This window comes from Colias eurytheme, chromosome 19 (genome assembly GCF_061535395.1).
Source record: "Colias eurytheme isolate Ceu_HAF_F1 chromosome 19, ilColEury1 Martin Lab GWU primary, whole genome shotgun sequence".
Classification (NCBI taxonomy): domain Eukaryota; kingdom Metazoa; phylum Arthropoda; class Insecta; order Lepidoptera; family Pieridae; genus Colias; species Colias eurytheme.
This window is the reverse complement of record NC_142998.1, coordinates 2,424,641-2,475,774: the sequence shown is the minus strand read 5'-3', so window position 1 is coordinate 2,475,774 and position 51,134 is coordinate 2,424,641. Positions and strand designations below refer to the sequence as shown.

The 51,134-nt window shown below is 31.9% G+C and overlaps 3 protein-coding genes and 1 long non-coding RNA gene across 4 annotated transcripts; 3 read left to right on the top strand and 1 right to left on the bottom strand.

The window, feature by feature from the left end:
* The first annotated feature begins 11,774 nt into the window (after positions 1 to 11,774).
* LOC149900026 (organic cation transporter protein-like) lies at positions 11,775 to 36,632 on the top strand. The gene is made up of 6 exons (XM_090113022.1): positions 11,775 to 12,119; positions 19,128 to 19,338; positions 25,923 to 26,178; positions 34,667 to 35,299; positions 35,442 to 35,620; positions 35,787 to 36,632. The coding sequence occupies exons 1-6, from the start codon at positions 11,941 to 11,943 to the stop codon at positions 35,964 to 35,966; spliced, it is 1,638 nt and encodes a 545-aa protein (XP_089969148.1). The 5' UTR covers positions 11,775 to 11,940; the 3' UTR covers positions 35,967 to 36,632.
* Positions 36,633 to 36,903: 271 nt separating this feature from the next.
* LOC149900025 (uncharacterized) lies at positions 36,904 to 38,411 on the top strand. The gene is made up of 3 exons (XR_016457839.1): positions 36,904 to 37,471; positions 37,598 to 37,659; positions 37,734 to 38,411. It is a non-coding gene; the product is annotated as an uncharacterized LOC149900025 (long non-coding RNA).
* Positions 38,412 to 44,272: 5,861 nt separating this feature from the next.
* LOC149900024 (uncharacterized) lies at positions 44,273 to 46,507 on the bottom strand. Its single transcript, XM_090113083.1, has 3 exons — positions 46,253 to 46,507; positions 46,000 to 46,161; positions 44,273 to 45,504 (listed from the first exon to the last, which is right to left on the bottom strand). The coding sequence occupies exons 1-3, from the start codon at positions 46,289 to 46,291 to the stop codon at positions 44,296 to 44,298; spliced, it is 1,410 nt and encodes a 469-aa protein (XP_089969209.1). The 5' UTR covers positions 46,292 to 46,507; the 3' UTR covers positions 44,273 to 44,295.
* A 605-nt stretch (positions 46,508 to 47,112) lies between these two features.
* RpL36 (ribosomal protein L36) lies at positions 47,113 to 50,838 on the top strand. The gene is made up of 4 exons (XM_090113001.1): positions 47,113 to 47,178; positions 47,328 to 47,451; positions 47,794 to 47,886; positions 50,679 to 50,838. Exons 2-4 carry the CDS (start codon positions 47,329 to 47,331, stop codon positions 50,817 to 50,819), a joined length of 357 nt encoding a protein of 118 aa, XP_089969127.1. The 5' UTR covers positions 47,113 to 47,178; position 47,328; the 3' UTR covers positions 50,820 to 50,838.
* Positions 50,839 to 51,134: the final 296 nt, after the last annotated feature.

The window sequence follows — 51,134 nt, the reverse complement described above, 5'->3', positions numbered from 1 at the left end:
TCCATTTTTACGGTGTCTTTAAAACACAATGAGGGTATCTTCATCAAATAATTTCATTGTGGCAACACTGTTGTTACAATGACGTATACATTACAAGGTTGCCATGAGAAAATATTATATCTTCCACAGATATTTAACTCTCGTGAAACAAAATCGTACCTTTTTTGCTTCTATTATAGAATAGATTAAAAAAAAATTTTCTTAAAAATTTTAAGTTTCTATAAAAACATTTTTAGTCTGTTCTGGATATAAGTAGGGAATGCTTTGAGCATGTGTGCTTTTCACCAATATTTGCAAAGCCATTTTATATTGTCAATTTATCGCAAAATTGGTTTTTTAATATATTATCATTTCAAATCACCTTGGGCTACTATAGTTTAAAATACAATGAAGAACTTATAACAGAGTCTCATTAAAATTAAACTAGTAAGAACTGATATTTCGAAGGTATTTAATATTTAGATATAATACGTAATACAATGCGATAGTATTTATATAAAAAGAACCTTAATCGAATATTTGTTACTTACTTAATGAAATTCATACTTATTTGTTATTACCACTATTTAGTGTATTTAATTATCGTAATTTGTATAAGATATATTATTTTTTGCACACCACACATTTATCCGTTCCATTTTCCATTTTTTTTTGTCACATTGTAAATTAAATTATAATATCGCAATAAAACAAGCGGATCCACAGACACCTATTATAATAATAAATAATCGCCAATAGAATTCTTAATTACACCGGAAAATGTAATAAACCTACACAATGACCAATCAAAACGTCAATTATCAAATGATTTACAATATATTGACCAATAGGAACGCAGTAATACTACGCGCCAAAACTAACCTTGAGAAAACCTAAATACATATTGTTTAAAAATAGATTATTAAAATGAACTTAATGAACTATTTTCATACTTAATAGGCACTTAAATAAATTAATATAGCTGTAAATTGATTTTTAATTGTTTTCATGAAAAGTAGGTATTCTTTTAGATACTTAAAACAGCATTTATTTTCAGACCTTATGAATACACGTAAAATATGTATGAATTATAGTTAAGGTAATTTAGAATACCTTTACTCGTTCAAATTATAATTCCAATAAAAAATAAGAATTTCCTTTTTAACATTGAGATAATATTAATAGGAGACGACACCGCCTACATCACTTATGTTCCACTCAACATACGTCATGTGACGTATGTTGAGCGGTATTTTTTAATGGTTTTAAAGTGAAACGCATCAAACATGCCTTCGTGTGTGTTACGATATTGCACAAATAATACAAATAATACGGAAAAGTGCAAAGGAATAACTTTCATCGTTAAGTACCTAACTAAATAATAATTTTTAAAACTTAGTTAGAGCAAAAAAATGGCGCACAGATTTTGTTCGTGGTGTCTCCTCCATACGTAGTAATATTATCTCAATGCTTTTTAACCAAAAAGTAATGCCATTGTTTTGTTATTTATTAGAATTTTCAATATACCTACGATATAGGAATTGTTTTACTTTGCTCTTTTATTATGTACACATCATTTCTTGATAATAATTATGTTATAGGTAAATAATAATAATGTTTATTATTAATTTAATTAATTGAAAATGTCCAATTTGCACAGTATTTAAAGCTTTTTACACACACAAACATCATATTAGTTCATAAATATATTTAAATCTTATATAATATAATTATTAAATTATATTATGTAATTTTATTTACATTTTGTACTAGAATTTACTAAATTTCAATATGTTTGATGTACTATTGTAATGATTTGCAACTTATTGTAATTTGAAAATATTATGATCAAATAAAAATCAAATCTACTTGAATCTTAGTGACTAGTGTAGTTAACTATGTTTATAATTCTAACTATCTGATGCTGTATACATATTTATTTATTGAGAATAGACTGAAAAACAATGAAAATTTTGAAATCAGTCAAAATTATATGAAAATTATGTTAAAAATTAAAAAAAATGTATCTGTCTTTAAAAAAAAAGTTTTTTTCATTCGGAATTTTTTATCTAGCAATCCTTAGCAATCAGTCTGTTCTCTATGTCGCTGTAAATACTTAAATTGTGAACACTTTAAATTATTTTGAATCAAAATGTATATGTTATTCACGATTTAATAAATTTTGAATTATATATGTCTTTTTATTTAACCCAGATCTTTCTCTATAAAATAGTCTATAAAATATTTTTATTTAAATAGCGCTTCAAAATACTTAAATTATTATCGATTGAAACTTTGACCAATTTTATTTTTCAATATTGCCCGCTTTTCCCGCGTAGAACATTCGAATACAGAGTATAAAGCTAATAGAGAGTTATAGAATATAATCCTGAATATCATAGACCACAGAGTATTACAAACATTTTGAATGTTTGTCACACAGCTATTAATATTAGAGTGAGCTTAAGTAATTGCTAAGATATTCACAAGAACAGCTTGCGGCCGATGGCACGCATGAATAATTAAAATGTACGACAATTTATTACTACGGAAACGGTGGCAAATAATTCAGGGTGATATAAACTAACTAGTCGAGACTCGCGGATTTGTCTATGGTCGCTTAAAACCGCTGGTATTATTAAAGATTGAAACAACAACTTATTTGAGTTGAGTTGTGTATATCAAATAATTTACAGCATATTAGACGACTAGCTGTGCCGCGCGGTTTCACCCGAATTGCTCCGCTCCTGTTGGTCTTAGGGTGATTATATATATAACCTTCCTCGATAAATGGGCTATCTAACACCAAAAGAATTTTTCAAATCGGACCAGTAGTTCCTGAGATTAGCGCGTCCAAACAAACAAACAAACTATTAGTATAGATGTCACGATATCTAGCCATATAATTTCTAAATTTTTTATAAATAAAGATACCAGGAAAATATATTGTCTATTTAAAGAAACAGTACATCTAATAAAGAGCTATAATTCACCTTAAGGTAATTAAAAATGAATTAAGTACTGAAATAAAAATTGAACGAACGACTTTGAAGTAATTAGGTACCACATAATTACTAATCAACACTCATTTTCAAATTTCACTGGAAATATTCCACTATTTCTTTTCTAATTTTCATTTGACTTTATTTAAAATTTCGTTTTTAAATTGTAAATAATTATCAAAAAACTTAACAGTTGGTTTTCGCTGTTTAATCAGGCAGATATCTATAGGAAAGTATATTTTGTAAAAATTATAAATAAACCTTAATTTCAGTACATAAATAAATATAATATGTTTTTTCTTTATAAGTATTTATTTCGTAAATCGTCGATGTTTAGCTATTCAGTTATTCGGGACGGATAAATTCAATAAATCAAAGTTCTTGAAAAAAGGGTCTAACCACAGGGTCTAACCGTTCTTATGTTATAAATGGCCTAACTATCCAGACAATGCTTTTGACAATAAAGACATGGAATATCCTAGTTTTACATACAGACTTTTATTTAATTTAAAAGCTATTTATATTTGGTACAAATAACCTTTTAATTTCGAAATTGTGTTTTCAATCCATGTCCTGTAGGCTTCAGTGTATGTATGTAATTGTGTCGATTAATTAATGTGATTTTAAAGTGAAACTTTTATTACATCGTCTCAAACTTTTTGGTCTGTGTAGCGCATGTCGCGTGTATCGCGGCTGCCGAGTAGGTATACCTACTCGGCAGCCGACCGTCACGCGAACTGCGCTACACAAAGCAGTGTTAGGAACCGTTCGAACAGTTTCACTTTTACCGTGGTTTCATAAAACCACACAACACTTTTATTTTAAGTATATCTTCGCTTAAGATTTAAATTCAAGCACTTCAATTAAGAAATAAAGTTTTCGAAACTAGATGAACATTCAACTCAACACCACTAAGTACCTACTGCCTCAATTTATCCAATCGGTCAAGAAAAACTTCGCGACTTGTCATAAAACAGAAAAATTATACAATCTTGTTATAAGTAAAGACGCTTTTATAAGAATATCATAACATATTATAATATACTATTTTATTTGTAATTTTGTATGTTCACCATCAACTCAAAAAATACTGGAATCTTTTCCTTCTGTTTTTCTTTTTTTTCTTAATTCATAATTTTTAAGTTTTAGACAATACAGGCGAAGCCGTGGGCAGAATGCTAGTTCCATAAAATAGTAAAATACAGACGTAGGTAAAGGTTACATGTAACACAAATATCTCAAAGTCTTAACCATTCTGCATGCTCCACATTCAGCACACCATCCTATAAGTTACAAAAATATCTCCCGTTTTCAATCTAGACAATGCATATTTTAATATCGCTGGAGGCTTTCAAATAATTTTGTACACCTAGTTCTGAGTGATTGCAAGACGCAAGTATTAATAGTTGCAAGTAACAGCTGTTGCTTCTCTTTTGTGCTTTTACTCGGGTCGCGGACCCCTAATATTGCACTCTTAAACAAGCTCTAGTGATGTTGGCGAGTTATCGATAGTTTCCACTGACCTACTGCAATTTGGAGCAGTCTTATAAAAGAAATATCTATGAAGAAAGTCAATATGATACTTTTTGATTAGATTCTTGAATTGATCAAGCAAGGTTGCTGCAATGTAGTTTTACAATGAAACGTAATAGGTACTCAAGTTTTTCTAAGACTGATTCTACTGAAAGTGCTGGCAAAATACTAAATTGTATGTCTGTATGTAACAAAGATGAAATTATACATTCAGTTGTACTACATTTGTGGTATGTACCTAAATTAAGATATGCACAGGAACTAAACATAACTTCTAAATGCCTAGACCGAATTATATGTTAAACCATTGAAATTTTCTCCATTGTAGAGTTTTGAATACGAAGTTTATAATATATTTTTTTTAACTTTTACACTTACAACAAATACAAACTATCGACACAAAATATCGATACACGCACATACCTAAACATTAATACACACATAAAAGCTCTTTGTGGGATTGAAGAGCGGTTACGAGACGCGGAATTTTTGATTAATGCCGTGTTTCCTATACCTTGAGGCCTCCAACACATACAATGATTAGTGATGTTCTTGCATAATTAATTATGAGCAATATATGTGTCGTACTCGTGTTTTAAATTAGCAATATTGTATTTGGATAGTTGATGAAGAATGGTTTTTATTTTTAGCTAAAGTAGCTGTCGTAGGTTCGTGTTTTTTCTACTAATTTATTATTTTATACACTTACAACATCACTATTCGACTAATATCGTCATTTTATTTATTTATTTATTTATTTAGGTCTACCAACGTTTGTTTACATTACATATTATAACATATCAAAATTCATATACACAATTATAAGGCCAATGTAAAAAAACACTTACAGGTAAACACAACATGCGAAAAATAAGTTTAAAAGTATACAATTAGCGATAAACAGAAAAAAAAACAATGATATATAATGTACTTAATCTATCCTATTCCTTAAAAAGTGAATTAAAAGTTTTGCGGAGCTTGTTGGGGGAATCTACGAATATATCAAAAAACTCACTGTAGGTCGTTTACAGTTTTACAAATTCTCGGAATGGGTGAGTTCCGACCCGATACGGTTCTGCGTTGAGGAGGACACAGCGGCAATAGAATCTTACGAGATATCTGGAAGGGACCTTTAAGTTAAATTTTTGCAGCACATAATTTCGAAAATATATCATTTTTTAGATCTTCCACATCGTAATACAAATTCCAATAATTTTGTTTGTCGTATTAGTTAGTGTAAGTAAGTAGACAGTATTTTATTATCTGTGGTTTGTTTCAACTGAATACTTCACAAGCGGAGCCACTATACTGAACAAAACAATGATTAGACAAGCTCACTACCAAAAGTACCAAAGTGCTGGTTAAACAAAACCTCTCAACAATAAACACAGAATCAAAAGTTAATAATTCGCCACTACAACAAAACCGAAGCGGTATCGTAAAACAGTCCAACAAGGGACCGTATGTGACCCCGAAAAGGTCATTCGGCAATCGCCGGTCTTGTATTTAATTTCTCAGAATGTTTTACCTTTGTAATTAGGATTGTCGTGAATTGTTTAGTTCTCTACGGGGCACATTAAGTTCGTTACGCGTTATGGCCGGCCACATTGCACCATTATCCGCCTAACAAGAAAGGTTAGACTCATTATTAATCCCGGAATTAACCCTGGAATAGTTAGTGGAATAACTTATAGAATTACGCACACTTTGCGCTTGGACTTTTTTATATGTTTGTACTACTGTATTTATGTATTTACTACGTATTTTTTACAGCATTAGTAGGCTTTTTAGAAGGTTATAGTTAGGAATGTAAAAATTAATAACATTTTTTTCAATAATAATATAATTGTCTTCTTTTTAAATCATAATATTTTAGACAATAGACTCTCCCACTCTATCCTTATCCAAAGATCGCATAACAAAGAAATGATACTATCATTCAGAACCCTTCAATTTCAGCACACAATATCCGGTATACCATAACAAAATGATGATTTTATAATGAAACAAGCTAGTTATACGACGTATATTGCATTATACTCTCATATAAGTGCTTTTGAACTCGGGCTAACTCGAGTCTCCGGCTTCAAACGATATTCAATGATATTAGAAAAAGATTTAGCTGATATGAAATTTATAGAGATTGCGGATTGATAAGGTTTCGCAGAAATGCATTTGATTAAAATACATGTATATTTTAATATTTGAATATTAGTAGCGTTTCAATATGTATTAATTTTAGAAGCAAATGGATATAAAAGATTGATAACGTAAAGGAGCTTTTAGGGAAATAAGACGTTTCGGATGCTTTTTAGATATTTCGCGTATATTTTTGTGTTAAAATACACGTTTACACGTGCCTTTTACACGTGCCGTCCGTCAAGAAAAACTGGTTTATTAAGCTAACTTTCAGGTAAAAATACGCTGTAATTATGGGTAATTTTTTTATAGCACTCATCGGAGCACAGAAACATTCAAAAGCTATCTTTGACCAAGATACTTTCAGCCTTTTTGATTAAATTAGTAAATCAAAACCATATGAGAGAGAACAAAAATTAGAACTATATAGATTCATAATTAAAATGTATGTTTTGCAATCAAAGATTTAAAGTGACAGAGTAAAAAAGACATGTCGGAGGAAATTTAAAGCCCTTTGGGGTGCAGGCGACGAGAAATTATTTACGTGTTAACGACTAACACGGGCTTGCACTTACGCGGGGAATATTTAGCAGAGTAGCTGTACGATAGACACTTTTTTTTATTTTATTTATTGGTGTGTGATGAAAGGGTGTATGGGATGTTCGGTATCCATCTATTCTGCAGATCTAAGCTGCAGATCATCTGTGCAGATTTGTGTAGCTGTGTTTCAAGGCGCAAAGTGCAGTGGAAAGTATCCATGGAATGTATTCCATCGATAGAGAAGGATTCGACCATCCAGCATTCGTAATATATAGGATATTACGAATTTCCACGATAGAATTGTGAAAAAATAAATTTTATTAATGTTTATCATTTTACGAAATGAAATGAAATGAAATGAAATGATTTATTTGTATGAATTGTGGTTACAAAGCAAAGTTATAATAAATTTCACGTCCGCACAATTCGCCAACAATTGGCATACAAATATTTAAATTTTATAATTTAAACTAATTCACGTGAGTTATTATTTAAGCAAAAAGTGAAGAAAGCAAAAAGTGCAAAAATGTTCAAAAATACACCGTAACAAAATTAATAGAATCATTTCCAAAACAAGCTCATACATACCCTTTAAACAATATCCAAGAAGAAAACAGAATCTGTTCCCATATTGTCTGTACAAGGCAGATTTATTAACCGCCCCAGGGGTAAAGCATTAAGCGAATTACGCATGATGTCTTAATTAACATTATAATTATTTAATTTACATGGAACAGGATTCATGTTTTTTGCATGACGGTGAACGGGATAAAATACGTCATTTAGGAGTACCTATAAATATTTAGCAGAAAGAGGCTGAAGGAAATGTTAATTAAACAAAAGGTTCGGGTCGAGTATATTGTTTGGAAATTTATGCTTCTAAAGACAATATTTCATTCTAGTTACCAAATTTTTCCGACGTTTTTAATCTATCTATAGGTACTAAGCTACCTACGGAGTACCGTAGATGGGTACGTTATAATTTTTTTAAACAAACAAATTACCACTAACTAATTATAAGATAATCGCTTTTAACACTTTGGTGCTATCTACTAGCGTGGGATAAGGTTGTGAATGTCGAAATCGTTGAATGCCGTGCCAGAATTAACTCATGGTAAACAATTTAATTTTCCTTGATAGGACATTTTAATTTTTAACCCAGCTACTGGACTGCATTACTATATTTTGAACAATCTAAAAATAACCTTTGAACATTTGAAGTTGAAAGTTGAAATAAACATAAATCATACAACTGAAAAACAAACTGTTAAGTCCTTAAAAAAGGATCTATTCTTAGAACCCAGAAAAAACATTAAAACACTATATGATTAGAATGCGCATACAAGTTTGTAGACAACAATCCCGTGAGTCAAAACTTTCAATCCCGCAAAGAGCTTATTTGAGAGTAGGCGGAGTGTAGTGATGTGCTAATTTTATTTTATTTATTTGATTTTATTTGTAAAACAATACGTATCTAACGTTAATACATATTTTACATGTATTTGTTTTTTCTTGCTTTACATAAGTACGATATCTAATTAAAACTTATATTGAAATCCATTTTGGAATATATTTTAGAATCGTGGTCGAAGCGTTTGTGTTTTAATGTATTGCCATATTATATTTTTTTATAGTAACACTACAATACATTGTATGACACTTACTTTATTTTAAGGTTAAACGGTCCTTGTTTTCAATATCCTAGCATTTCATCTTGAAGCAGATTTTGCTAAGAAAAATCGTTAAGGCATTTTCGTGGTATTATTAATTGATTGTCTTATCCGAAATCTAACATTTATTCACAATGTCTTTTGATCGATTCATATATTATCTACTCGTTTAAGTATCTATTCGCCAAAATTAACAAAACTTTTTACGAATTTTACTACCGACTATCGATAAAAACCATCGACTCCACACATCACTAGAACTTACACAGAGTGCAATATCGTATACAGGGTTACGTCAACGGAATAAAACGCGAAAAATCTGCAACACAAGTTGAGTGTCGGCCCGAATGATATTGTACTGTCGTGGTGTAATCTCTAAGTGATTCGGTGTACACTCATACTTGAGAGAGAAATATTGTTAAAAAGATTTAGGAGATTCTTACCTTTCTGCCACGTTATATTGTAAATGCGATAGTGTGTTTGCTCTGTTTTCAACAAGAGATACAATACATTTTATGAATTAAAGCATGGATATAGGTACATAGCTTTCAACTGGGATAGGAATTATTGAAATAGGGACTAGGGTATGGAAGAAGGCTATATTGTTACAATCCATACTAATATTATAAATGCGAAAGTAACTCTGTCTGCCTGTCTGTTACTCAATCACGCCTAAACTACTGAACCAATTTGCATGAAATTTGGTATGGAGATATTTTGATACTCGAGAAAGGGACATAGGCTACCTTTTATTGTGAAATATGTACCACGGGCAAAGCCGGGGCGGACCACTAGTATAATATAATTCAGTTTTAATGTTGTCTATGGTTCGATCTATACATCAAAATTCGTCGAAATCGAAAATCCAACGTATTTTCTATATGCATTTACATACATTTTGGCATTATTATACCTAGATTGCACTTACTTAATTATCTTTGAAATTATATTAGAGCGCTCAATTCATCAGAACTAAAATATATTTGATGGCAACATAAGCTGTGGTCTTCATACATTATTAGCATAGATAATATAACACTTCTCCCATATTCTCCCAGTACGGCCGGTCACCGCGGGAGAGTATGACCAAAACCCCCCAAATAAAAATGAAACTTTTTAAAACTAACTTTTATATTTGCACCCTTAATGTAAGATCATTATCTTCTGATCAAAAAACTAACAGAGCTCTAAGCTTGGGGGAGGCTTTTACCCGTACGGGGTCCATAAAAAAACCTAACGAGTAGGTACTTAACTCTACTAAATTATATAAACTAGATTAGTATCTAAATTGTTGTACAATGTACTCAAACTGAAATTGTAACTAAAATTGTATATTTTTTTTTTATGGAACAAATAAAGCTTTATTTATTTATTTTTATTTAATATAACACTATGATTATATGAGTGTTTGCGGTTAGCTCATGAATTACTGACTTTTCATAATAGATGATGTTGCGGTAAAACTGCAATAAGGCAAATTATTAAAATCCTATAAATTCTATAAGGTTGAATAATAAAACTTATTACTGTCATGAATGATGAGACTGGGTGTTTATTTGAATACATAAAAATAAAAATATGCCATTTATTGTGATCATGACGAACTTATAAGATTTTTTCCGGTCATTTTGTTTTAGATAAATCATTATTTGATATTTTTTATGTAAACCATTAACCACAGACCACTTATCTATATTTTGAAAAATTATACTATAGCTTTTTTTATAAATTTACAAGCTTATTTTTACAGATCGTCAGAAACATTTTAGTAAGTAATTAAAAAAAACGGATCTGAAAGAAATATGCATACTTAAACTCATAAACCTCCTTCATAACGCGCTAATCTCGGAAACTACTGGTCCGATTTGAAAAAAATTCTTTCGGTGTTAGATAGCCCATTTATCGAGGAAGGCTATTGGCTATATATCATCACGCTAAGACCAACAGGAGCAGAGGAATGCGGGTGAAACCGCGGGGAACAGCTAGTATAACATAAACCTAACTAAAGGGGTTCCTTTAAATTTAACAATAATTGTTAATAGTAATTTATACATGCATAAAAGGCTTATTTCATTAAACCATTGTTTTCATAACACTGCATTTTAGTGACGCCCAACATGAATTAACAAGTCACTTTTACAATATTCGGTACGCTTTTCAGTGAAAATATTTACTTGTAAATACGAATTTTATATTTGCATACAAATCATTGTGGTAAATATAGTTTACACATGTGACTCAAAGCAGACAAAATATTTATTTAAATCTCCATTTTAAATTTACTTTTATAATGATCAAACCAACATTCAGAATCTTATTTACTCTTAAGTATCAAAACGATTAGTGTTGCCATAGTTACGGCAGGTGTGTCTGCGTGTTTCCTTGTCTATTGAAATTAATTTTTGAATTGCGCCAATTTTTCTAACTATATTTTTATTTCATGTATAAAAAATACTGATAGATACCATGCATACAAAAAAGTTAAAAGAATGACGTTTCATTGGGAAATTAATACAATGCGTTGAAGTATCTAGTAATTATACTTTTTTGTCTTAATTACTTGCCTTTTTTAAATTTTTATAGTTAACATTTACTTTAGAAATATGATGGAAATAATCGAACCTTGTATTAATTTACAATGTGTATAATGTATATACATATAATAAAATAAAATATGATCAATAAATATAATAAAAACAATGAAAATCATGCCAAAGGCACTGGTAGTAATTACGAATTATGGTCATATAATTGTCATAATAATTCTAAAAAATTATGATTTTAAAGGGTAAGAATAATCTGACGTAACGTGAATAATTGAATAATATAGTTACAGTTCCTTGAAGGTGATAAGCTGCAATTCTTATACTAACAATAAAAAGTCAGTATCAAACGGTTTGACGCGCACTAAAGCCCGGTGACCGACGCGACACCGTCGCGTTCGCCATTTTGTAAATTAAAAAAAAAATAACGTTCCAAATTTGAAGTGCTGTGATAGACGATTAATTTTTTAATCTCGTAGTTTGACATTCCTTCGTTCCCGCCAAATCAGTTTTATTTGAATTTATATTTTTTAAATGGCGAGCAAAATGGATATGGAAAAAAGTAAAGAAGTAACCGTGGACGATATTCTGCATATTCTTGGACCGTTCGGGAAGTTTAATATATTGAATACTGTATTGATTTTATTTCCCGTTTTATTGGCGGGAATGTATTCTTCAGTGTTTAATTTTGAAGCGATGGATCTTAAATACAGGTAAGATATTTTACTTTACCATAATAATATTATGTTCTAAAAAATTATTAATCTGAAACTTAGTGTTCAAGTAAATCTGATGAATGGTTAATATCGAATTTGATAAAGTAAAAGTTATAACTGTTTACAATCTTGAAGCGAACATCTAAAGTAAATAATGAATAGGACATTTTTTATCAGATTTTGTTTACTGTAAAAAGTAATTGTGTAAGTACTATTCTTATTCTATTTTTGTCGTTAGAAAAAAGATTTAAATTAAAGATTGTTCAGTCAAAACGATCAAAATAAGAACTTGTAAAAGTCTGGGTGTATAAAAACCTTTTGTTTATACAAAAACATTTGATTCACAAACTTTTAAAACCATTACTACTTATAGTTTCTAATCACAGCTATTTATACATAAATCATTTTCTGTGTCCCTTTTTTATTTTATTTATATTGATGATTTTATACTGCCTGAAAGATGAATATGCTAGGTATATAATATCGCATATATATGTACATAGCTTTCCTCGATAAATGGGCCATCTTACAAAAGTAAAAAAAATCTAGTAAGTACCTACATATAGATAATATTATGATAACAAACCAAACAAACAAACATTCAAATCCATCCCATAGAATGATCGTATTGATTTAATATTATATCCAAAATTATATCATAATAAAAAAGACGTTATTTTAAACTAGGTTTCCGCCCGCGGCTTCGCTCGCGCAGTCAAAGAAAAACCCGCATAGTTCCCGTTCCCGTGGGATTTCCGGGATTGCGTCATTTTCCCGGGATAAACAGTAGCCTATGTCCTTTCTCGGGTATCAAAATATCTCCATACCAAATTTCATGAAAATTGGTTCAGTAGTTTAGGCGTGATTGAGTAACAGACAGACAGACAGAGTTACTTTCGCATTTATAATATTAGTATGGATGTGTACAACAAGCTTTTCATCGTCATAATATAGGTACCTATCTGTAAAACAGAAAAAAAGCAATTTGTTGAAATAATGCATTTTCTTATATACCTACTTAGTGCTCATGGAAACAGTTTGTTATTATCTTTCGTATTAAACACTTTAATATCAAACACATTTATCATTCGAGGTAATTTAAAAGTGTATCGAATTCGTATATATAATCATCCAATTTCAATGTTCTATATATTCTGATGAAAAGTTTAAAACTGTTAATTTAAATAACGTTTTATCTATTTAATGTTTGTTTTTTAAATCTAAGGGCCAATTTAAGTACCAACATGACTAAAACCGAAAATATGTTATACTAGCTTACCGCCCGCGGCTTTGCCCGCTTTGTCTAAAACCTAATAAATTATATACTAAAACCTTCCTCTTGAATCACTCTATCTATTACAAAAAACCGCATCTAAATCCGTTGCGTAGTTTTAAAGATTTAAGCATACATAGGGACAGAGAAAGCGACTTTGTTTTATACTATGTAGTGATGGTATCTCCATGGTATCTCTGACTTTATCTACAAGTTGTGAATCTATCCCGAAATCATCAACTAAATTAATTGTACAAAAATAATCCTACTAATATTATAAATGCGAAAGTTTGTGAGGATGTGTGTGTGTTTGTTACTCTTTCACGCAAATAGTACTGAACCGATTACAATGAAATTAAGCCCACACATAGAGGGTAACTTGGATTAACACAGAGGATAGGTTTTATCCCGGATCCCACAGTAACGGGTCCCACGAACTATGAGGGTTTTTCTTTGAAAACGCGGGCGGAGCCGCGGGCGGAAAGCTAGTTTATAATATTAAATAAAAACTAATTCTATGAAAAGCAAATAAATATACATAGAGTCAATGCAGGAACTAGCCTCACAATAAAAACTAGGATATTCATTTAATATTTGACAGGTGTATAGTGCATTTAACACAAAATAATAATTAATTAGCTATAAATATAACGAACAATAAACAATTGTTTATATTGTGTAAAGTATTATGATATTTATAGACGTCTAATAAAATTATTATTAAAAGAACAATTAAATACCAGATAATATAATGTTCAATTCTTAAATATATTACACTCTACGACTCTGCTCTTTGCGTTTTTTTTTAAAAAAGCTCATATTTATTTCTGGCTCTTCAACTATTTTATTCCAAATTGAATTCAAATCGTTATTATGGTTTAGGCGTGACAGCGTCACAGACACACAGACTTTTTTATTTACACTATCTCTCGTTTGTATGTATTCGTAAACAATGGACTATTGTTAATTATTTAAAATAATAATTTAAAAAATATATTCATGAGTTTTCAATCTATAGTGGTTTAAAGTTAACTCAAAAATGGAGCATTTTTGTAAATTTTCTAAAAAATCTTAGAGAAAGTGTAAGAAATGTATATAGTATGCTATATATTCGTGATCTACTCAATAAGCTCTTTCATTTGATACCCCACACGGCATGTTTTGGAAATTTTTATTTTTTTCTTTGTATGCCATATTTAATTACCGGGGTGCGGGCAGGGGGACCACAAAACTGGTTGGCAACATCTGTCTATAGGATGTCTGGGATCTATACAATATATATCAGAAGTCAGATTTAGGTCCGCGATTTTTGCAAACGAAACTCCACTGAGAGTCCGGTCTATTCAGTGTTTCTTCATACTAATTTAATAATGCGTTAAATTTTTAATCCGCACCATTTCATTAATAATAATACTAGTCTATTATATTATTTAATACTCGCTGATTTCCGCGGCTTCACGCAATCAAAGGAAATTCTTATGAAATAAGATGTTTCACCGCGGTCAAAACTCTTGCCTCCTTAAATTCATAACATAAATCGTTGCGACGTGAAAGAAAGCCAAACAAACACTTTCGCGTTTAAATAATACATAAACTATAATAAGATATATATTGCTTCATAGATATATTTATTACAAACACATAAGGTAGAGAAACATAGGAGTCGATACTTCTAAGTTCTAGGTAAGTCTAAATTCCTAAATTCAAGTCCGACTTTCTCAATGGGTCTTTGTACTTTGTACTACATAATTCCTAAGTTGAGAGGCAGTCTCAATAAGCTTGCTCTCAAGTGCAGACTTAACTGACTGACGAAATATTACAGAACTAATAATTTTATAAGATGTATGTACCTATGTGTAAAAATCTATTCGGAGTAGAGCTAAATAGTTTATTTTGTTTAACACGATAATATAAGTCACTAGCGGTCCGCCCCGGCTTCGCCCGTGTTACATATTTCGCAATAAAAGGTATCCTATGTTCTTTCTCTGGGTTTAAATATTATCTGTGACAAATATCATCAAAATCGGTCCAGTAGTTTATGCGTGAAAACCATACACACATAATTCCAAACCTTTCCTCTTTATAATATTAGTATAGATTACACTTGTTTGATTGAACAATGTGTGTGTTGCTAAATCCATTTATCGAGGAAGTTTGTAGTTATTAATTTTTAACTGTTCTAAATTAATAAACGAACACAAAAAATCGACCTCCGCCTCAGTCATAATACAACGATCGCTCTATGTCGAAGAACGAAGTGATTACATAGTAAACAAATCAACAAATAAACAAATAAAACCAATAAACAAGTAAACAAATTTAAATATAACGATTTACATACTGACCCTATATTTCATATAGACATAAGACATTATTCATACCTTACTATAAGATATTTTTAACTTCCTGATGTGCCTTTACAGTAGTTTCTGCATTAATTATTTACTTTAGTATTGACATCAGTTCCTTCTTTATTTTCTTAGAGTAAATAAATATTTATCTTGTAAAATTCTATAAAATAAACACGTGTAAAATTAATATTCATTATTCAAAACCTAAAAAACATATTTAGAACTAATTTGACCTCTTTAGCGGCCACTCTTCCGACATAATACGTAATAAATAAATAAAAAATAAATAAATAAAAATCTTTATTTGAATTCATACATAAGTTTGACATACTGGATTGGGGTTCAGGCCCCCTTACTAGGTGTAACCTGTATTAAGGGGACCTGTTCCTTCCCTAATAGATAGAGTAATAATTACTAGCTTTCCGCCCGCGGCTTCGTCCGCATTATCAAAGAAAAACCCGCATAGTTCCCGTTCCCGTGGGATTATCCGGGGTAAAGCCTATCCTATGTGTTGATAAGTTACCCTCTATATGTGTGCTAAATTTCATTGTAATCGGTTTAGTAGTATTTGCGTGGAAGAGTAACAAACACACACATACATATGCTCACAAACTTTCGCATTTATAATATTAGTACGATTAGTAGGAATTAGTAGGATAGGATCTGTGGTACGCAAAAATTATTCGTTTGTTATTACTTATCCCTAATATTTAAGGACAATTATAACTATGAATGGTAACAATTTTGTTGCAATTAGTACCAATTAAAAAATATTTCAAATTGTCTGTCTTATCTGAATTGCCTGTTTCTCATTGCAAAAGCCCGTATAAATTTTGCTCCAAAATGTAGTAAGTATGTACATAATGGAATTGTAAATACAAAGTATTAACGCACTTTACCTTAGCCAAAATAGTATATTTACCACCGTTTGTTTCCTGTAGGTAATTCTATGTTCTTAAGGGGGCGCATAAAGCAAAATAACCAATCTTCTATTAGATGATACGTGTAATATGCAAGACCAAATCTAAAAAATAAAATATATATCAAACTAGATGATATGTTCAACGATTCTGTTTAATCAAAAACATAAAATATTAAAATTTACTCGATAAAAAAAAATCACCAAGTTAGCTCTAATTTTCACACTTTTACGTTTTCTACTTGACATGGTAATACTTATTATGATTTTTTTTTCATAAACAATTATATTAAAACATTTGCAACTTTTATCGTGACAAAATCAAACGTTTATCTCGAGAAAAAAAGAGCGCCAAAAGTGGTTTATCGCAGATAAAACCAAAACTAAAAGTAATTACACAAAATGCTCTGACAAATATCTTGCAAATGTTTTAATATAATTGTTTATGAAAAAAAAATCATAATAAGTATTACCATGTCAAGTAGAAAACGTAAAAGTGTGAAAATTAGAGCTAACTTGGTGATTTTTTTTTTATCGAGTAAATTTTAATATTTTATGTTTTTGATTAAACAGAATCGTTGAACATATCATCTAGTTTGATATATATTTTATTTTTTAGATTTGGTCTTGCATATTACACGTATCATCTAATAGAAGATTGGTTATTTTGCTTTATGCGCCCCCTTAAAGTATCTCTATTTCTTTTGAGTGCGCAATAGAGAATTAAATAAATAAATACATATATATGTTTCATAATCACAATTGTACCTGCATATATTTGTACCTGTATTGCTGAAAATAAATGGCGGTAAAAGAGTTTATATTCGACAAAATGAAACCCTGTTAAAAAGCTGTCATTTCTGAAGAATAATTCAAGGTTTAACCAGTTTTAACTCTTTCATGAAATAAATAACGAAATCTAATGACTATAAAGTTCAAACAACAAATTAAAATACATATATATTAAATAAACTCATTAATAGTTAAATTACAAAGCGTTAATGAGGCAATTAAATCAGAAAATTATTTAAATTAGATAATATGATAATCGTATGATATCAGAATCTGTTAAATTGATAAAACGCGTAGAAATGAGATGTATTTACGTAGCTACTATTTCGTAATAGTTAGTTTTTTTCGTAATAACTTAGTTGTAGGACCTGATTATACAATCAAATCTTACGTCGATGAAGTCGGTTAATATGTAATAAATTAATTCGGTTCGTCCTAGCCTGGCCTAGACGCCCTAGACTTCGGCCGCGCGTCTGGCCACTCAGACAGAGTTTTTTTCAGATACTTGCCCCCCCAAAATTAATACCTTAGAGAAAGGTCATTGGGAATCTCCGTTCTTGACAATAAACCGAAGAAAAGTATATGAAATTCCGATGTTTATTGATTTTATATAGGTAACTATGTGAACTTACTCTACTTAAATATATATTTTTTTCCTAGTAAAAATATATATTTAATCCTGCCATTATTTGTACTAAATAAACCTGCAACAACAAATATAAGACAATGGTAAGGGTAAATTAAAAAATCGAACTAGTCAAATTATTATTTCATGCTAGTTTTCATTAAGTAGGATAGTGTTACCTACCTAAAAAACAAACATTTTTAAATTATTTGTATTTTTAAGAATTTTGAAATTCGAGGTAATAACTATCTTACCGCCGCGGTTTCTTTCACGAGCTTTAAAAACCTCGCAACGAAATTAGCCTCCACCCTTATCGGAATGTCCATCTATCTATATCAAAATTTATCTAAATCCGTTAAGCGGTTCAAAGGCTTTGTTCACAAACGATATTCCGAGTAAAAGCTTTCAGATTTGATATTTAAAAATAAAAATAAAATATTTTCTGTGAGAGATTTCCATTTTACTAGGTCTCCATCAAAAACTTTTCTATAAAGAAATTTATCTTTTTTGTTAATGTTTTAAGTTTTAACTATTTTCTTATCAATTAATTACTTAATTACTTATCTATACAAATATTATAAAGAGGAAAGGTTTGATTTTTTGTTTGTTTGTTTGTTTGTATGAATTGAATAGGCTCCGAAACTACTTGGCAGATTTGAAAAATTCTTTCACTGTTGGAAAGCTACATCATTTCTGAGTGACATAGGCTAGGTTTTATCCCGGAAATCCCACGGGAACGGGAACTATGCGGGTTTTTTTTTGAAAACGCGGGCGAAGCCGCAGGCGGAAAGCTAGTTCAATCATATAATAACATTTATTATAAATAATGACTGAATAATTTATCAAATGAAAATAGAAATATTAAAAAACGGAATAAATATCGCACTTTTATCGCGCTTTTTTTTCACTGTATATTAATAAGTAATAACATTACATATTTTAAATCACATACGCAATCAAAACTATATACAAAATCAAGTCTAAATGAGTCTGTTACATACAAAAATACAGGTGAAGCTAATAAACATATTAAAAATTGTTCCAGATGTACAGTACCAGATTGCGAAGACCCGTCCATAGTGAACTACTCGATACCCCATACAAAAGATGGGGAACCTTCCAAGTGCCGAAGATACGCTCCCTTCACAAACATAAGTAGTACAAACGATACTTGTTCCCCACACTACTATGATACTTCTACTGAAATCGAGTGTGATTCTTACGTGTACTTTGAAGAACATTCTATTGTTAAGGAGGTGAGTTTCTTTTTAATTTTAATTAATTTTTTAGGAGGTACTTTAACATAAACATTATCACCTCTTGTTGATAATGTCCCTGATAGCCTATTTGGTACTTCATTAACAGATACCTAATTAATCTAAGCAGAACATATCAGAAAACTTGATTCTATAGATTGAATTGGAAAATCAAAAAATAATATTTTAGGTTATGATATTATGTACATAAACCCTTCTTAATTTGTTTGACCCATCTGTCAAATATATACCAAATATAATGTTTTTCTTATTTATATATAAAAATAGAAAACAACACTCTGTGGTTGTGTGCAACAACAATATATATAAAACTAGATATTACCAGTATAACAATAACATGCGCTTTTAGCACGTGAATCGAAAAATGCAATCGCATATTTACATAAACTAAGATCGTAGTTTTGTAAAACATCCACGTGCAATGATTAGAAAACATTGCATAATCTATGAAGTAAAATAATATTAATCTATTCTAAACATATAATAAAATAGTAGGAAAGTCAAAACTGTACAAAGAATATATTTTTAAATGAATAATTTGGAAAATCCAAAAGTGCACGCCTCATAATTATTTTTTAATAATTATTTATTTGTTTATTTAATAACAATTAAACCACATCGAATCAGACCCTGAAAAATGAAAGGGTTCTATTCCTGAGCATACTCAAGCGTAAGAGAAAAAAAAAGACTCGATTAGTAAAGTATTTCGGTCGCTATCGTGTTAACAAGAAAATCCTCCGCACATACAGACACACGGACGTCCAAGACAGAACTTTTTTAAGCTGTTTTTTAACTAGTTTAAATAACAAAAATGACATCAAAAATATCATGAATGTTAAAAATAGTGTTTTTTCTTAATATGTGTGTGTATGTATTATCTTACAAGTGCAATGTATGATACATAAAGACATTTTAAGTTTGAAAAATCAGATGTTTTGCGCGAAGTGACAGTAGTACCCACCTCAACGCTTCGCTTATGAGGCGTGCAATACTTGGGGCGTGATCTACACTAGATACTAAAGCCAAAAATATAATTTTAGAATGTTTAACTGTATGTATATCCGGGCTAAATTCAAAAACTACGGCATGGAAATCCATGCTATCTCTGTACCTAATTTGAGGTAAATACCTCAAATTAGGTACAGAGATAGCTTGAGACCTGAGGAAGGACATAGGATAGGTTCTATCCCGGTAGTCCCTCGGGAGCGGGAACTATGCGGGTTTTTCTTTGACTACGCGAGCGAAGCCGCTGGCACAAAGCTAGTAATATTATAATTGCACATTCCGCCAGCTGTCAAGTTCAGGCTTAGCAATTGATTTGATTCTCTTATCGACTGTAACCGTGCTATGCTCACTGATTATATCCATTCAGTTTTAGTTGGTTTTAGTGGAGATTCATTATGAATGTGGTTACGGTTAAATTTTAGAGGTGTGACTGAGAGATATCGAGAGCTTAAATAATATCCAAAATGCTTTGAATATAACAAAATAGGTATATATAAAGAAATTTACCGAAATGTAAACATTCTGAGAGCTTCATTTTAAGGTTTTAGATAATAAAAATATATTATAAACATATAAAGATTTTAAAGCATCTTCCCTTCATTTTCCATCTACATTGTGTCTTTTCTTGTTTTAACCTATTGAAACATGCCTTAAATCCTATCCCACTGATATCAATATACATTTAAATTAATTCTTCTCTTTCCATAAAAACTGATTCCTTTAACTTCGTGTCAAGTTCTACTAGCCTAATTTCCCTACGATGTCAAGGGCTTGCGTGCCTTTCTAAGAAGATCATTTTATTACCAATATTAATTTCTACCTTGAAATGTCTAAACAGTTTTAAGGAGCGACTTGTTTTCAATCATGCAATGAATTTTAATCCTGATTTAAATCACGATATTCCATCATTTAAATATTTATACTTTAGGTGTCTTTTAATCAGTTCAATGGTAAATAATTAATTTTCTTTCCCATTATTTAGGTATTCGAGATTGCATTAAGAAAATAAACAGATAAATATTGCTCAATAGGTGATATTTTATAATTATTTCTATAGATATTATGCCATTTCATGCCATATTGCATCAGGCAAAGGAAGACACTACACAGACTATTCATTATATTTATGAAAATTGTTCTCTAAGGGCTGATTTTTCAATCCTTGGTTAAAACTTATTCGTCGAATAACGTATGACACTACCATTTTAAAAATGCATTCTAATTGCCCGTATTTGAAAGTTTATAGGTAAAATTTTAACCTTATCGTGTAATACTTTATTGGACGGGTAAGTTTTAACCATAGAGATCTAGAGAGATGCCAATCGCTTGCGCTGAGTACGAAACCGTGTCTCATAAAAAATTTACGCACACAACTGCAGTAAACAAAATCAAAACAATACTTCGCGTTGTGTGCGTGTCATCACACAAAAATTAAAAAGAAAGCGACTATTCGTTCGCACACTAGATTGTAAGTGACGTACGTATACAGCACCGCTACTGCTTGTTCTTTTTTTGGGCATATTGCTGCGACACCGGCCCCGCCCCCTAACCATATCTCCCTTTAGTTTCTGTGATCTGTGGTTTTAACCAAGGATTGAAAAATCGGCCCCTAATTTATAATATTTATTAATCAAACATAATATAAGTAATTATAAGTAATTCTAATAAGTACGTAGCTATTTAAACTGTATTTCTGTACTGTATAAAATTCATTTAATTATTTTTATACTACAATATTCCACTTAAAAATAAGTGTCATTACTTCAATACCTACGTATTAATAAAATAAATTATAAACAGCAATTGCTAAAGTAATCAATCATCAACTATACTTGTCTTGTTACAATATGTATGTTTGACTTCTAAGAAGATGGGGGAATGCAAAACGGATTTAGCATTATTCGAGTACAAAGGAATTATCCATGAATTATCAGATGATGGACCGTGATATCTTAGGATCGGTCGTTGACTTAAGGCCAGTTGGGTACGAGGTTTAATCCGATGGTTATATTTTTAGTTTAGTTTAAAGATCGAATTATTTATTATTAGTATCGATTTACTACTTACCTTGTGTTTATTATAGATCTTAGAATTGTTTTTTTTTCACCCTTTTACGTAAAACAGGTATCACTGTAAAACCGCGTTTATTGCCGCTCTAGTAGAGATGGACACGGTATTTATGTTTCAAAATTCGTACTCCTTTCAAACGATAAGACATAATAAATATTGTTAAAGGACTTAAAATATGTTTTGTAGTACAACGGTTTATACCTGAAATTACCATAAAATAAGCTGTAGCTGTAGTGATTTTTCAAAAAGATATGAAAAGAAAAGTGTTGCAAATACTTAATCCTATAAGAATCGATATAAGTAATTCACACGTATTTACTTGCTCTATACATTATTGATAATAGATATTATATAGACATAACTTTATAGAACATGATGGCTGAATGATATATTGTATGAATCACAGGTATGAATAGGTACTACCTGCGTCACCGTTCGTCCGTGTTTGCTCAAAACTTTTAATTTATTACTGTACTTGCTCCGTGCAATTATCAGGAAACAGAGAGGAAGTCTTACTTATCGTTTATTCCTACACGTATATTAAAAATGTAATCTTCTTTTTATGTGAAGTAACTTTTATTTAATTTAGATATTATTATACCTTTGCCCTCTCTTACCTGCTCACTTTTGGCGATTCTAACGGTAAAATTCATCAAAATCGGTTACACTGTTTCAATATGACAACGAAACATCCATACACATTGTCACATAAAATATAGTGTACGTCTCCTAGACGAATAAAGATGATAATATTTTCCTCTACAAAATAATTTCAACTTTAAATTCATTGCTATTATTGCAATTTATGATTACAGCATACACTCGCGAATAAAGCAAAATAATATCATTTTGTAATTTGCTTTATAAACACAGTGATTTGTCAAAGTTACGCGACATCCTATTAAATAATAATCATATATAATTGCGATGATACAATAGTGTGAACTGTAGTTTAAATTCATGTTTATGTTAGCTTAATTGTTGGATTATAATCTACTGCATATATGTGGATTTACTGTAATAACTATTTTTAATTCAGTTAATTCACTGATATTACACGGTTTTGTAAAATTGAGCTTACATACTTATGTTATTAAGTGCAATAGAGTTTAGTGTGGAGACATTGTTTTTACACGTTTTTCCTACGTCTATTTGATATGTAGGTATAGTTATTAGTTGTTAACGTAAAAACTAAATTAAAATAGGTTGAATTAAAAAACAAACTTAAACACGATTTCGCAACCAACTTATCGTATTTTTACTTATAAATTTTGACAATATTCTTCGAACAAATTGGCAGAAAACCAATAAACATTTATTTTCTGCTGCTTTCAAAGAAAAGCCCGCATAGTTCCAGTTCCCGTGCGATTTCCGGAATAGAACCTATCCTATGTGTTAATCCAAGTTACTCTCTATATGTGTGCTAAATTTCATTGTAATCGGTTCAGTAGTGTTTGCGTGAAAGAGTAACAAACATACATACATCCATCCTTACGAACTTTCGCATTTATAATATTAGTAGGATAGGATAGGATAGGATCTACATTCTACACAAGCTGAGTTACGGATTCACTCATCAAATATAATTTATATCCCTCTTGAACATACTCATAATTTAATAACAATAGTTTATTGAACTAAACTATAATAACCTTAAACCTATTACGAAAAACCCACAATAAAACATTAAATATCCACGTTCAATGTGTGCTTGTTCTTATAATCGTTCATGGTGACATTTATTCCCACATAATATCTATAAATATTCAGTACAATGGTACTTTACGATAGCGGAACCAATCAATGTCATATAACTGTATAGTACAGGATGTTGAATAGTATCTCTAAATACGTGTAAACAAGGAATCGAGATGTAGGTAATATTAATTAGGCATGCCCTTGTTCAAGAGTTCAAAATATTATTGAAAATATGTACTAAATTAGGCCATAATATGATTCTGTAAAGTTAATAAATAAAAAAAAGACGTGTGGCACTCGGGGACTGCCACGGTAAAGCTATTGCATAGCATGCCTTCAAGCCACACCTCCGTGTCCGTCGGAGTGGGGAGCGTGAGATTTTTTCGTTACGGAATTTCTGGATTCGGTCCCCGCGCTCAAGGCCCGCGATAGAAGCTATGCAATAGCTTAATTATTTTAGTACATCTTTCAATGCAAATATGTATAGCTATTAGCTAATCGTTATGTTACATGTATAATGTCAATGCTCGTTTTTTACATTTAACTTCATTGGTAACACCAGTTGTTTTAAAACGTATCAATCATAACAATCGTTTTAAAGAATGAAAAAAAAATATCGAATTAAGTTCAAAAAATATAGTTAGTTAGTAGCATTTACCAACATTATAAAAAAAACTTTGTTTAATTGAAATTGATTTGAAATGACTCACGTTGAGTATGCTAAAGCTACCAATAAAAATGAATGAATAATAAAAAATGAAAATTAAATGCACGCGTAGAGGTTTAGTATTCACTTATCAGCAGCGTAAAATTAAAATTTATCGGTTGTTAGTTACGAAAACAAATCTACTGATTCTCTTATCGAACAGCTTAAATACTTAATTAACTTACTTTCTTACATTCCAAATATTCTTTATTTACATACTAGCTGTGCCCTGCGGTTTTACCCACATTGCTCCGCTCCTGTTTGTCTTAGCTATAGCGTGATGATATATGCCTTCCTCGATAAATGGGCTATAAAAATGGAATAAATGTTGCTAATTTTGTTCGCGGAAGAATGGAATGTAGAATAAATTTGTAGTACTAATTATATGGTTTTAGTGCACTTAAACTAATACTATAATTCCAAATGTTTGTGTAGAGCTGAATCCCCTAAATTTCTGTTTGAAGTTGGTTTTGATGCTCTTTGATGCAGACTCTACTAAACTTTTGTATGAATTATATAAAGCGGAACGCCTGAAATATCACATTATGGAAATTTAAATTCAAATTCAAAATATGGGCTACTTTTCACTAGTGTACATGGCCAAACGCAAATGTATAGGCACTCGACTACTATAATAACATAGTACTATAAAAAGCTTATTGCCACAGTTATTGCTCTTACAAGAATAAATTCATATTGTCTATATTTTCTCTATTTATATCTCTCCTATTTTTTTCTCACTCACAGCCAATATACAGTTTGACTATGTTCAAATTAATATATCTAATAATCTCATAAGTTCATGCATTATTGTATATACAAACAAATATACTGTTTTCTTATTTATTTTTGTATCATGGCGGCAAACGACGATCATTTGTTGGGCCAACACTCGATTGTGAAGAGGGCCCATAATGTTCTGTGTTTTGTCATTATATTATTAATATATTTTGTTATGTTTACAAATATGTAAATGTTTGTCTATGTCTATATATCATCACCAAACCATAATATGTAGAATAAGTACATAATAACTATAATTATAAACATACCATACAATAAATTTTAAAACTTACCCTTCCAGTTCGACCTTGGCTGCCAAGACTGGAAGCGCTCCCTAGTAGGAACAGTCCACAACGCGGGTTTCTTCATATCCATACCACTGACCGGTCTGATATCCGACAAGTTCGGTCGACGCCTCGCGGTCGTGTTCGCGAGCGTCGCGAACGGCGTGTTCGGCGTCATACGCGCGTTTTCCTTGAACTATGAGATGTTTATTGTGCTCGAGTTTCTGGAGCCGGCGCTGGGTGGCGGGGTGTATACCGCTTGTTTTGTTCTTGGTGAGTACATACTAATTTTAAGCTTTAAATTTCAAACTCAAACTCAAACATTCATTTATTCATTTAGACTTCTTCCAGAAGCACTTTCGAAACGTCATTACATATTTTTAACATTTACCACCGATTCGGAAAGCAGTAGGTATCTACGGAGAAGAACCGGCAAGAAAATCCATAGTTGCTCTTTTAAATCATGTCAGTTTTAGGTACATTACATTTTACAATTGATTGGTTACCATATAATTGATGTTTTGTTTAACTGAGAATTACACTTGGAGAGTTACGATACACTTATTATCTTTTAATGTACCTATTGGTAACTAATTAATGTTTTGTTTAGTGTAGATTGTAACGAATTTAGGCATTTATGAACTGAAATAAAGTCTCTGTGACGTTTTGCCTTTATTTTCCTTTTCAAGTCAGAGGTGTACAAACTTTACTAATTCTAGATCAGAAAGTTGCTTACGAGCTTTTTAAATCAAGCAGGAATTATTTGTAATGTGACATTATTGAAAACGTACTTGTGATTCGTGAGGCATGGGATAGCTTTTTATTAAAAAATGCTTTCGACTTTAAGCTAAACTATAGACTAAAGAGCTTTCTCACACAAATAGAAACTGCAAATATTATAATTCATTAGCCTTACCTTCAATCTTCATAAGACTCTTAAAAGCTCTATACAAATCAAGATATCTCTAATCCTTTTTTGCTTATCACTCAATCGCAAGATTTTTAAACGGTGTTTTAATAGCACCAGCCGTGCGTAACAAAAACGTATAGAATAAGTAACAAATAAATCTAAAATGATTTCCTATATGACATAGGAACTCGCACAAATTATAGGAAATATATTAAGGTCACAATAAAGTGGTATTTCCTATTATTTGTGAATTGTATAGAACGTACGGGATAATCTGTGACCTAGATACGCTGTTATATTTTAAATTAAACTTTGCAATTTATTTTACAAATAAGTGTGCCCCGCGATTTCACACGGGAAAAAACATTGGCAAAAAATTTCCCCAAAAAGTAGCGTGTTTGACCTTTCTAGTCCAAAGGTTTTTCATTCCAAATTCCAAACTGTGAAAGCGTTACAGATACACAGACAGACAGTTAGAATTATACTTTCAAGTTTCAACGTCCATTTATAGATGTCACGGCTAAAGGTAGGTGAGAACATAAACTTAAGATTAGCCGGCTAAACTTAGGTTTATTTTCGACGAGGTGTTAATGTTAGTTTGTTCTATCTTTAGCCGGCTAAACTTAAGTGTAACCGCAGGCCCGTGGCTAAAAATGTCGGGGTGGGTAGATTTGGTTAGCGCCGGGCCGGTGGAGGGCTTGAGGGGCCCGCACAGTGCCAGAAAACACTCGCCCTGTTCCTTACATGTATTATAGTAACCAAATCTACCCACCCCGACTCAGGGCAGAAAGCTGGTGGCTAGGTTAGGTTAGGTTAGAACTCTTAAGACCCGCACGAGCCGAGCGAGCGCAGCGAGCGTGCTGCGGCAGCAGCCGGCGAAGTGCCAGAAAACACTCGCCCTGTTCCTTACATGTATTATAGTAACCAAATCTACCCACCCCGACATTTTTAGCCACGGGTCTGCGGTTACACTTAAGTTTAGCCGGCTAAAGATAGAACAAACTAACATTAACACCTCGTCGAAAATAAACCTAAGTTTAGCCGGCTAATCTTAAGTTTATGTTCTCACCTACCTTTAGCCGTAACATAGATAACTGTTAGATACAATGATTAACTGCCATAATTAATACGCCACACAATTACAGACCTTTGAAAAATTGGTAATTTCTGTCATTGTAAAAGGTTGTGTTATGTGTAGGTATGGTCCCGTGTTTATGTTATTTGATTTTCGTCGGAATTGAAATCTGAGCACTAAGTTCTTCACTAATTGCTGTACTGAGGAAAATGTCATTATACCTACTCGTATTTATAACATAACCTCAATGATTTATGATGATCTCCTCATACAAATATATGCTTGCGCAAGATCACATTTATCCTTACGAATAACTAACAATAAATCAATTTTAATTGATTTTTAACGACAGTTTTTTACTTCACTTGAATTGCCTTTTTTGTTTAAAAATTAGTACATTTTAATTGCCTGTTTCATAATTAGAAATTTCGAAACGACTTGTTTTTAAATTGGTGTTTAAGTTTTTTCTTGTTCAAAGTAAGTACGAAACTTGATAAGAGTTTTTTGTAAGAGAAGTCATATAAATAAGGGCCGATTTCGTGTCGTATTGGTATGTATCTTTTATTTAAATTACTGAACCGATTTTGATAAAATTTGAACTGCGGTAAAAGTTGAACCAAAAGTAGAACAATGAGATAAACGCATACATTTGCCGTGACGTTAATTAAGTACTTACATAATGTAATATACCTAATGTAAAGATATTTAAGTCAGTTCTAGTACTTACCAAATCAATAAAAAACAACCACGTAACTCAGCTTTTCAAAATTTAGCTCATTTTCATTTCTATACATACAAAGCTTGAGTTAACCAACCAATATTTACAATACAAAATAAAAATCTATTAATAGAGATAAATACGTAATTATGCTTGTTAAAATCAACATTTGTAATTATAAATTACATGAATATGTAATTATACACATGTTTAAAATACATGAATTTCATTATTTATCGTAGTTACCTATAATTATTAATACATATTAATTTTAAATATTTCAGAGTGATAATGAATGATAATAAGATAGCAGTTGTTTCTGACATCATTCGGGAAATACTCAGATAAAATTATTAAGGACCCATGATATGATTATGATCTATCAAAAAAAGATCCAAATATTGTCACAGAAAAACTAGTCAATTCTTATATATTTATAAATTGAATGTCATAAAACTAAAAATATCAAATTCATAGTCAATTCTAATAGATACTACATATAAAACCGAGGCGAAAATTAGAAAAATCTGGTTGAAAATTTACAAAATCAGTTGAGAAGCTTGTAAGTTTCTCTATCACAAACATAAAAAAGATAATCTTTATTTTATTAGTGCAGAATTGATGTCTGTAGATGTAGAGTAATTTTTAATTATATATTTTATAGTAAATTTTAGGGATGTAACGATACATGATTTTGCCGATACGATACCGATACCGATATTTGTAGTAATGTATCGGCGATACCGATACCGATACCGATATCGATGGCTTGGTAGAAAAATAAATAGTGAATTATGCATAAAAAGTTACCAACATTTAACAGAGACAACTGTTAATCGTATTCTTTTAAATAAAAATGCCAAATCAAAAAACAACAAAACCATTTATTTTAGTATTATTATTTTACAAAGTCAGTTAAACTTTAAGTAATACACATACAATCAGTACCTAATAAAAGTTTACTATTCTGCCGTCCTTTAACTAGAAAGCCGTTAAGCCCACGAAATGAGTTTCGAGTAAATGGCAAAAAACACGGAAATCGTTATTTCTTAAAAATTATGACACTTACAATAATTATTGTGAGATACATCGATCGACATTTAATTATATATAAATATTAGTTTTTACCCAGAAACTGTTATAATTTATTTTTAAATTCACTTTTTCTCGTTTAGTTCAGCATAATAATCTGAAAATTTTAACTATTTACTGGACAAGACGGCCGTTTACATACCATAGCGACTTTTTAGCTAAGTAATTTAGTATTTTTATTTTCATTTTGTGATTTTTTTTATTTAGTAATAAAATGCTTATAAATTTATAAGCAATAGAAAAAATTCGATCACGAGGCGGGACTCGAACCCGCATCCTTCGCGCCATTCCGGGGCGGATGCCTCACCAACTCAGCCACTCGTGACCCGCCCGAGTGATCGAATTTATTCTATTCTTTCAGTTTTATGTGTCTGAAGGGACACACCGCGCAATAAAATGCTTACCTAAAACGTCGTTAAGCTACTATAACTACTTTTAAGCTATGACTTTCGTTTTAATTTAAATTTCAAAAACTTTATAATCAGCGTTTAAGGGTTTTTGGATGCTTTTGTACTATGATTCTATATAGTTGTACTAAATTTTAATCTTACTAATGTTAAAAATTTGCTGCTGTCTGAGGCTTTGCTCTCGGGAATTACATCCTCTAGGTCAACCATCAACCAATGGAAAGGAAAAGGATCAAAAGCTTTTAGGTTTAAGTATTAAGGATTTAAACACTATCTAAATTAATGGTTTTAGCGTCTTATTGTGAGTAACAAGTATTTTAAACTCTTTTACTAAATGACTCTTTTAAGTTTTCGATAAAATTAACCTTTATTTCTCGTCATGTTCACGTTTATTTCATTACAGTGGCTCATTAAGGGGTTAAGATTGAGATAAATCTTCTCGCTTTTCTTTTTTGGAACCGTATATTCATTTAGAATTGCAATTTTAACGTTATTTTATAAATATTCTTCTGCGAGTCACGGATATGTGAGTACATATAGAACCACAAACATATAAACATAAATCGTTTCCTGAAAAAAAAATTAAGAAAATTAAGGTTTTTGAAAAAATAAAACCCTGGTTTCAATAGGGCTTCAAGCTCTTACATGTGGGATGCTCTTAATAAATAATGTAGAACCGCTTATCAAATGATTAGAAGACTCTTTCATCCACATTCAGAAAATATAATATACCAGAATATGTGGAAAATAGCAGGAGGTAGAAAACTTTTTATTTGCTACTATGTAAAAAATACAAATCTTAATAATCTAATACATATAAAGATAAGAAAAAATAGCAATAGTTGCAAAATGGACTCCCCGTCAGCGGGTCAAAGGTAGTGTACTCCTAACAATTTTTGTATCACCATCTCTAGTACATTGCTTGACAGTCGATTACTAATTCCACCCAAGGGGTAAATTACATAATTAATAAATAGTTTTAAAAATTAAATAGTACAGACTGTCTTTCTTCTCTTTCTCGGTTACAGAGACAAATCAGAGTCTAAACAGAGAAGTACGATTGAAAGTTCGCACTGTCGTAACCATTACCTACCAAATTTTCGTAACTTTGACTTGTTATATTTTCCGTAATTTAGCTGCTAGATTGTTTAAAACTTAGTAAACCTGATCAGAAACAATACGTCTTGTAAAAGAAAATCAAAAACAATCGGTACTCTGCTTGGGAGCGACATTATTTCATCATCACTCTCATCCCCAAAACTGATGCATCACCAGAATCGGATAACTGCCTTTTAGCTTAAAAATGAGGGTTAGCTGCTTTGTAGCTAAGCAAAAAAGTGTTAGAAGAAAATTGACCATTTGAGGGTTAACGGCTTTTAGTTAAAGGACGGCAGTATTGGTAGAGTTTTTTCAGAAAACAAAGTGCGCACGCGCGGGCGGCCTCCCGCATCGTTCATTGGGCGCGGATTTTTGAATTATTTGATATCAAAAAAATTGGATGTTTGTAAAGTAGGTTTACGATCGAGATGTTTACGTGATAACATAATGCAGTGGCAGCGCTCGAGATGAAACGGGAGATCGGTCCGTCTCTCTCTCGTTATACCTGCGATCGCGCTCGTGAGGTTTTGGTGTGACACAAGTTTATGAACATGTCACCCGACTAAAACGATTTTAAAAACGTTATCACGTTAAAAATTAAAAAAATTCAAAATTATTTATTTCTTTCCTTTACATAAACAAATTTGTGATTGGAACACTCCTAGTAAGCAAATAAAATGCTTGTGTCAGGAGGTTCCGCTCTTCCTTAACACTATTACAGAAACAGAAATAAAACAATATGAATAAATACAATGCAAAAACATAAAAGAAAAGAAATAATTTAATAAAAAAATATCGGTATCGGTTGATTTATTATCGGCGATACCGATATATCGGCTTGCCGATATATCGGCCGATATATCGGTATCTGTATCGGTATCGTTACATCCCTAGTAAATTTGTATTTTATTATCTCCTCTAAATTCTAAATTCATCTCGAAAATGATCAGTTAGATCAGTAGATTTTCTATAGCGACGATAACTTTTCCATAAACACCCATTACATAAATTAATTAGCATTTAAATAGCATTTCATTATTCCAATACTTTATACAATAGGAGTATTTCACTGTCAATGACGCGAACACCAACCTTCGAAATAAATTAACTTGAGAGTATTAAACAAAAAACAATCCCCCGATAATATAGGGCTATTTAAAATTTATACACTTTCTCGTAAAAAACAACATAGCAAAAACATTTTCCCAGCTAGATACAGTTGGTAAAAACAATTAAATTAAACGGTGTCCGACAGTTTAGTCCGCGCTTCACTGGTCCTTATAAAAAATAGACCAAGTTTAACAGAGCATTTTCGATCTAATATTTTTGTACGGTACTTTCATTTATTAGCCGACTATGGTAAGAGAAATGTTTAGAGGGAAATCCAATGTTTACATCTTATAAAACGCTTATATTGGCTTCGCCTGTATGCTTGTAAGTTTGTATGTTCCGACTCCACTTTAATCGGACAGACTTAATTGGAACTTTGTAAACTTATCAAGGATCGGTGACAATACAATAATTCCATGAGTTTATCATATTATTAAAGCGTGTTTTTTTAAACTATTGCATAGCTTCTATCGCGGGCCTTGAGCGCGGGGTTCGAATCGAGAAATTCCGTAACGAAAAAACCTCACGCTCCTCACTCCGACGGGCTCGGATAAACAAATATCATTGCCAGAAACAAATACCATGATGAATTTTAAACACGTACAAAATATACACATCGTTAATTAACTAAAATTATTTTAATTACAAATGATGTACGTCATAGCTTTAATACAGCCTGTATGTAGAGTAAATAATTAATTATTAAATTCGTATTTAGCTTTCTATATTAAACTTTTTTGAATATGAATTATATTTACAAGTCGAGGTATTTTTACATGAATTTCGTTATTCCACCATAACCTCTAAATTACTGAACAATTTTGACTGAAGTTTTTATTTGCTGTAGAAAACTATCAATTCAACTTGGTGAAACTTCATTAATTGAATATTTTATCATCGGAATTCTTGTAATATAAACTCGTTAACTACACTATGGAGATACTAAATTTATTTATATTATTAATATTGGTCATTTATTGCAATGCATTTGATTATAATCCTGAGCTAACTTTGTCACCAACTTAATTATTCTATCCAAAACACATAGTAAATAGGTTACTATTTACTAAGATATAAGGACATAGTAAATAGGATACTATTTACTAAGATATTTACTAAGATATAAGATATATATATATGTTAATATAACATGTACAAAGACTATGTGAGTAATAATATTAGAAATCTTGTAGTAGTTACTTCAAGTTAATAAGCAAGGCAATGCTATAAATAGAAACAATATATTGTGTTGTTTTAAAGCTATTAGAGCTTTTAACACCAAGTCGGTTAATTGACTGATAGTAATTCCTGTCGTATATCTAAATCCTCCTTGATACCTACAGTGGTAAACACTAAACACGTGTGATTCAAAAAGTCCCGGGCTTTGATATTCGCTGAAGGCAATCGAAAAACTACTTCTCGAAAAATTCTTAGTCACATTATTGAACAAAAGAGGTGTAGGATGTAGGTATTTTAGAAAGCACTCTTATTTCCGGATATGTAAATACATAAAAAATGGTTATCAGTTACCATTCCATTGCAGAAATCTTAAGACTACCTATGTAGCAGAGAACTACCAATTCTATAGGATAACAATGATCAAAATCTCAATTAGTTCCGATATCGGCAGGATATCCATTGTGATGAATTTGCAAATCATATAATGACGACACCCTGGTCACCCACCGCCGATTTAACCTCGTGTTTTATGCATCAACAATCATTTGTAACTAATTATACTTTTTCTAACTCTTCCGGAGTTAATTCCCGTTTCCATGACATGTTCATGGTCTAATTTGAGAGGACGAATAGCTACAAATTCTATTTTGTTTACCGTCCTTGTATTTGTATTTTGTGAAAGATCAATCGAGTTTGTTTATCAAGTCTGAAAGCCGATATTCTCGGTATTAGGTTTTATTAATAGAACACAATGGAAATGTAGGTATTACAGGATATTTTTAGATGAATAGAGTGAACGTGATCTTTTACGTCATTAGGATATATTTTGATATTAACAAAACATCGCAATTATATTATGTGAAACAATATATAGTGTTTCAGCCTTCAGGATTCAGGATATCACTGTTAAATAAATAAATGTATACGCTTTACCTAAATAAGACTTGAATATCCCATGTTTCACGATCATAACATTAAATTAAATAATTAAATGTATCGAATAGCTTTTATAAGTATGAAGTTACAAATAGATATTTTAGCGTTTACATCAAAACCATATCTTGTTTAGGTACTATTATAATAACCTGAACAGATATATTTGAAGTTCATCAATTTCTCATGTATTTTGTATGTACAATATTTAAAAATTAATCATATATTTTCCTTTTCAGCCATGGAGCTAGTTGGTCCCAAAGGAAGGGTATTTGTCAGTCTACTCTTCAACACAATGTTCATATTAGGAGGCGTCTCAGTAACCATGCTTTCCTGGTGGCTGCAGAACTGGCGATACCTCCTCCTCATAATCTATACTCCAGCTATCATAACATTCTTCTACATTTGGGTCCTCACAGAAAGCTTTCGTTGGTTCTTTAGCAAAGGGAAATTCGATGAAGGCATAAACGTACTAAAAAGTAGCGAGAAATTCAACAACGTATCCGTCCCAAAGGACCATTACGATCAAGTGGAAAAACATGCAGTCAAGCAAAGAGACGCAAGGAAATTTGAGTCTTTAGAAAGCAACCAGTCCAGTGTGAGACAAATATTCATGTCTGGTTTAATATGGAAGAGGTTGTTCATTTGTTCCTTTTTATGGACGTCGTCTACTCTCGTCTATTACGGTCTTTCGATCAATGCTATAGAACTGTCCGGGAATAGATATTTGAATTATATAGTGGTGCTTCTAATAGAAGCGCCTGCTAATGTGTGCAAGCTGATATGTTTGGATCGCTTCGGGAGGAAACGGGTGATCGCTACTGCGTTTGTGTTGACTGGAGTTATACTTATTACGCATCAATTTGTGCCAGGTAATTGTTATTTTTTATGTTAACTTAGTGCATTCATGAAAAATGTGTACCTATTGCCTTATTTTATTTAATATCAAGCACGGTCACCGCAACCTGTCCGTTTTTTTATCATTTTATTAATTTTAATTTTAATTAATTTCAGGCGGCAACTGGGCCACAACCTTCTACCTCGGCGGCAAGTTCTTTATAACGCTCGCGTATAATTCGCTATACATTTTCGCGGCTGAAGTTTTTCCAACCAACTATAGAACTACCCTCCTTGCTATTTGTTCAACTATTGGTAGAATCGGGTCTGCCATTGCTCCGCAGACGCCGTTGTTGGTGAGTTTTTATTCCATTTGTTTATTTATTTTTATTGAAGACCACATTAAAGCTTATCATAGTTCTGTGAACTGAATTTTTTCAAAAATAAATTTAGTTGAAATTTTTTGTATTGCTAATTATGCACCGGTATTACTATAACATTTAATTTTTATTTATTTTTCAGTCGAAATACTACGTGTACCTTCCAACATTACTATTTGGCGTAATGTCCGCCATCTCAGGTTTAATAGTAATGACTCTACCAGAGACAAACAACCAAAAACTACCAGATTCATTAAAAGACGCGCAAGCACAGGACAAAAAGAAAGAAGATAAAAGCACAGACAACAAAACTAGACTGTGAATATTGAATAGTGATGGACTGTGATTATATCGATAAGTTTAAATATCGATTTATAAATGTGAAACGATGTGTTATGTGTAAAATGTGGTAACTTTACTAAATAAGTTTTTGGTGTTATCAAAAACATAAAATGGAAGAAATAATGTTGTGCTATAAAAAGTTAATTTGAAAACAAAAAGCGTATACATTGTAATTACTATTTCATACGACTTTCTAGATACAATCAAGAAAACTTGTAATTAAGTCTAACTAAAATTACTCGTTTGTACTTTAAACAATACTAGGTGAAAAATATCAATTTTACAATTAGATGGTAGTAGCTATATTAGCAATTAAGTTTAGCTCATAGACTTATTAAGTTGTGGCCATTGATATTTATTTTTTCAGTATTTAAAACAGTCTACATAATAAATTAGTCTATCAGATTATTTGAAAATTGTGGCCAATCATAGAAAACACAGTTATTAAATTATTTCTCGTGGAAACATACAATGGTTGCCAGGAATTGAACCTGCTCTTGGTTCTAGGAGGTCCTTACAGTCATTGTATCTCACTGTATTCGGGTCTAAATTAATGAGAAGTGAAACTTAAAAATAAACACAAGTAGTAATCTGAAAAAAAATTGTGAATCAAATTTTTGTATATACATATATGTAGTTAATTTTAAAGGCGGTTAATTGAATTTAATATGTACCTATAAAATTGTAAAGTTCATTCCTAAAGTAAGTCTTTTGAAAATCAAAATATACTTTAATACGTGTATACATAGTAGGTATATAAATATTTATTATAGAAACAATTTTATGACATCAAATTTTGTAAATGAAATACTATATTATGTTACAATAATGTATAGCAAAGAGTACATTATGTAAGACGACGGTAAGACAAAGCGGTGTATTTGGTACAAAATTTGATCTCACGTTGAGTTGGTGATGAATTAATTTTTCTAACATTTACGGCCCTTTTTAAACCTTCGTAATTTTTATATTATTAAAGTTGTCGTGATGAAAATTCTTGACAAGAAAGTTCAATAGTAACACAATACGTCTACCGTTTTAGAAACATGATTCCATGATATTTTCTCGATAGAAAAAAAATACAAAGTTCTCATTGTTATTTTTTTTTAATCTCTGGCATCTTCAAAATAACAAACGTAAAGTTACGACTTTTTGGATATTAACTATAAAATATACAACCTATACGTCTACCGTGTTAGAATTTTGAAATATGCGATGGTTTTGAAATAAACAAGAAATACTTGAAATTAGCGCCTGACCAGCCAATATAGCGAGAGCCGCCCTGTACCTTCCCACCCCGATCGCTGCACGAGTCATTCCCGCTACGGCCGTCACACGGGGAACTTGTGTCGCTTGCGCAATCGTAAAAAAGGGTGACAACACGATAAGACAAAATGAGACAAATGGGGACAATAAAGAAAATAAGAAGAAGAAACATAAAGGTTGGAGGAAAAAGAATGCTTACAATTGGAACAAATTAATGAAGTAAGTTGGTTTTATTTTAAATTTGATGATAATTGTATTATAGAAGATGTTTGATATGTACCCCTGTTTTAAGTACATAACGAATGTGTAAGATTTTTTCATTTATAGCATAAATAATCTTTTCAGAAATCCGGAATCCAGAAGGAAAATAAACCCACTGATTGTTCACAATGTGAACCCACTCCTTCGTAAGTACCTTTATTCAGTCAAAAATGTATGTTATCAACGCTCTACTGGTTTTATCGCATGATTCCATTTTTAGCAAAAAGCAACAAAGTGCAAAGAAATAAAAAATCATGGTGAACTTAGTGGAAGTATGGTGGACGTAATATGGAATTATGGAACAGGAGCTCGTTGGAGTAGTATTATATTTTAAAAAAATACGAAAAAATTTCAAGAATTTCTTAGTAGGTGGTAGATAAGTATGTTGTATAAAGAATTTGATGTTGATATTTATTTCATTTATACTTACTACACCTGTGCGGGAAATTGCTTAGTACTAAAACCGGTTTATATTCATATTTACATAGTAATGTGAGTTTTCATTTCGAAAAATTTTGTGTAAGTATATTAAATTGAGTTCCTAGGTGATCTGGAAACACAATTGGGCCCGGAGGATGGCGCTGCAGTCACTCCTCCTAATCACATGAACCGATTTGGATGAATATTTGTGTGCACATTTCATTGTTGTGGGTTGATTGGTTGATTCGTTTTCACATTAGCTAATATTATGTATTTTTGTTTTTAGAAAGTAAACTTAATTTAATGTTTATAATACATTATTATTGGTATAAATAAGCCAGTGTTCGTCTCACATTGCTGTACCTGCCTACCTATCCTACCAGGGCCTAACTTTGTTCTGGCTATTTTATTTTGATTATTTGTAATGAATAATTACAATTATAATAGAGTGCAAAAAATAAATACATGCGTCAATATATTTTGTGTTTTTTTTAAACAATTTTTTTATTTAAAAAAATATCATTCCGACCGCGGCTTTGCCCGCGTGGAATTAGGTTATATCGTGAATCCTGTTTTATCCCACAGAAGTGTTCAGTTCGGATAAAAAGTATCCTATGTGTAAATCCAGGCAATTAGCTATATTTTATCAAAATTGGTAATGTAGTCTTGACGTGATTAAGTAACAACTAACAAAAAAATATACAAATTAACATCCAAAGTTTCGCATCAGTTTTACTGTATTAGCGATATCTTCCACTCTTGACTTTGACTGAGAAGAATTAGGGTTTATAACTTCTTTCAGAAATAGTACCTTTCATTTCTGGGCATGATGTAATATCTACGTCAGCATCAAATTCTATCTAAATCAATTCAGTAGTCCGCGTAATTAGGTACCATTTCATTTTTTCAGAGTAACAATATTTTTTGTTATTTTAAAGATTATTTATAACCTGTATTATTTTGTAATAAAGTAAACATTACGAAATAATAATAATTAATAATTATTAATAATGTCTAAGTAGTTGTTAAAAAGAAGATAATTTTGTGTTTATAAGCAAGATAATAAAACCAATAAATCAACAATTAAATATATGTATAACAATATTATAACTGTATGACGACTCCATACATGTTTGTCCCGAGTCGGCCAGCGGCAGCGCGGCGAGTATGCAAGAATGACTTCGCGCACACCCGCGTTCGCGATAGCGAGCTATTAGACTCCGCCCGCCAAGCAGTGGATTTTTTTTTGTGTATCGTCTTAAACGTAATTGAATTGTAAATATTTATATGAAGTGATAAAAATGACTTAAACATTTTCTTGTTTTTCTTATCTACTTTCCTACATTTCTGTATGTTATATTCAGTAAATTATTTTGTTTTTATAATCAAAACGTTTATTTAACGGTTAATTGCAGAGAAAGGCAGAAATTAAATATAAAAGTTAGACTTTAATTATCTTTCCTTCTTTAATCAAACAAACTAGCTATTTATAATAAATTATTGTGTTCCTTATTTTTATTTATGTAAATAAATATTATATTAATAGATACAACCAGAGACTGAAATATCAAGCGACAATAAAGTAAAATCTATGTCGTATTCATAAATATCTACAACAATAATTGTATTACCGACGTTATATGGGAATTGTATATATGTTACGGCTAAAGGTAGGTGAGAACATAAACTTAAGATTAGCCGGCTAAACTTAGGTTTATTTTCGACGAGGTGTTAATGTTAGTTTGTTCTATCTTTAGCCGGCTAAACTTAAGTGTAACCGCAGGCCCGTGGCTAAAAATGTCGGGGTGGGTAGATTTGGTTACTATAATACATGTAAGGAACAGGGCGAGTGTTTTCTGGCACTTCGCCGGCTGCTGCCGCAGCACGCTCGCTGCGCTCGCTCGGCTCGTGCGGGTCTTAAGAGTTCTAACCTAACCTAACCTAGCCACCAGCTTTCTGCCCTGAGTCGGGGTGGGTAGATTTGGTTACTATAATACATGTAAGGAACAGGGCGAGTGTTTTCTGGCACTGTGCGGGCCCCTCAAGCCCTCCACCGGCCCGGCGCTAACCAAATCTACCCACCCCGACATTTTTAGCCACGGGCCTGCGGTTACACTTAAGTTTAGCCGGCTAAAGATAGAACAAACTAACATTAACACCTCGTCGAAAATAAACCTAAGTTTAGCCGGCTAATCTTAAGTTTATGTTCTCACCTACCTTTAGCCGTGACATATATGACGGGAGAAGGGGCCCAAAGGCTATTTTTAAAAAGAGTGACGTCAGCAATTCCGACGTCAACATCATCAGAGCAGGCGCTCATACTCGAAGTAGAACGCCCGTAGGTATTTTACTGCCTTTTTAATCTACGTGGAAATTATTAATTATAGAGAGAGCTCCGAACGCTCCGACGGCCGGCGAGTGAATGTGCTCTGTGCCGTCGGGCGATCGCATTTAAAGCAAACCATGACTCACAAGAATTAGTTTGAGTGTTGCCACTCGAATTTTTACAATGAATTTTTATCATTTTTAACAAAGATTAATTATTTCGTTAATTTAATTATTTCATTAGTGGTTGATTAATGAATCAACCACTTATTTAAAAAGATCAAAGTAAACTTTAGCTAGTTATAATTATTTAGTAGTTTGAGGGTAGTCGTTTATCGTCGTTGCGCCGACACGGCCATACTGACAGGCGGTGCGCGCTCTGCACCAGCCTCGTTGTAAATGTCTCGTTGTAAAAGCAGGTCACTAATGCGCTGGACCGACCAAGTGAAATCTGCTATAGGAATTTGTGTATCAGACTGCACCAGACAGTCTAGTAACAGGAAGACATGGCGGAAGATCGTGCGGAAAGCTGTGTCCGCCTCCACTACCAATGTGGATGTCTCAACGTGACCACGACCACTCTGCCAAGAGTGAATCGACAAAGAAGAAGAGAACGATTCTCGGCGTATTTTGTGTCGGTTCTCGGAGAGTCTCGAAGGTTCTCGTAGATTTCTCGGAGGTTCTCGTAGATTTTAAGTCTAACACGGCCATATTGACAATCGTACGTCCTCGTACGCCTTTTCTCGTATTACAACACTACGGTAGTTCATCTCAGGATTTCAAAAACACACTGCCTCGGCCACACTGACCTTTCAGAATACTGAACACTCCACATGACAGAGACAGTCCGTTCGCGTATCATGTGATCAACACCTACTCATTTGTGATATAGGCAGATTCTCGAAGGTTCTCGTAGATTTCTCGGAGGTTCTCGTAGATTTCTCGGAGGTTCTCGTAGATTTATGCTTATCACAAAGAGAGGCGCAGCTCAGATAACACACACAATTCCTTCGATGAACTACACTCCCGTTACAATAATCCACGTAACAAACTTTTGCTTTACACAACGCACGAAAAAACACAAACGCCAGTATGCCGTTACAAAACTACGTAAACGTTTAACATTTAAAAAGAGAGAGCTTGAATTCTATCCAACTTCTGATGACGGGAGAAGGGGCCCAAAGGCTATTTTTAAAAAGAGTGACGTCAGCAATTCCGACGTCAACATCATCAGAGCAGGCGCTCATACTCGAAGTAGAACGCCCGTAGGTATTTTACTGCCTTTTTAATCTACGTGGAAATTATTAATTATAGAGAGAGCTCCGAACGCTCCGACGGCCGGCGAGTGAATGTGCTCTGTGCCGTCGGGCGATCGCATTTAAAGCAAACCATGACTCACAAGAATTAGTTTGAGTGTTGCCACTCGAATTTTTACAATGAATTTTTATCATTTTTAACAAAGATTAATTATTTCGTTAATTTAATTATTTCATTAGTGGTTGATTAATGAATCAACCACTTATTTAAAAAGATCAAAGTAAACTTTAGCTAGTTATAATTATTTAGTAGTTTGAGGGTAGTCGTTTATCGTCGTTGCGCCGACATATACAATGAGACTGCAGTGCTCGCATTCGATAGTAACAATAACAAGGCAATCAAAATTAACACTTCAATCGATAATTAACAACCTAAAATTTTCATACCCTAGGAAATCAGTTACACAAAATAGATAACACCGAAGCTGAAACGGTCACGTATATTTTCAATTTAAAAACGGTTTACACCGAGTTAGGATATTAAATCTTGCTTTTTGTGTGAAATCGCGATCACAATCGTAATTATTCGTCTAAACGTGACCCCATTTAACGGCACGTGACAAAAGGAATATTAAAAAAGTGCTTTATCATTTTCATCGATAATTATACGCGTGTACGTTACATCACTACAAATTTAATATTTCAGGTCTACGCGTTACGCACTAAGTGCCGATTAAATAAAAACAAATTAATTAATTATATTATAGTTATAAGTAAGGTCTGCATTATGTACATAGATCGATTTTGCTAAAGTATATTTTTGAGTGACCGCCGATAGCCAAATCGAAAATTGTAGGTAATTCTAATATGTACCTATGTAGTTATAGTCGATTAAAAATAAGAAGCATCTAACTACCTACTAATTAACAATATTTTCAGTTAATTACAATTATTTTGCCACAATAGTATTATGGTAACACCTGTTTTCGAGATAAATGTAATACTTACCGTATTAAGAGAACGGATTACAGGCCCGAAAAGATTTGGTAAAAAGTAAAGGTCAAACGATTCGGACAAAAACAATTTACAAGTTTTTGCCACTATCTCGACCCCTTGTGGAATATATGAATATTTAACCCGAAAACTTAGGAGCGACCGTGTTTTTTCCTCTTTTTATTAAGATTTAGTTCCTTTGTTTTTGCACAAGATGCTACGCTTAAAACATTCAAAGACCGCAATCATTTTTTCTTTGACGTACCTATTTTAATATAGGAGCGGCTACGCTGCCCACTTTAGGTACTTTCTAGACGAAAATATTCTAAGATGTAAAAAAAATATTATAAATATTATGTACATCTGAAAATTCAAATTTATGCCTTTACATAACGCAGCATATTTAAATGGTCGTTAATACTAAAGCGCTAACAGTTCTTTAATGCAGCCATTAACAAGGGAAATGCACCTTGCAAATCCCGCCAAATAGAACATTCCTTATCAACAATACCGCAGCGCAATAATCATAAACGTGGAATTTGCATGCGGAAACACAATTCTGTGACCTGCTATTAATTTCGGACGTGGATTTGGCCTGAAATGCATAATTCTATGCTCAATGCACTCTAGATGTCTTCAAGCGATTTACGGCGCCATATTGGTGCGTTGACAGCTTGAGTGACAGATGACTTTAATTTTGTGTGGTGATAATCTGTGATAATTTATGTTATCTATTTATTAGCGCGCGTGAACAATATATCACTGAAGGTTTACGGTTTACAGTTATGAGTTGCATACCATTGTTAGATTGAAAGAGCTATGACGTATGAGTAGTTGATACGTATGATATTCCTACTTCCTTGATGAATTTCTCGACTTGAATGCATATAAGACGCAAATGATTATGAAGACAAAAGAATGTGAATAGACAGGGATGAAACCCATTGTTATAAATAATGACTATGGTCCGTGTTTCCTATTGGTATTATTGTTTATGGTGTTTCATAAGAGATATTCATCGCTGATGTATACCTATTGTAGAAAATAAAAGCTTATACCTAAGTATCTCATTATTAGCTCGACCCGAAAACACAAAAAAAACTATATTTTCTACTTTCATAAAATAAAAAAAAGTGCGTTGTCACTTGTCATCTTATATATAAAATTCTCGTGTCACAATGTTAGTCTGCATACTCCTCCGAAACGGGTGGACCGATTCTCATGAAATTTTCTGTGCATATCGGGTAAGTCTGAGAATCGGCCAACATCTATTTTTCATATGTACCACGGGCGAAGCCGGGGCGGACCGCTAGTAATATATAAAAAGATCAACTTATCGAGTTTTTAGTAGTTGAATATTTTTTTTCGAATACCTACTTGATGAAAATTAATGCACAATAATCGGTTAATTAATGAAATTTGAATTGCATGTGTATCAACTATTAAGTTAAAAAATAAAAAAGAGCGTGTGTGCCGAGCAAAGGTGTCAGAAGTGAAACTTCTTTGGCAAGATTCAAAGATTCCAGAATCGTCGCCTTACTTCATGATGTGACGATATTGCTATGACGCGACCTTGAAATTTTACTCTCAATGCGGATAAAGAAGTTTCTCTTCAAAAGCATTATGTATATTTACTTATCCATTGAAAATTCAAGTCAAAGGACAAATCAACTATTAGTATTTTCAGTGTAACATTAATTATTATTATTTGGGTTACCTTAAATTATATCTTAACAGTTAAGAAATAAAGATTTAAGACTTAAGATATTGAAAAATATTTTTAATCCTTTAACTATCATCAAAAACAATTTTTTTACCTTGAAATGGTAACACAGATGACAGTTTCTTCTTAGCTTCCCATGAAGGATGTAACTTTTCTGGTTTTTCATCAAATTTATCCTTTGTTTGATGATCATTGAATCTATTTTTCCTATCATTATTATTGTATGACTTGAAATTATTATTCTTATTGAATCTATCATCATTTTTATCATATGCATTTGCATTTTTATTGTATGAATTTTTGAATTTATTATCTCTATTATTTTGTTGGAAATTTCTAGGTTTACTTTTAGGTACATGTCCAAACATAACGGCTCTTCTATATTGCCTATTTCCTTGCTTATGCACTTCTTTGACTTCATCTGGAGCCCTAGGTTCAGCTAGGGACATGTAATTATCACCACTTGACGTTTTAAAGAAAGGATCAACCACTTTCACTGCTTTTATAGCTTCATCTTCCTTTTTATTAAAGTTCCGTTTTAATATCTTCTCATTGATGTTTTTGTTTTTATTATCTTTCTTTTTACTGTCCTTTTTAACAATAGGCTTATTAACTTTGACTATAGGTTTTGTTTCACTGCTTTCCTTAATTGGAGTAGCTCTTACAAACTTCCCTACTTCATTCACATTATTTTGAACAGTGTCATCATTATTGTCACTATCTTCATCTTTACCAACATCTTCATCTGGATTTCCTATCATTTCATCATCTTCTTTGTCCGATTCTTTTATTTCACTAGCAACATTTTCATTTTCTTCTATCTCCGAATCTTCATTGTCAGATTCTTTTGTATTTCTAGCAACATTTTCAATTTCTTTATTCTCTGAGTCGTCTGACATGTCACTAGAGTCATTTTCATCATGTGATACACTCATATTATCTTCATCATCATCACCAGTCTCTTTCTTAACCATTTCAATGCCTTTTTCATTTTGCACTTTATCATCTGTTTTACCTTTACCTTTTCGCTTTTCTTTCTGTTTGTCTCTCAATTCCTTCTTGAGCTTTCTGCGTTCATGCCTTGACATAAGCAAATCATTGATAGATATGTTGCCGAATTTATCTTTTATAGTTTTATATTTCTGTTGCAATGCTTTATGAAGCAGTAGCCTCGCACATGCTTTGTTCTGGTCTACTTCAGGTTTATTTATAAAATCAATTAGATTACCTTTATGTGTGACTATGAATCTTGCAACATCTCGAGGCTTGATTTTCTGCAAAATAACAGTATGCTGTTTGTTATACACATGTAAAGGTATTTTATAATCATATAATGGCACAATATGTATAAAATATAAGACAATTTATGAATCAATCTACAATACTAAAAGTAAGTATGTGTTACAACTATTTTCTCATGAGAAAGTATAAGTTTGTAAGTGTAAATTTTGTAAGCTAATTAACAGACCTTTTGTTAAGAATGCAAACGCTGTTTATGTCATTTAACAATATTCCTAATGAAAGATAATAAAATCTTATAACCCCTAACAAAGTATAAATTAAATTAATGTTTATACGGATACTAGCGGTCCGCCCCGGCTTCGCCCGTGGTACCTACATGTTTAAACTATCCTATCTCTCAAGTTGGATCGAATTGCACATGGTGTGCAAATGTTATTATAATCGGTTAAGTGGTTTAGGAGACAAACATTGTGACACGAGATTTATATATATTAAGATTATTTCAGATGATAGACAGTTAAAAATACCTTGATAATTAAGACTTCATTCACCGCTGACTCTGCTTTCCGTTTCAACTTTTCCTTAACTTTATCTGGAGCCTTTTTCTCGTTGAAAGTCTTTGCCTTCCTAGTTAGCTTATGTATGGTATGGATTTTGGCTTGATTTAAACTCTTTTTCAAATGGATTACCTGAAAATTACATACATTGGTGTTAGAACTCTTATGTATAAAATATAAATGAAATTTAATGTGAAATACAAAAATAAAATAAAAGAAATACCTCGTTATTAAAAGCTTGTTTTACAGCTCCGACTTCCATAGCACACGCAAAATATGAGTACGAGTTGAAAGATAGGTTATGTTATTTGTTGTTTATTCTTTGTGTTTCTCACACCAGATGAAATATTTGGTAAGAATGAACAGCATGCCACTATTTAAAAGATAATAACAATGTATAAAAGAGGAAGCCTCAATTAAATAATTCTTATCAATAATTCGCTCGACCGATCTTGTTTATTTTTTAAGGTTAGGTTTTCTGAATTCTGACACTGTCAATTATCATCTGTCATTTCGCATTTGTCAGAGTTTGTCAATAATATACCTTTTTTTACAATTATTGGCTTCATAATACTAGTCTTTTAGTACTGTTATCCTTGATAATTGTTAATACATAAGGAAAACTTAGACCGTACAATAAACTTGCATAAATGATAAACCTGTGGGCAATGCAAATATTATATCACGTCATATTGTATAAAATAAATATTTTTTATAAATTTATTTAATACTTAATTTTACGAGAGGTTCAGAAACAGTAGAGATCGCAAGGCAAGGATGCAGCTTAACATTATACTCAAGTTTACTTCAATTCCTAAACACTACAAAAATACTGGTTGTAATCGTAATAACAATTTCACTGTTTACTTAATAGCCCCAGCCCCCAATATCATACAGGTTTTGATTTCACCTTGAGTCACAATGTAGAATCGCTAGAATATATTTATTATATTAATTATATATTGATTTGAGCAGCAGTACAGTTAAATAATTATTTCAATGAGAATATTCGTGGACATAAAATCTTTTATTTTACAGCTAGTAACTGCAAAACCAAAGATAATAAAACTTGTCAGATGTCAATGTCAAACATCAACACAAAGTGTCAGTTTTTAGAATTTCTTTTCGTGAAAACTGTCAAACAGTCAAGTACGTTTTCGCAAATTTAATTTATTTTTATCAATAAGATCTTTAAATATTTTGTGATAACTGAAGTGCATTCAGCATTGAAATACTACTGGTGTTATGTGTAGTTGAGTATTTAATCGCCAAGTTCACCCTGTGCCTGTTTATTTCAGCATGGCTCCGAGGTTCGAGATCGCGGTAGGTCTCCGTAAAGGCCACAAAACAACAAAGATTTCCGGAGGGAAGAAGGGTATTACAGACAAAGCAATCAGAATCAGACCCGCTAGGCTCAAGGGCGTAAGTACTTTGTAATGTTATTGTTTATAAACTATATTTGAATATTATAGTCGAAATTCTATGACTATTTTTATTCAAGCCGGCATCGATTGGTTTTTATTTGAGAACCTAGTTTTATCACATATTCATAATATTGTGTAAAAATATATCCATGGATATAATATTATATTTGAGAAAAGGAACACTGTCATAATTCCTAACCTAATACAGTGTCCATTGTACTGAAACAAAACCTAACAATGACCATTATTGACTTCCAAAATATATATGTTAATTTAGTTAAAGTTAGGTATTTAAATTCCAAGTATGTTTTTTACTTATTTGTTTATTTTTACATTTCAGCTTCAAACCAAACACTCCAAATTCGTGAGGGATCTGGTACGTGAAGTAGTCGGCCATGCTCCTTATGAAAAGAGAGTTATGGAATTGCTGAAGGTTTGTCATATTTTACATTAATTTCTAAACAAATGGAACAGAAACTAAAATGCAAAAGATTGCTTTGCATTTGCATTGGATGCTTTGTTAACATAACAGACTAGGTTCTTTCTCAATATTCAGAAGAATATAATGTAAATAAAACATCTTTCTACCACCTATGTTTTAGAGGAATTTTTATAAATCTTCTTTGACATGACATAGATCATGGGTTTGTGTCTGGGAGCTATTGATTCTTCAAAGTAAAAGTAGATTATAATATTCAGAATGTGAGCAACATAGACATGCAAACAAGTGAGAGAAATATTTTACTTTTCTTTCAAGAAATATTTAGTAAATATGCTCAAGATTGTATTGCATCTTGATCATTGACCAACTGGAGCGGAGCCACGTGGGTGAAACCGCGGAGCGCAGCTAGTATTTAATTTTATGGAACATTGTCATGGCACAGTGCTCATAATATTTTTAAACAGGATTACTTTGCTACTACATATTTAAATTAAAATCTTACCATCATAAATCTACATCTTTACATGATAATATAGTAAGCCTATGTACCTGTTACTGTTGGTAGGATATAAATAACACCATAATACAAGGTATAGCTTTAATTTTTGCTAGTTTTGATATTAAGAAATATGTAGTCTGTCAGTTTGATAATTGCTCCCAATTAGCAATATTTTAGCACAATTCCTACATGCTTTACAGAGCATGTAATATAGCAGTTAAAAATCCTTATACTTTAATAACATATTATAATAATAAATATTTGTGTGTACTGCTAATGTGGGGCAAGGCTAAGCCCTCATTAGTTGCTAACCTTCATGGAGAAGCTAGGGTGGTTCTGTACCAAATTATATGCAGAATACAATCGGCTGTTTTTGCGTGAAAGGGTTACGTTTATTAAATGAGTGGTATTACACCCAAAATAATAATCAAAATAAAAATGTTGCCAAAATAGATTTTGAGAGCACAGAAAGCTCTACTGAATGAATAGTAAAAAAATATTTCTTGAAGTGCAAAATTTATCATTTATTCAATTTAGATAGCTACTAAAATTGTTAACTAATTGATTAATAACCTACTAGCTGTACCTGTTGTTCTGTCTTAGTGCGATATGTCAGTGAAGTTTTAATAGCCGTAAAAGTTTTCTCAAAAGTATCGTAATCGGTCCAGTTGTTTACGCGTGATACCGATGATATATAGACCGGGAGATACTGACACAAAATTTCGAGTCATTTGTAACAGGATGGCGGTTCTACAGGGGTCTTAGTACGCAATGACAAAAAGAAAACCGATGGCGTGAAAGCTGGTACCGGCGGCTTAGTCGCGTGGGCGTTAGTCGAACTCGTCGGAAAATAGCGAAAGTCAAACGATTTGTAACAGTATGGCACTTATTTTTCCTGTAAGTTTGAGGATCAACAAATATAAATACAAAATTTCAAAGATCTATGTGTTGGAAATCTTCACTTATATAAATTAATAATAAATTAAGTTTTCAAGTATGACAGCACTTTTTCCCCCTACTAGAAGTATGGCAAATATAATAATGGTCACATTTTATCAAATACTCTCCAAAAATCCAAATGCAATACTGGTACAAAAAGCTTGGCGAAATAAAAAATTTTTGCAGATTTTCGGCGGTATGGCGACCATTTGGAATCGTCCGAAAAGTATGGCATGGCGATTTTCGTAAATGGCTGCACGACGATAGTTACCTGTGCAAAAGTTAGCCTGGTACAAATGGTTGAATGATTGTTTTATTTAAATCAACACATTCGCGTCGGTATGGCGGGCTGTAAGTCACACCGGAAAAGTATGGCATGACACTACCGCCTACAGTGGATTTCGGTTATAACGACGGCGGAGGGACCACTTTAATGTTGTCGCTATATCCGGAGGTCTCTTTATCCGAAATAATAAAAAATTGATACGTAACTAATCATAATTTTAACTTCTTGCACGTGCTAAGTAATCCTAATGATCCTACACAGAAACAAATCACTTGACCATCTGCGAATGTAAACAAAAGATTCTTATCCTTTGTTTACATTCCTATATAATACAAGCTTAATAGTTAAAGTTGATGAATGAGTCTTTGCGCCTTTGCCGACTCCGTCTTAATATCCGCAATGAATTTCTAGGAATCTGTCCCAAATAGTTCATAAAAACAAGTCGTTATACCCGAATTAGGCGTTATATCCGGAGTCGCTATTGGCGAATGGATTTATACGAAAGTATGCTTCAAATTCTAGGGACGTAAGTTCGACGTCGCTATAACCGAAAGGTCGTTACAACCGAGGTCGTTATTAATGAAATCCACTGTACTACTTTTTTATGGGCTATCGATAAATTCTAAAATTTTTGTGTTACAAATCGTTTGACTTTCGCTATTTTTCCGACGAGTTCGACAAACGCCCACGCGACTAAGTCACCGGTACCAGCGTTCACACCATCATTTTTCTTTTTGTCATTGCGTACTAAGACCCCTGTAGAACCGCCATCCTTGTTACAAATGACTCGAAATTTTGTGTCAGTATCTCCCGGTCTAATAGGGATTCATCACTACATAGTATAAAACAAAGTCGCTTTGTCTGTCCCTATGTCCCTATGTATGCTTAAATCTTTAAAACTACGCAACGGATTTTGATGCGGTTTTTTTTTAATAAATAGTGATTCAAGAGGAAGGTTTCAGTATATAATTTATTAGGTTTTAGACAAAGCGGGCGAATCCGCGGGCGGTAAGCTAGTTGTTGTATATAGAGAAGATTTAATATTTTTTTCTTTTCCAGGTGTCCAAGGACAAGCGCGCTCTGAAGTTCCTCAAGAGACGTCTGGGCACACACATCCGTGCTAAGAGGAAGCGTGAAGAACTAAGCAACGTGCTCGTACAAATGAGGAAGGCGGCCGCACACGCCCACCACGCGCATTGATAATACAATATTATTAAGATTTTCGTCTTTTATTTTATAACCCGTTGATGACTATGTATGATTAAACTAAGAATTTAATAATATAAAATCTATTTAGTATTAATATGAGCAATTGCAAACATCAGTCACGCATCCAATTCGGAAATATAAATCACATGATCCCATAATTTCAATTTTCAACCATCATAAATATATAGTACCTACCCTGTACCTACCTAAGTTTCAAAAGCACATATTTATAGAATTTAAATAACTAATAGAAAAAAGCTAGTCCACTAGCTAGTTGAATGTATTTGTATTGTTAATGCTGAAATA

Bases quoted from the DNA above. Each gene is read 5' to 3' on its own strand.
- RpL36 (XM_090113001.1), top strand. From the start codon at position 47,329: ATGGCTCCGAGGTTCGAGATCGCGGTAGGTCTCCGTAAAGGCCACAAA. The intron at 47,452-47,793 runs GTAAGTACTTTG...TTTACATTTCAG, and splicing joins GACCCGCTAGGCTCAAGGGC to CTTCAAACCAAACACTCCAA. The intron at 47,887-50,678 runs GTTTGTCATATT...TTTCTTTTCCAG, and splicing joins GAGTTATGGAATTGCTGAAG to GTGTCCAAGGACAAGCGCGC.
- LOC149900026 (XM_090113022.1), top strand. From the start codon at position 11,941: ATGGCGAGCAAAATGGATATGGAAAAAAGTAAAGAAGTAACCGTGGAC. The intron at 26,179-34,666 runs GTGAGTACATAC...TTTCCTTTTCAG, and splicing joins TACCGCTTGTTTTGTTCTTG to CCATGGAGCTAGTTGGTCCC. The intron at 35,621-35,786 runs GTGAGTTTTTAT...TTTATTTTTCAG, and splicing joins CTCCGCAGACGCCGTTGTTG to TCGAAATACTACGTGTACCT.
- LOC149900024 (XM_090113083.1), bottom strand. From the start codon at position 46,291: ATGGAAGTCGGAGCTGTAAAACAAGCTTTTAATAACGAG. The intron at 46,162-46,252 runs GTATTTCTTTTA...TGTAATTTTCAG, and splicing joins AACAAGCTTTTAATAACGAG to GTAATCCATTTGAAAAAGAG. The intron at 45,505-45,999 runs GTATTTTTAACT...GTTATTTTGCAG, and splicing joins ATGAAGTCTTAATTATCAAG to AAAATCAAGCCTCGAGATGT.